This window comes from Clarias gariepinus, chromosome 9, assembly GCF_024256425.1.
Source record: "Clarias gariepinus isolate MV-2021 ecotype Netherlands chromosome 9, CGAR_prim_01v2, whole genome shotgun sequence".
In the NCBI taxonomy this organism is placed as follows: domain Eukaryota; kingdom Metazoa; phylum Chordata; class Actinopteri; order Siluriformes; family Clariidae; genus Clarias; species Clarias gariepinus.
In genome coordinates, this window is record NC_071108.1 from 19,571,710 (window position 1) to 19,643,798 (window position 72,089).

A 72,089-nucleotide genomic window follows, 5' to 3' on the forward strand; every position below is an offset into this window, starting at 1 on the left:
TTCTCTCTCAATGGCACAGGACAAAATGTATTATTTTCACACTTGGGTATAAAAATATATATGTAATATAAGAACTGTAACTGGAAACATTCCCATAAACAAAATAGTTTTTTGATGTTTTTGGTGGCCTTTGGTTCATGTTGGGTTTAAGGAATATGCCTTTTATGAGTGCCCTAAAACGGAACTGCCATTCTGGTCACTTGAGCAGGGCCTTTTCTTCTTGAAAACCCCTCCAAAAAACAAAAATAAATAACACCTAGTTTTCTTAAAACTTGACAAATTTTCTTAATAAGTGTATATAATTGCCTAATTATTATTGTGTTATTTATTTATTTAATTATTAAAAAAATAATTTATGAAGCATTAGTACTAGAACTAGAAGGGTCGTAAAACTTGCTTTTCTTCAAGCACTTTAGCTGTTCACAGGCTGAACTGGTCAAACTTGTAAATGTGGTCGAAGAAAAACATGTTTTACGACCCTTCTAGACCCTTCTAGTTGGCTGGTGAGGCCAAGTTGAATTTATCAACAATGTTGCAAACTAGCTTTTTAATTAAACATAACTTGTGGTCTGCAGCTGGAAGTAAAAGCTAAGGATGATCCTGTGCTATTACTTCTTCATCATTGTGACACTTTTACTCACCAGAATTCAAATAAACCTTTGCAAATCCTGTATCAGGACTGGTTTATATGTGTGAAAACTGGCCTTCTCCTCTACACTTAGACATGGATTTATTTTATTTTTTTAAGCCATGCTGTGAAGTTTCAGACATGGCTCAGTGCTTGGGGTTTCGATACTCGTATAATGTCAGGGCGTGATTTTTTTTTTGTTTTACCATTTATGAAGGTCGTGATAAAAAAAAGAAAAATAAAAGAAACACTGGAGTAGTGAGTTGTGAAGGCAAAACCGTACAGGTTCCCACCTTCCCTGAGGGCGAAATAGAGAGGGTGGGGGAGGGGAATCTCTCTCTGTGTTTCAGTTCACGTTAACTCTTTCTCAGGCAGATGTGTGTGTGTGTGTGTGAGAGAGAGAGAGGACACACCCAGTCAAACATGCCTGGTTAAGGCGAGTCCAGTGGCGGAGGGAGGGAAAGAAAAAGGGAGGGGGGCATATTGGCCATAATCCAGCGAGTAAAAAAGAGGGAGTGTTCTGACGGTATAATAGAAAAATGAAAAAAGTTTAAGCAGAGTCACACCTGACAGCTCGCACAGCGCCACGCTAGAAGGACTGGAGGAAGAACAAAGTTCTGAAGAGCTCAAGAAGACAAAGTGTGTGAGGAGAAATATTAAAGGGCAGAATGAGAGACTCAGCAAAAAGAGGAAGCGGAGAGCAGAGGCAGATGGGTAAGAACAGCAGTCATGTTAAACGCCCCCTTTCCAACTTTTCTTTCCTTTTTCTTCCATGCATGACAACTGAAACATTTCCTTTCCTTTTATCATACCGTACTGTGCCTGGAGTTTCAAACGGTAGAAAGTGAAAGTGATTATGTGGAAACTGATAAGTTTGAAAGCTGTGCACAAACCTGTGCCTTATTTACTTAATGAACGAAACTTCCTGTGTAGAGTAATATGCAGAAGGATGACTGTGCAGTGTTTAGCCTGACTGTACTGTACTGTGTATCCTCTCTGCTACTTGGATCCTAACGTTCCTCTTCACACACTCCTAGGCTTTTAGCGAATGAGAACTAGCTTTTTTTCTTCTGCCTCGAGCACAACCAGTATCTGCTGCACAGCATTAGCTCCCATTTCGGAGTTCCCCTTCCTCGCAAAGTTAAGCTCTTTCCCTTCTTAACACACCCACCTGAAACCAGCAACCGAGTTTACACATAGCATGAACATGTTTAAACATAGCGGGCAAAGGTGATGTTACAAGATTTACTAATGAACAGGAAAATATTACCAGACTCTTCTGTTTTTTTTTTTTTTGTTTTTTTTTTTGTGTGTAAAATGGACATCCTCAGCAATCTTGTGACTACTGGCCTTGTGATTGCTGCAACTCTTAGGATGGCATCTGGGTTAAGAATGCTTGAGAATAGCTGGCACAACTAATCCAGGCAGAGCTGGGGCAGAGCTTATTAATTATCTCATTAGAAAGATAGAGTACTTTATTAATCCCAAAAGGGAAATTGGAATGTTTACAGATTATACAACAAATAAGCAACAAGCAGAAATCACAATGAGAAAAAGTAAAAAAATATATACCGTTTATAATGTAAGGTGCATTAATGATGTACAAATGGTGTAAAATAATAACACACTGTTTCTATGTGCATGTGCATGATCATTGTATATACAGGTGAGAACTTAAATAACTGAACTTGAGGTAATTATCTCATTTTTGTTCAAGCAAGAAAAACGCCCTAAAAAAGTGTGTAAGGTTACTTCACTACTCCAGATTGTGAATCACTGCTCTATAGAGATAATAAATAATTGATCTCATGAAACAATGTAAGCATATTCCCAGTGTCATAATTTATTAAAGATTGTCTTGTCTTACAGTGTGACTCAGTCACTGTCAGGAATCTCCTTTCAACCTACCATAGTAGAGAGATCACACTGGCATAAAGCCAAATGCTTTACAAATTCAAATGTGTTGGATTGACTGTAGAGTACTGAAGAGAAAGGCCTGTTTCTGTGTCCTGTGTATTTGAATCATTCTTCCATTCTTGGACCAGTTTCAACGTGGCAACTCCCATCCAATAATCAGTGGGGGGTAATTTCTGCTCCACCACCAGGCTTAGATGCCCCAGGTGTCTATGCAGTCAAATGTGACAGTTTCTTCTTTCCTGTAGGCAGATTTGTTCATGGGCAAGCTTACACAAAATCAAGCTGGGTCTTGTTTTTTTTAAAAGATCTAAAATGTCCTAAGATAAAGCTTCAAGTAGAACTGTTAACAGTGAAAGACTTGCATATCTGCAGTGCAGGAAGTGGTTGCACATAAAGTTTGTTCAAATTAGTTTGCACTAAGTAATTTTTTTTTTTCTTAAACTTTTTTTATTATATACACCAATCAGCCATAGCATCAACATCACACAAAATTAACACATAAGCAGTTAATATGAATTATATACCATAAACTGGTGACAGGCTCATGGGGAAACTTAAAGCTGCCCATCTGGTCTGATCCCACAGAAAACCAAATGTAGAACAACCTGCAGAAAAAACAGCCTATTCTGGTCATGAGAGAAAGGCAGCAGAACAGCACCACAGCCTGCTGAGCCACTCTCCAAACTCTCCAGATCACAAACAAATCCAATCCACAGAGACCCAATCCGCACCAACAGCACCAAAAGGATCCGCTGCCAACTTTCTGATGCCAGACACCACAGCACACCCCAAAGTTCTTGTAGAGTTATGCCTCGAGTAGCCAGAGCTGCCCTGGTGGCACACGAGGAACCTACACAATACTGGGCCTAACATTTTTCATTGTAAGGTTATGGCTGATCAGTGTATATTTTTATTGGGTTTGGTTGCTTTTATATTGCTATAATTTTCAAACACACCAAATTATTTGCATATATAAGTGTTTTTTGAAAATAAATAGCAGGGTGTGCTTTGAAGGGCAATATTGGTTGTATTAAAGGTTGTTTTGCCTCAGGAGCTTTTTATGGTATTATATTCTAATATTACTATTAGTATTGCAGGCACTAATAAGGGTATTCTTAGAGCCATTTATACAATAGCAATTCCCATGATTTAAGGTCATGAAAAAATAATACTATTTCACCCATATCTATTTTTTTTTTTCAATTATACAAGCCTTCTAATGTAAACCAAGCGTATGCATGACATGAAAAACAAATACATTTTCTGTAGGTAGCAGTGGTCTTTAGTATATTTTATATTTTTGGCAATAACATTACAGTGGTTATGAAACAAGGCTCAAAAGGAAAAAGGGGTTAAGTTAAGGTGGTCTGTATAGTAGACAGAGAGCCCAGTCTTGAAGCAGTGCGTCCTGTCCCAGAGGGCTTTCTGTATTTGCCAGGAAGAGCCAGAGTTGACTAGAAGCTGATCTGGCATGCCTTATCTGCGTGCAGATGCCAGTCGTGACTGTGCTTTGTAATATATCTCTTTGGGGAGCCCTGTCACAAGTAGCCCTCTGTCTTGAAAAAGCTGAGCTCCTAGAGTATGTGACTATCTTTATGACAAAGGGGCATCTCAGTCTGTAGGATTTCTGGTTCACCACTGCCTGATAACCCACATTCAAGTTTCTTAGTTTTAGCAGACTCCAGCAGAACTACCCATGCAACTGCAGTCTATGGTCCTAGCAGCCACAACAGTCAGTGTGGTATACGCAGTAATATCTGCCACATGTTAAGGCGACTAACATTTTAAGTGAATGAATGCTAAGTTAAGATTTATAATGATAAATCAAAAAAGGTAAAAAAGCAGTAAAATACAACTTGTGCGCTTGAGTATGTATAAGCAATCGGGACTGCACAAGCACTGTAGCATCCTGTTTAGGCATGCAAGTTGCTAGACTTAGAAAAACTCATCCCAAAAGAAAGCTTAACAATAGAATAAATAATGGCAGAATTTTGCACAGTACAGTTTAATCGATAACAAGGCTAGCAAGCTAACAGATAAACTGTTAAAGAGAGACTCACAGCCTATAGGGGTTAGAAGAGGTAAAGTAGAACTTGAGTGGTTCATCCGTACCATTACAAATATAAATCTGTCACAGTACAAAATATTTTAAACAATAGCAATTTTACTTTTAACTTTATATTTTCTTATTCAATGCTAGATATTTTTGCTTGGTTTTCACAAAAAATGCAATAATGTAGAAACAATATCTGCCAGTTTAAGTCATGTATGTATCTGAAAGATTTTATAATTTAATAACCTATTAAATTATTATTAAATCTAATGTACCTTAAAAAATTTAAAGGTTAATGTTTTGTTTTCTTTTGTGATTTTTATTTCATTTTGTGATTTTGATTCCATGTGATAGTTGGAGCTACATTTTAAGACTAAATTACCAAGACGAGTATTATTTTTGTCAAATACAATATTTCTATTTTGATAATTCACTTTTGCATCATTAGATATGGGTCACTTAGAAACCTCCACGTTGGTACCTGTCTTTTGAGACATGTTTCAGCAGAAGAGGATTAAAAGATGATGATAGTGATATGCACATGCCAAATAAAATATGAATTACAGCCTGACTGTTCTCAGGTACACTGCTACTTATCTGAGATCATCTGAATTCCAGTCGAGAAAGATCAGATTTTAATGCTCTCACGGCAATGTAAAAATCAAATATGACACAGTTATGGGTATTATTGTAATGTCCAACATTTTACTATGAATATAGCCTGAAAGTTCCCAAATGTGACAAATGTCCCTTGTTTCACTGTACAGAGAGCTTTAATTCAGCCAATGGAAAACAATCTGGAGGACTGGGGAAGGAAGATGATGGCTCATATACAGTGAAGTTCCAAGGGGCTGGAGTGGAGGCTTTTGAGCTAACGGTGAGACAGAATTAGAGAGACCAACAAGATATTTAGTAACTAGCTGAATAAAATCAGGTTCCATATTAATGACAATCCATTACACACAATTAAATCTCAATTTAGACTAAGTTGTTTAAACTGTTTTTGGAATTGACTGAATGATTTTGAAGTACATTAAAATACATTTGCTCCTTTTTCTTTTTTAAAGATTAAAGTGTGTGTATCCACACAGATTTAAAGTATTAATACACAAATGTTGTAAGTGGTTTTCTAATTGGATCAATTACTACAGTACTTTACTACAGCATTACAGTAAAACAGTAATCTTATTTAAGAAATTTGTAACTCCCAGAATGAAGTCCTTGTGAAATGAAACAATACTGTTTAACTATCTTTGCAGGTTCCTGGGTTCAGTCTGGTCCAGGATACAATAATGACCATCCTTAATAGAGAAGAAGTGGCCCCTCGAACATCCCTTGCTCTCTCACTGTCTGGTGTAAACCTAGACCCCTTTGCTGAGCTCCAGAGTGTTAAAGGCTTCAAAGCAGGAGTCACACTCAGACTAATAGAAGGCAAGTAGTGAATCGTATCAGCATGGTCCATGATTGACTAGTGGTCTGTTGTGAATCATATTTGGTGAGATTAGCTGCTGTTTTCATTTGAAAGACTATACTGTATAAACTCACTGCAACATTTGCCTGTGATACAGGATCGTAATGCAAAAATATTTTTTATGCAAACTTTATGCAACTTCTATGTTCAGAAGGACATAAAAAAACAATGTTTTTTAAATTAGCTCTCACACTAATAATTAACAGTGTTAAAGTTGATTTGTAGGTTTGGATTTTGTTTGGATGTTAATGCCAACTCAAAAATGTATTTTGCCTCATAGATTTTGCCCCCCTGCCATATAGAATATCTTTATTTAAGAGTTTAATAAATACTGAGTAACTGGTTTAGACCTGCCAAACACTCACCAGTAACTTTATTAGGAACATTGTACTAGTAAGACCTGACAGGTAGTCCACAGCCTTGTAAATGGGCTACAACAGCAGAATTTTGTTAATACCAACGAAAATATTTGTTTGTTTTTCACGTTGAAGGTAAGACTAATTCATCTCTGAATGATAACTATAAAATGTTTTATATTTTTGTCAATGAATAAAACTTAAATAATAATGTAAATGAGGGATAAATAGACAGATGATTTTCTTATTTAGTATTTTTTGTCCAGCATTGCACAAGTAAATGCGTAGTATGATTTAACCATGACCTTGCATAGTAATGTTTTTGACTGAAGGCACATACGGTTAGCTTATTATCTTTAGCATCTGTGCTCACTAACATGTAAACGCCTCTCTTAAATTGGTCACATTAGTTTATTCTAATAGTGGTCTAATGTAGTGGTTAGCACTGTCGCCTTGTACCTTGTACAGGGTCCTGGTCTGGCTCTATTCACGTCTCTGTGTGCATGGAGTTTGGATGTTCTCTCCGTGCTTGGTAGGTTTCCTCCGGGTACTCCAGTTTCCTCCCACAATCCAAAGAGATGCAGGTTAGGCTAATTGCCGTTCCCAAATTGCCCATAGTGTGTGTGCCCTGCGATGAATTGGCACCCTGTCCAGGGTGTACCCTGCCTCTTGCCCTAAGCCTCCTGGGATAGGCTCCAGGTCCCTGTGACCCTGAATGCAGAATAAAGCGGTATAGAGGATAAGTGAGTCACATAGTGAATGTAATTCATGCAACCTGTATAGTATCAGAAATACTACTGCTTTAGAGACTGCAATTACTTATTGAATGATAGGAAGTGTAGATGCACTAGCTGTTAATTTTTTTTTAGAAGTAGCAGATTTAGGAGCAAGGTGAAACACTCCTTGGAAGATTTATAATATTTTAATGTGAATATTACCTAAAGATCTGCATTAGCATGATTCTTTTTTTTGGTCCAAATAACTACATAACTGTGTAGATTTACAGGTGTTCTTAATGAAGTGCATTGTGTGTATACATCACACATGGTTAATCACTTTGATAAGTGTCAGAATCTCGACTTATACAGAAGGTGCTCTAAACTTTTTTAAAATAAATATTTTCAGTTTAACTAGTTATCAGAACAATGACATTAATTTCTATATATATATACTGTAAGGGAAATAAATATTTGATCCCCAACCAACCAACAATAATTTTGCCTCTCACAGACTGGTTATGTGCTCTTGTGGTACACATATTAATTTAAAAAGGTGCTCCTAACAACAATGTGGTATGTGTATAAAAAGGTCCTATCCACAAAATCTTCCTTAATCTTCTAACTATTATTCTAATTTAAATTAAAAAATATATTTTTTTGCTTTTTCCATAGACCTTTTTTATAGCATTGCTCATAGTTTTAATTTGATCTCAAATCCAGTTTGTTACTATAGAGAAAGAATTGAATTATGGTGAATAATAACCACACCTGCATTCATGTAACAACCAGTGATTACTATGGAGTCATTAAATTGTGTAACTCCTACAAAATTATGGTGCTTGTCCCAACATAACCTTTCACATTTGCTTTTGTGTACTGTATGTGTGTGTGTGTGTGTGTGTGTGTGTGTGTGTGTGTGTGTGTTACAGAGCCATACTCTCCCCGCTCAGCTCAAGCTCATCTGGCTCGTGTCCAGGAGCTGTTGAGTGCCCCTAGTCCCCAGGATGCCTTGAGGGAGGGTCGATCCCCCAGTGTTTTAAATACGCTCACACACATGGCTGGTAAGAGGAGAATAGTTTGTGTATCTATAGTAAATTCTTATAACTTTGAGGTTTCCAAAGCTTCTCCTTACCCTCAGATGCATGCATGCACCACAGCATCATTGTGTTATATGACTGGATCTCTTACAATTATCACAGTCATCAAATTAACTATTGTCATGCTCAATGTTATGTAATTGATTGCAAGTCAAATACTTGTTTATCTTTAGCTCAAATTAATTGAGCTGTCTATTTAGCATTGTTAAATATGTGTTTCAGATGTCACTTCTACTAATCACTCATCAAAGGGGAAAAGAACGAACAATAAAACTGAGCAGATGAACGAAACTCCTACACCACCTGACTACGTCCTACCTGGGACTGCAGAGCGTCCCCCTCTGGCCACCTTACTGCCCACTAGCACATACCCTGAGGTACTACATATGGAAGTATACCAGTCTCAAAATTGCCCAAGCAAAATAGCATGTTGAATTACATGAACTGAACAAAAAATGAAAATAAAAAAATTTCTGCATTGCAATTTGATCTGAATAAAAAAAAAATTCTTAAAGCATTTACATTTTTTTTTAGTCCCCCCCCCGCCTTGATTTTCCCCCTAATTTAGTTGTATCCAATTCCCACCTGTCACTGACATTTAGGCTACTACCAGTCAGGGAGGACCAAAGACTATCTTTCAGTTTCCTGTGAACCACGTGACACCAGCCAACCGCATTTTTTCGAATTGCTCGCTCACGTACCGTTGGAGGTGGCCTAACACACTAGCGCTATTTGCTCCACTTGCATGAGCTCACAAACACTCATGATTGGCTGTAGAGCCTTAATTTTATGTGACTAAGTGCCTCCCATCCCACGCCGCTGAGAAAGCTCAGCCAGTTAGCTTTCTTCAGGCTGCGAGAGGCTACTGCATCACCTGGGGATCAAACTTAGCAATCTCCGGACACAGGGCAAAATTTATTGTGGTTGTACATTTTTTATGAAAATGTAATTCAAGCATTTAAAATTCAATGCAAATTTTTTAATTTAGGTAATAAAATTTAGGTACCAATTTTATTTAATTCAATTAAATTTTATTTGTATAAATTTAATTTATATTTAATTTAACAATTGTCATTGTCGCAAAGCAGCTTTACACAATCAAAAGAATTATTTAAGTCTGTATGGAATGTAAGTGTGCATGAATCAAGATGAGCAGATTGGTCCTCACATCTGGAAAATCACAGCAGTGTACTTTAAAGTGTGCTTCTTGCTCCCTGTGCCGTCTACTTTTCATGGAACTACTTGCCAATAGGAATGTAGCACTTCTAACTAACAGTAAAAATTGCTGGGTTGCCAGTTGCAATAAATGGTAACATGCGCTAAAATTCCCTCGGCTGTAATCGCTTGATTGAAAGCGAAGCCGGTGCACAAGAGTGATGGGATTCTTTTCTCCTGCGCTCAGTAATGTACAGTCATGTTTAGAATATTTACTATATATCCAAGCAACAAAAGGGAACATATGTAGTTTGTACACTCTTGCATAGTAGTTTAATGTTTAAGAAAGAAAAGTATATATATTGCACAGATGATAAAAATAATAATGTGCTTCTTGATAGGTTCCTAGTTGCCTGCTGGATCTATCACTTAGTCCTTGGAACCCTCCACCTGGCTCAAGGAAACTGCAGGGTGACTATCTGTACATTAGTGTACAAACACTAGAGGGCAACTACTATGACATTACATCATCTCCTCGAGGGTTCTACCAAAACAGGTGAGGGTAGGGTAAACCTTAACTTACTGTTAGCCAGCGGCACTCCCTCTCACTCTTTGTGTATTTTATTTTAGGTCCACTGTGAATGTTTTCGACCCACGTCCTGTCTCGCCCACTGCAGTGTGCCACTGCCTGACTGACTTGCTGTCTCAACTTAGTCCACAATTTAAGCATAACTTCAGTACTCTCCGACAGAGGTAAGACATATACAGTATGTATATAATTATTTGGGTCTGGGTCTTATGTAGCAGTAGATGGACTTTTAACTATCTGTTATATGAGATGAGCAGAGATCACCCGATAGGATATTATCACGATACTCAAGTGCTAATTCAATTTATATTGCGACTTTGTAGGTATCACGATTTTATAAATATCCTACTTTTATATTATTTTCAATATCACAGCGAGCTCTTGGAGTCCTTTTTTAAAAACTTTCTTTATTTCACTGTGATAAAGCCCAATTTATATGCTTCTCTGAACCTTCAAAGCTTTAGAAATGATCTACCCTTGCCTAGATCTGTGACTCTCAAAAGTCTGTGAAGAGACTTAACGGCTTGGATTTGTCTCAAAAATCTATTAATTTGGCACTGATTGGACTCCAGGTTTAAAGACATCTAATAGATAAGACATAAAAGATCATCAAAAAGCAAGAAGCACCTGAGCATAATTTGGATTTTCTTAGACAAGAGTCCAAATAATTAGACAGGTATATATATATATATATAATTTTATTTTTTATTTTTTATTTTTTTAAATAATTGTAATGGCGTGAAGGTTTACCTTTCAACATGATCTAAAGCTCACTGCAAAACTGACCGCACAGTGGTTGATGGAGAAAAAGGTGAAATGTTTAAGTACTGTATATAATTCCACCTTAGGCCTGCTCTGTCAACAGAAGAGTCCATGTCCACCCCTTACCGTACTTTGAGCTGGCTGGGAGGTTCGGCACTCTATTCCCACAAAAGTAATAATAGTTGTAGACTCGGTTTGGAGCAGGGCCTCAACAATCAGGTATTTACCCCTCAATATTTCACTTTTCTTAAATGTATAGCTGTTCCATCCTTCAGTCATCTAAACATTGTTGCTTACTGTGTGTTTACAGTCTCCAGACTGGAATGAGGAAATGCAATCAGCTAGAGATCTACCACAGAACACGTTAGAAGAGAGACTCCAAAGAGAAAAAGCTTTACTACAGGTCCCCACTCTTTAAAAACAAATACACCAACATAATCAATTCCTTGAAATCAGAATAAATATACATACACTACAGTCAACCTGTGTGTTAAACAACTTCTTTTTTTGCTCCTACAGGTCAATAGTGCCTTTGTATGGTCTGTGGCCCAGGCTGCTGAAAAAGTAATAGATGGCTTTGTTGATCCAATTAATAGTTCCAATGACACCCCAGCATTCCTGTGGGGTGGTCTCTTTATGAACATTGGTGGACCTGGAGATGATTGGTTGGGTGGTGACCGCGGACGAAGGGCAGCACAGAGACTTGAACTACAAGCCATACAGGCTTACAGTGATTTAGAGGGAGACCTACAAGAGCTTCACACTCTCTCAACTGCTCTGGCCGACTACCGAGGCCTTCGTATTTGTGCCCAAGGTCTAGCACCTGGCCTTCAGGCTCAAGATCAGTCTGGAGTATCCACTGGTCTCCTATATAGCCTCAATACTGGCCCTTTAGAGAACCCAGCACGGAGGAAGCTCTTGCAGCTATTAGCTCAGTCAGCCAAGGGCCTTGGTCTGCAGAGGCACGCAGTAATCGGCCCCAGTGGCCATCAGGTCTCCCTGTTCACCGCCATCGATGCTCAGGGACTGTTAGGAGCAGACAGCCGTTATTACATTCTTGATGTATTTCGAACAGCCCCTGCTGATGCCAACTATTGTTTGGAAGAAGGGGAAGGAGAGGCAAAAGAGAGCAGTGCTCCCAGGCGTTTTCCTCATGGGCTATGTCGCCTACGACCAGAGTTAATCAAGGCTTTTGTCCAGCACAAGTAAGCATTGATTGATATTGTGTTTCTAATTGATATTGTGTTTCTTGTGAGCAAAATAACGTGTTTTATGATTTTATGTTATGTCTTATGGGTTTGTCATGGTTTCTGTTGGTCTATATGCAGTATTATGCATATTTTTTCTTGTTACTTCAGGCATACTGAGTTTACAATTCGTGTTAGAGAAAAAATGGAAGAGAGTGAAGGGATTGAGGATGGTGTAAAATCAGGTACAAATGCAATCTTAGTTTTACAATTTGTCTAACAAGTACTATGAATGCAAAAAAAATAATAGTAATATCTCAGTTTTTGCAGCCTATTCTCAGTTTAGACTTTGATATGTATTGAATATGCCTGCAAATAACAGGTGACTCTAGAGGCACAGAAGCAGTGAGAGCAGCCTGCAAAGAAGTTGGCTCTATCAGTGACATCATCTTTGAAATGCGTTTTAACCCTAACGTATTATCTTCAGGCAAGTACATAATTCCAAAATTTTCTTTCACCTTCTTACACATCGATTAGGCAAGCAAACATTGAAATATGTCTTTTGTGTCTCTGCAGGTGTGCAGTTTCCTGATTCAGAGAGTGCTGCTGTGGCCTTACAGGAAAGATTACTAAGAGAAGCTGCTGCATTCCTTGCTAATGATCAGATAACAGCATTGGTGAGTGTGATGTTAATTTCATGTTTTGTACCCTTTTATGTATTAGTCATATATATTGGGGCTACAGTTTTTCATTACAACTATGCATGAGCCTTTTGCAGGACCATTAGGCAACTTTGTTTAGCAGTTTATATGATGCATTGATTTGTGATTATTATTGAATATTAATACCATTATGTGGGCACATGGGTAGATTAATGACTGTTGGCACTGCAATGAGATGCCCATTGATGGAGCTACACTACGACAAGCCCTGCATAAGAAAGGCATAAATCTCCGTTATTTGGGTCACTTGATCTCCTCCATCAATCAATCAGAACACAAGCAGCAACTGAGGCACATCACTGTAAGAAACTGTCACTTCTCATAAAAAATATAACAATCTTATTTTGGTACAATAAATAGTTATTGTATCGCAATATATTGTAGTAATGCATCTTCTATATTTTATATTTTTTTTCCTGCATCCCAGAGATTGGCTTATGGAGAAGTTGTAGTGCGCTGTGCTCGAAGAATCTTCAATGGCTACATACAGGTATTGCATTGTTTCTTGTTTAACACATGAATGTAATGTATATAATGTAATATGCTATTTTAAAACATGTAATTTTTGGTCTTTTTTGTAAGGGAGTGGAGCTGTCTAATCTTTCAGCAGCTGTAAGTCACTTCTGCTGCTGCTTATTGGTGCCTCACTTTAGCTCTGCCTCAAATAATGAGGAGTCTAAAAAACGCTCTAGGAGACGTGGTCATAAAGGTGGAGGAAGTCTTGATAATACTGCATGGAGCTTGCTCAGTGGAAATGAACTGTGGACCCTCATATGTCAGGATGCTCTAGAGACCTATGGCCTTAAACAGGGACTTGGGTGAGAAAATAATATTAAGCTTTTTTTATAATGCTGTTTTCTTATCTTATTCATGCTGATGTGTCCCAAGTACTCCTTTGCAACAAAGACATGAATTGTTTGCAGGTCAAATATTGACCAACTGGTTGAGCAGTATGGGCTTCAGAAGCTGTCTGTATTAAGAGAGATCTGCTTGAAGATTGGCATACAGGTACAGTGCAACAAATCGTGGTTATACAGTATATATTGAAACCTTGGTTTCCAATTGTAAATTGGTCTGCGAGCGTTTTGCAAGTCGAGCAAATTTTTTTCATAAATTTTAACTTTATAAACGAGCAAGGTCTTGACATACGAGTAATATGCATGCGCTTTGCCTGCCAGGTGTCACGTGATCACAACTAAGCCAATAGTTCTTCTCTTGCGCGCGCTGCGGCATGATGGATAATCGTCTCCCATGCTCAGTCTCAGTGCACGTGCGTCACTCGTATAGTCAACATCCATGCGTGTGTTTACTGTTTACTATAGCATTTGGACCATGTGTGTGTGCGCGTGTTTAGCATTTTTTTTTTCGTTTCCAAGTGTAGTGACTGTTCTTTAGTAACTGTACTGCAACAATGGCCTCCGTAAAGAAGAAAAGCTTAAAAAGTCTATAGCATTGCGGGAGATGAGTCTGTTAAAGGTTCCTGATAAAGAAGTTTCCTGACAGAGTAGTGTTTACATTTGTGTGTGTTTGTGCGTGCGTGTGAAATTCATCCTACACAGTGGCCCCCTCCCTCCTTCTCTCTTGTGTTACTTCAGCCACAATTCTTTTCAAAAATAAAGTGCAGATTACGTTTTATTTTTGCTTTATATTTTGTGTTCATTCTTTTTATATGAATATTTTGGGGTTTTGTAATGAATCATCTAAGTTTCCATTATTTCTTTTGTTGGAAATTCGCTTTAATATATGGGTGCTTTGATATACAAGCACACTTCCCAAACGATTTACGCTCGCAATCCAAGGTTTAACTGTACCGTAAATAAAGTAGCCCTTAGTGTTACATAAAAAGAGCCAAGAAATTTTCAAGTCTTGCCAGTTAATCCCTGGCTAGAACTAAAAAGCTAAAACTCATACACTAATTTATTTTAATAAAATTTGGCACAGATTTTTATAACCCGCCCAAAACCATAGGCAAAAATAATGTAAAAGTACCCCAGTATTATTATTATTATTATTATTAGTAGTAGTAGTATAAAATTATTGAACATCTTAGATGTTTTAAATTAAAACATGCTTTAACGATGGGCACCAGTTCCTCCTATAGGTGTTATGTAAGTTCTATCAATTTTATATTTTTTAGTTGGGCTATTTAAAGTTCAAGAAAAGTCACTGATAAGGGATAAATCTTCATTAATCCTGAGGCAAATTGCAGTTCTTCAGCAGCTCAGACAAAAAAAACAGGCTAAAAACATACAAGAGTACTTAGGTTAGGGATGAAACTGATACAATAAGGATACAATACTATATATGGCATTTTTGTTTAAAAAACTTTATTTTTTAATAATCACGATTATAAATTTAGCCATTATCAAGCAGCCCTTCTACATTGTCCATATTTTTTATAGCCAAATAGAATTATACACAGTTCTGCCATCAGTGCATTAGCATAATAGGATGTTTTAGTAGTATTTGCCCCATTTGTACTTTCTATACTCGTTGCCTTGTCCTGATTCTCATTCCATACTTATCTCATTCATAATAAATTCAATATATGAAAATGACAATACTCACTCAATAATACTTGAAAAGACCTAGATCCCACTAGATTTTTTATGTAGGCAAATAATGCAAATTGCAAAACTATATAATTATAGAAGATTATAAAGCTATTATGGCAGCACTTGTTTAAAACTGTGACAGTCTTTTTGTATTCCTTGCTCAAAAAATTATAAAATTGGTCCAGTAGCTTAAAGCCTTTTTTTATGCTTGTAACCAATAGCTCCGGCTTCGAGATTATATCTTTGACAACCGTACCAAAGCCCCAATAACCCCAGATGATGTGCTAAACCTCCTGCCTGTGGTCAAACACATCACCATGCCAACAACAGATGCTATGCGGTCATTCCATGCAGCCCAGAACAGCATTGAAAAAGGTCTGCAATTAACAAGATTTTATATTAAATGTAATAATCAATTGTTCTTGGCTTTTAAAGGTTATTGCTTTTTTGACAGGGTTGTTGGAGCAGGGATATGAACAGTTGAAAGAGGCATCGTACCTGTTCGGCCGTGTGTGTGACAGTTTACATCCTGAAGCCTGCCACTGTCTCAGTCTGCTGGCTAAAATGGCTTATGTTCAGGGCCGCCCTGCTGAGGTACACATTTGTGCTATATATTACAGACATGTATTCAAGCTTGAAGCAACAATGAATATAACCTTGAACATGAACATTCTTGCATACTTTCTGAACTCTTAAGGCTCGCAGTGTACAAATGAGGGTGGTGGTGATCAGTGAGAGAGTACTGGGCTTTGATCACCCGAATACCATTCAACAATATGTAAGTTACATAATATACAGAACCACTCAGTTGAAATATAGACAGAAGCATAGTGCAGTAAAAACAGTACATATACAGTACATAAATTATGATTAGACATTTAACACCTTTTTGTTTTGTCTCTCTAGGCTGTGCTGGCAGTATATGTCTTTGCTGGAGGAGAGACTGCTTTGGCCTTGCGTTGTCTGTATAGAGCTAAATCGCTCATGCTCATAGTTCACGGGGAGGATCATCCATATACAGCAGTACTGGATGTGAGTAATGCTCCAATTTAAATATAAATCTATTTACTTTATTACAATGTACATGTTAATTAATATAAATACCTCTATTTACTTTATTACCATGTACATGTTCATTAATCCTGCGAGAATTGTCTTTAAATAATTAAATACCACGTATCTTCCTTTCAGACTTCTTTAGGCTTAATGCTGCAGGGGGAATTGTCATTGCAATATCTACAAAATGCACTGAGACTAAATGCTTCTTTCCGAGGTGCCATGGACCTTACAACTGCCCTGAAGTAAGATAAACTGTGTTATCAAGTGAGAGCTATCAAAGCTCATCATTTATGATCAGCAGTGACTCAGATTGTCAGGTATAATAATGAAAAAAAATTCTCTATTCAGTCACCACCTCTTGGCTCAGAAGATGTGTTTAGCTAGAGATTACAGAGGAGCCATGGCTCAAGAGAAGGAAGCGCATAACATCTTTGAGAAGAAGGTAATGATTATGGTGTTTAGCATTTGGGCACCCAAGCTGTGAAATCTCTGCAAAAACACATTTTAGATACAAAATAGCAGAATTTCTTATGACTTTAATGTGTTTATTATGTGTGTATCCAGTGTGGTGACAATCATCCACAGACTAAATGCAGTTCTGAGTTCCTCAATGCTGTTACTCAGCAAGCAGTGCGTGTGGAACGGTCCATAAGACAGGGAGGGGTTAAGCTTACAGACTTGAGCACACCTGAGGTATGAGTGTGATCGTATAAAAATGCACTTACATTGTGATTATAGACAATTACAAATAACTGACAAAATCAATTATCTTTATTTAGAATCTGGTTCCTTCTCAAGAGACCACCCTGGAGCAGCTAGCTCTGGTAAATGGTATCCTGAAAACTTCATACAGGTAAGGCAGACTAGGCCTTAAACATGGTTCATTTAAGTATGTCACCAATGTGCACTGTTACATAACTGTGGAGGGGGATCACACTCCATCCACAAGGTGGTGATAATGCTATTTTATGCTTGCCATGCGTTAGAATTTTTGAGGTAACACACTTATGAATGCATCAAGGTGCATAACTTGCAAAGCATAGCTCAAAGTGTCTGTGTTCGCATAATTGCATGAATCATGTTTCAGTCCATAAAGTCCTAATGTGAATGGCTGTTAGATAGCCACGTCTGAGCTGCTTCTAACTCTCTGTTACTATTCCAGCCTGAGGCTTATGGAATTCAAAGAGAAACTGAAAGAAAGAAGAGCTTGTGAGGAAGCAGAGAACGCTAAAGCAAACTTGTCTACTGAGGTCAAGATTGTTGAAGCTGCATCCAGTGAAGCGCAGAGTGAAGATGTGAGTGATGGAAATGCCCAGAGTCAACCAGAAAAAACAGATACTACAGAAGACACACCCAGCCACTTGAATGGGGAATTGGAGTCTCACGTACAAAATGAAGATTGTGCAGCAACTGCACAGGATGAAGTTCGTAAATCATCCTCACTTTCAAAAAAGAGTGAAACAGAGTCAAAAGAGATCAATATAGTAAACAACACCGAAGCAGCTTTAGTAAATGGAGAATGCAAGCCCGTTGGTGAAGCAATGCTTGTGGAGAATCAGACTCCAAAGAACTGAGACATCTAAAATTTTTAGAGATTGCAGACAGATAAACAATTATCACTAACTTTTGGGGGATGGGAAAAACACACACAACATAATGTATTTAAGCACAGTTATTTTTATTTGGGTTCTTGACTGTCCGAATGATCTCCAGATCTTGGCAGTGCTCATACTGGGGCTCTGAAGATTCATCCCACGTCGATTCCGGGAGATTATGAAGCTTGAGTGGAGGAAACCGGATGAGGGCAGTATCATTAAACACATCTAGGAAACGCTGTGAGCAGGGCAGTCGTGTCTCCTCACAAGCATTTATTACCTTATAGTGTCAAGGGCTGGAACATACTTTGGCAACCCATCCCTTCCGTCTAAATATATTACACAATTGAAGCAACTAATTTCATAGTTCCACAATTTCACTCGCAGTTTTTTCTTTATGTTATGGACATTTCTCATGTTCTTGATGACATTTGCAAATAAACACCATTCCTTAAGTCCGCTTCTTTCATTAAATGTGTCACATTGGTCAGTTGTTCAGCTGACTATACATACAGTTTCCAAAATAAACAACAGTATTAAGGGGTGACAGCATTATCATATTATGGAATTTTTATTCAACACAAGCCTTAATGTTTTTAAATAAATTAATTTGAATTACTTTGCATTAAACTAAGTTCCTCATTGTGACACAAGTCACATTTAATGAGAAATTTTAGAACTAGAATTCATAGATGCAAAAACAGTTGTGAGAAAAGCTTAAGAACTGGCACTTAAGAGATTATATTTTTACATTAATCATTTAAGTAACAAAAACAACAGTAGTCAGTTGGTATTTTAAGACACAGTCAGTTGTTCTGGAACAAGTCTTGCAGGAACAGTATTGTCAAACTGCATTTGCAAAACCCAGCAAACATCTTGATGAAACTCGCTCTTATGAAGACCTTCCCAGGAATGCAAGACCAAAACATATAGTACCTCTGTTGCAGAGGAGTTCATTTAGAGTTACCAGCCTCAAAATTAACCACCAATTAACAGCACCTCAGATTAGAGTTATGAAGGCTTTAAAGAGAAAAAGCAGTATCAAATGTTCAAAGGAAATTATTGCAGATTTTGGATGCCTTCAGCACTATTTTACAATGTAGAAAGAAATATAAATCAGGTAAAAACATGGAATTAGAAGGTGTGTCCAAACCTGACTGGTATTGTACAAAAGCTGTTTGAACAAACTGCAATGATGAATTTACATCAATATATAAATTGCCAAACACAATCACTGTGATATGTAATTGAATGAAACCCCGCAACTCTAGTAAGTATAACAGCACTTTTCATTCAGGAAGATTTTTAAATGCCTTCGTTTAAAAACTGAAAAATTCACGACATTTAACTGTATTTATCCTGTTTTTGCCAATAACACACTAATTCCATAACATAGAAATTAATGTGTAAAACATTCTCTAAGTCATTTATATACATTTAAGGATACATGTGAAAGAAAACTGTAGTCTCTTTCAAGCTCCCTCTGAAGCATTCTAGAAAACACAAAACATTGATAATCATTTTAAATAATAAACCAAACAAAATTGAACTTGCTTTCATTTTTTTCGTTTCTCTGACTGTCCTATTTATAGAAAAAAGCACTCTATAATATGGTATCAGTCTTAAAATAGAAAAACATTTTGCTAAAACTACAGAATTCTCTCAGTTCCAAGATGATAAAGTTGTCTGTTAACTGTCAGCTAGTGCACAAAATGATTTATTTTCAGCATGCTATACACTCAGCCTGAATCTGGCTGGCAGAAAAGTGCCAAATACCTCTCCTGAATGCCATGAAAACTGTTGCCAATAAGGATGACCTTCGGCAGGATCTGAGGACTCCAATTCTTCCAGAGCAGATTGTTGTACAAAGCTTTTCCACAATGCATTAAGTAGAAGAGGGTGGGGTGGCAGACTGCTCGCTTCCCTTCCTGACAAAAAAACAAAAACAACCAACAATAACTTAAAACAATGTACAGTACTACGCAAAAGTCTTTGCCAGCCCTGTATGCCATAGTGTAACTGACATTAAGTTTTTACATAGACAAACCATAGATTTATTCAAATTAAGGTGTTTTTCTCTGCTTCTGCTTATTTAAAAATTAGACCTGGCGCAAATGATAACCATCATTTTTCCTTTTTTTTCCCCTCATAATTTGTTAATGATAATCAGTATATTTCTTATATTAATTAGTTAATTGTTAATACAGTCATGCCGATAAACCACACTTTAAACTTTAAAATTAGTTTCTTTGCCTGCATTTGAAAACAATAAAATCTCTTTAAAGGCAGCTGTATTTGTGTATGCAGTATTGTATGTGTGACATGATATCAGCATCAGTGCTAGCTCAATCCCAAAGCAGTCTTTTGAGGATTAGTCATAAACAGATATTGCTGCACAAAGCTATAGTGCTGGATATGTGAACATTTACCTCATTTTCAGTCAGCACTGTAAAGCCCAACTCGCTGAGTATTTGACATTCTGCCTCTGTAAACACAGGGTCATACATGCTACACCGGCTCACAGGAATCTGATATATAGGAACAGAAGGTTTACTATAAGCTTTACATTTCTATTTAAAATACATTTTAGTTTACAGTCTTGATAGCAGGTTCACCTGTAATGCTTCCAGCAACAGTAGCAACATGGCAAGCTGATATCTTGCAGACACACAGAAGGAGAAGTTGCCCAGCCCATAACATACACACTCCATAAAGCAATCGGTACCTTCAATTGTTTTATCTACAGTCTCAGCCAGACAGCCAGACAAGATCTCTGAGACAAAGTATAAGTGAGTCAGGACAGAAGCCATGTCACAACTTATTAATTATATACAGAAGACATTTTTATTAGTTGACAATCTCTCAAGGATTGTATGGAGTATCTACGTAAGACTCAGTCACCTTTCCACTTTGGCCAGAAGTCTTCACACCTCAGCTCATTGCTGCAAAAGTGAGAGAAGTAAATGCACACAGAAAAACATCTGAACCCTAAAAGAAGAAGGATCCTTCCTAATGTCTTTCTACAACAAAGATTTTACATCCCAAAGACAAAAAAAATCAATGGTTATTAAATTTAAACCATAAACACTGGGTGCAAACGTTAGCTTTGACCAAAACATTTGTACGTCATAGGTAGAAACGATGTAACAATGCATGCTGCTTTGTTGCTTTCAATAAATGTTAAAAAAACTTTCATTAAATAATTTGTATGGCAGTATTTTCTCACGACATTCGCATACCCTTTAAGACGCTTTAGGACAGTCCCATCTTTTATTTTGAATTTCTTGAAATTCTAAACAAATTGCTAAATAGGGCTTCCTTCACAAATCAACAAGTGTTCGCATTTATTTAACGATCTTACAGAAATGTAAAACTTTTGTAAAGAGTTTAACACGGCAAGTACAATTGTGCTCTGCCCTCCCAAATCTAATGTATATTAATGCAATGTTGTTGTTGTGGTGGTTGCACTGTAGCCCCGCACCTACAGGGTTAAGGGTTTGATTCTCTCCTCGGGTCTGTTTGCACGTTATCCCTGTGCTTGGTGGGTTTCCTCCCAGAGTCCAAAGACATGCAAGTTGATTGGTATTCCCAAACTGCCAACTGTGTGTGTGTGTGCGTGTGTGTGTGTGTGTGCGTGCACCCTGTGATGGATTGAAACCCTATCCTTGGTGAACTCTGCCCTGTGCCCTAAGTCTCCCTGCGACCCAGGTTACAGGATAAACTGAAGATATAAAATTAATACATTAACGATAATCTACTCCTAATCTACTAACTAACTCCACAGGTGTATTTTGGGTCACCTGGACACATCTGGTAATGAATCAAGTCACAAAATAGCTTGTGTACATGAGCTAATCAGACTCAAACTGCGACTTTAACTAGTTGTCCCTTCACTCACATCGCCTCCGCTGTCCTGCGTTTGTCCCGTTCCCGGTCCACAGACTCCGGTTCCGGCTGAGCAGGTTTCCCTTTGCGGACTTTTCCTCTGCCGCGCCGCACACACTGCCACTCACTGTCTGCCATCACTGCCAGGAGCAACAGCTCATCAAACACAACGACTGAGCATTTTACATTTCACCTGCCAAGACTCGACACCGTTATAAACCCTGTTCCAGTGCTCGAGCTAAGCGGTGTTTCCTCTAGCGTGCCTAACCGCGGTGTTACATTTTAATGGGTCCGACCTGCCCTTTACATATTTCCCATCGTACGCTATTTCAACAGTTATTTCACAGAAAGACCGTCAACCAAATACATTCTTATTTCATTAACCAAATAAATTTTCTTTACCCTCTATAGTGTAACGAGATATAGAAGGTGTGATTGTGCTGTAAATAAAAAGTCATACGAACACAGCGGTTACAAGATAATCTAGCGAGTTACAGTACAGTACATAAGCTTACTTCAGGGCGCCATCTAGAGGCGCGAGCTTGTAAATCCTGGGTCATTTAATGTTAAACGTAAAAAAGCAAATAAAAAGCCAAGGTCGCCTATACTGTACATTCGAGTGGACAAATTCTAGAAATTAAATTCAAAATTAGATTCGCAAACAAACAGCACCGAGAACAGACTGCGGTAAAGCCAGCCGCGGTTCAGAAAAACAGTCAAACCAGCCGCTATTGATTTTAGTGTGCGCGCATATTACAGTGATTACGGTAGTTTCAGGACCAACACAGAGAGAACGCGCTTTCAGAGCGCTTTTCTTGAAAAGCCCACGCGATTGTGATGTGATATAAAATGGTGTCATGTTTCGAAACTGGTCTTTTGCATTTTTTGTTTTTCTTATTGTTTATAGGTGCGATGTCTTTGACACTTGTCTTTCTTTGAATAATGTTTTCTGTATATTTCTTCTTCTACAGTCATTGTAAATGTAGTTGTGTTTACAGATAAATTATATGCAAATGGAAGACAAAATAAATTATATATTCATTTTAAATCCCTCAGTTGTGTATTCATTTGTCACTGTTCTATAATTTATGTTATTTTTGAGTGCATTTATTAGGTGTAATGTCTGCAATGAAAGTAAATAGCAAAATAAGTTTACAAAAGGTTTAAAAGTCTGAATCAGAAATAAATAATTATCATAAAATGATATCAAGTATAATGACATTATTACACTTCAGAGGCCTATACAGACGTCATTTCTAATAAGTTGAAAAAAATAATGGCCAGTTCTCATAGGGTGCGTCCCATACTATATACACACCTCATATGAAAATATTTTACTGCAGCATTTTTGAGATATGGGGCATTATTACATTTTAGAGGGGTATAAAGACCCATTTCTAATAAATAGAAGAAAAAAAACAACCACCAGTTTTTACTCGGGACAGCCCACACTATATGCACACTACATATGACACTATTTTACTGCAGCATTTTGACATATAGACATTATTATAGGGGAAACATATGGTCTGTTGGTATAAGGACATTCCCATACAATATAAAGATATTTTATAATCATATTAATACAGTGTTTTGGAGATATGCAATGTTATTCCACTTGTAACACCTATAGATCCTATTTCTGGAATAGACAAAATGAACGGTTAATTTTTATAAAAACATGAACATTACATGTATTCCTCATTTAAAAACTTCTGAATACAGAAACAATTCTTAAATATAGGATATTACTTTACTTATTTTTGATTGTGTTTTTCTTTTTGTCCTTGTGTGTTCCTCCATTGTTCCTTATTTTTTTTGGTTTGTTGTCAAGTATTAAATATATACTGTATGTGATTACAGTACATCCATGTTTCTATTCATTTGGCCTTTAACCATCTATGACAATGATGAATATTTGATTTTATTACAGGATGAATATAGGATTTTAACACAGAATCTTTAGATTAGTGTGCCTTCTCAGCATAGGGAATAACCTAAAGAATATGTAAAAAAGATAAATAATATTAATTCATCAGGTTCATCAAAAATAAATTTCACATTTATTGTAAGTAATGCAGTAAGAGCATGTGTTTTATTAACAACAAACAGTAATTATTAGAATGCACACAAACACAACAATACTTTAATTACTAAAGCCACATGGCCTTGAAACATGGCGCAAAAAATTTATATAACATAAATAAAATAAAATAAATAAACACTGGCTAGGGAAATAATGTTACTGGAATATTTACTGTAGCTACTTCACAACTTTGCTTAATCGGTCCAGTCCTGAGTAATGTAGCATTCTATATTGCCACTTCACTAATCACTACGAACCAAACATACAATGTATGGTTTATATTTTGTCCTTACATTTGGGGCAGTACCACTCATCATCCTTAGTAATGGCATTTTGTGGTATCTGCACACAGTTGGGATGATACCATCTCTTGCACAATGAGCATTCCACCATCAGTTCCCTGCAGTGAGCTGTCCTGCATACACAGTGCACATCCACAGTTGTTTCTCTCAGTGCTCCAATGCCATGTCGTGACTCAAATTTGAAACATACTCTGCCAAAAGATGTTAGAAGTTCAGTCCTCAATCGTCCCTCACGGAACTGGCAGTTTTTAGGCTTGAGGTTGTGAAACAAACGCAAATGCAACTGCGAACAAACCACAGTTGCTGGAGTTGGACTGCTGTTGGACAGCAGGATAAATGATCATGAATTTGTCATCCACTGGCCTGATTAACCATGACAAAATTTGTTTGTCTTTTTCATCCAGAACTGTAGAGAGACTGTCATATACACAAATCTGATTGCTTTCACAAAACTGGTTGCTTACAGTTAGCCAGTGGTTACCTCCAGTATGTACAATTTGTATGAATGTGCCACTCGGAGAACCCACAATCCCTCCATTGTGTAAGGCACTGAATAACAGTGTTGACTGAAATCTGTCCATGTGTGGGCACTTAGTTTGCAAGCAAGTAAGAAGCCAAATCAATCTCTTTACTACTAAGTCAGTAATGTGGATGCAGAATAGCACCACTTTTTGCTGCCTTTTGGAACCATCGGTGGTCTCTGCAGCCTTGCACATTAAATTTTTTTGAAGGGGTCTTTTCCTTGCCAGCATGGTCCATAGCTCATGTACTTTGTTTTAATTCTATGTTTGGTAGGTAAAGTGTCTGTTTTCTTTACAGCCCCCTGAGGAAAAACAATAACTTCATTAAAGTCATTACCTTATTTATATAGCATTTAGTACAGCTTCACAACAATAAAAAGTCAGTGATGCAAACCTTATCAACTTAAATTCAAATTTACCTTTAAAGCAACTCTAAAAAACACTATTGTGCTGTAATTCACCTCAAGCCAGTTCAGTTTTGTGTCTCCAGTAAGCTTAGTAATTTTAAAAGCTTTATATATTAAATGGTTCCTTTACATGTATTTATTTCTATTAATTTGGTTTAATAGTAATTCTCAGTTCATAAATAAAACATAACAATATATTATATGAATTATAAATGAATATAATACATATTATATAAATATAATAAATATGTATTTTTCAAAATACAGAATCTGTGTTTCTAAAGTACTTTTACTGTAACCTTCTTTAATCTGGAGCAAGACATAAATGAGGAGTGAATTTACTGTGTTCAATATACAGTCATGTGATCAAGTTAGGACACCTTACTGAATTCTTTGAATACTGAATGACTATATCTTGGCAAGTCTTAACATTTGGATAATAAATCCTCAGATAAATATCATCACATGACATACCTGTCAGGATTCATAGACTGTTTTAGTCTGTTTTTTGTTTCCTAGTATTTTTCCCCCCTGTGGATCTATTGTTGTGTTTTTTTCCTGTGTCTCCCCATATGCCCATTCTTTCCCTTATGCCCATATTTGTACTTCCCCCACGTTACCTTGATTGTGTACACCTGTCTTATGTTGCCACTCCCCTTTGCTTCTGTTTAAATAGTCATTTGTTCCAGTTCAGTTTGTCCAGTCTTAATGTTTTGCCGTGTTTGTTTGCTTGCTCCCTGGATTTCTGTAGTTTTATTTAATAAATAAGTGTAATTTTGTATTCCTGGCTCCTCTCGTTTTCCTCTGGCTCCTCATTCCCCACATGGCGTGACAATATCACACAGTGCCATTATTTATTTAAGAAAAATACAGCTAAGATGAAAAGGCAATGTGTGACAAAGTTAGGACAACCTGTGAGTCAATTGCATGTAGATCCACTTTTAACAGCAATAACTTGAAAATTCAGCCATCAACCTTCCTTTTTGCCATCAAGCTTCCATTTAAAATAAATTATAAAGAATACTAGTATGTGTAGGCAAAGGCCAGGAAAACTTTTTAGAAATATGGTTTTCATAGGCATTTTAAGGGTAATAATGTCACATATCTATAAAACGCTGCGGTGAAATAGTTTGAGATAATGTGTGCATATAGTGTGGGCTGTCCCGAATAAAAACTGGTGGTTGTTTTTTTTCTTCTATTTATTAGAAATGGGGTCTTTATACCCCTCTAAAATGTAATAATGTCAAATATCTCATAAATGCTGCAGTAAAACATTTTCATATGAGGCGTGTATATAGTATGGGACGCACCCTATGAGAACTGGCCATTATTTTTTTCAACTTATTAGAAATGACGTCTGTATAGGCCTCTGAAGTGTAATAATGTCATTATACTTAAAATACCATCTTTATGATAATTATTGATTTCTGTAAACTTATTTTGCTATTTATTTTCATTGCAGACATTACACCTAATGAATGCACTCAAAAATAACATAAATTATGTTATGTACAGTGACAAATGAATACACAACTGAGGGATTTAAAATGAATATATAATTTATTTTGTCTTCCATTTGCATATAATTTATCTGTAAACACAACTACATTTACAATGACTGTAGAAGAAGAAATATACAGAAAACATTATTCAAAGAAAGACAAGTGTCAAAGACATCGCACCTATAAATAATAAGGAAAACAAAAAATGCAAAAGACCAGTTTCGAAACATGACACCTTTTTATAAGACCATCACAATCGCGCTGGGCTTTTCAAGAAAAGCGCTCTGAAAGCGCGTTCTCTCTGTGTTGGTCCTGAAACTACCGTAATCACTGTAATATGCGCGCACACTAAAATCAATCGCGGCTGGTTTGACCTTGTTTTCCTGAACCGCGGCTGGCTTTACCGCAGTTGGATTTTACATATTTTTATTTTCGTTGTAAGTAACGTTAGTTCACAGTAATTCAACGTGTATCTCACTAAGCCATTCAATGCATCAGATGACATGTTCGAGTCACATGGTCCACCAGGTGGCGCTCGAAACATTCCTCACGTGCGGTGGTTTCGCGAGCCCTCGTCTTATTTACCAGGTTAGCTGGCAGTTCTGTGGAGGAAGTATAAGGCAACGAGAAAATAAGAATATTTACACATTTAAAGTCACTTGAATGTATTTAACCTAATTAATGTAATAATTTTATTTTTAGCTGACCTACTTTTGACCTAAATACTAGACTAGTCAATTATCTACCGGTAGTTAATGTAACATGTACTGTATCTAGCTGGATAGTACCTGAGACTACACGTTATTGATTAGCATAAACATTACTGAAAAAAATAAATAAAATAAAAATGAAGTGCGTTATTGAAGGAAATTGTGTGAAAGGTAGGATTCATCATCATTACGTATGGTAAACAAAATATTCTTATGTTTTGACCCTATTTAAATTAATTTTTTTCTTCAAATTTCCTATTTTTTTCTTTAGTTTTTGCTAAAGGTGTTCATGCTCTGTCACGCATCGGTGAGGAGATTTGGTTGGACCCACTGGAGAAAGGGGTAACACAATAACACAATCAGCGTCTACCATGTTACCAGTTAACACAGCAGTTATGTACACCTTATCTTCTTCTTCTTTGTCTTTCGGCTGTTCCCTTTCAGGGGTCGCCACAGGGATTCATCTGCTTCCATCTAACCCTATCCTCTGCATCTTCTTCTCTCACACCAACTAACTTCATGTCCTCTCTCATTACATCCATAAATCTCCTCTTTGGTCTTCCTCCTGCCTGACAGTTCCAACCTCAGCATCCTTCTACTGATATGTTCACAATCTCTCCTCTGAACATGTCCAAACCACCTCAATCTGGCCTCTCTGAGTTTATCTCCAAAACATCTAACATAGTTTGTCCCTCTGATGAACCCATCCTTGTCACTCCCAAAGAGTAGCTCAACATCTTCAGCTCTGCTACCTCCAACTCTGCCTCCTGTCTTTTCTTCAGTGCCACTGTCTCTAAGACGTAGAGCATTGCTGGTCTCACCTCTGTCCTGTACACCTTTCCTTTCATTCTCGTTGATACTCTTTTATCGCACAACACACCTGACACTTTTCTCCACCCTTTCCAACCTGCCTGTACCCGCCTCTTCACCTCCTTTCCACACTCTCTGTTGCTCTGGACCGTGGACCCTAAGTACTTAAAATCCTGCACCTTCTTTACCTCTGCTCCCTGAAGCCTCACCGTTCCTCTTGGGTCCCTCTCATTCATACACGTGTATTCCGTCTGGCTGCGGCTAACCTTCATTCCTCTGCTTTCCAGAGCATACCCAAATTTTCCTCCACCTGTTCCCTGCTCAAAGCAAATACTGCATCTGATGTACCCTTTCTAGGCATAAAACCATATTGCTGCTCACAAATGCTCATCTCAGCCCTTAACCTAGCTTCCACTACTCTTTCCCACAGCTTTATTGTATGGCTCATTAGCTTTATGCCTCTGTAATTGCCACAGCTTTGCACATCTCCCTTATTCCTAAAAATTGGCACCAATACACATCTCCTCCATTCCTCTGGAATTCTTTCACTCTCCAAGATCTTGTTAAACAAACTAGTCAGAAACACTACTGCCACCTCCCCTAAGCACTTCCATACCGCCACAGGTATGTCATCAGGACCAACAGCCTTTCCACTCTTCATTCTCTTCAATGCCCTTCTCACCTCACTTTTACTAATATTTGCTACTTTCTGTTCCACAACAGTCACCTCTTCTACTCTTTGTTCTCTTTTGTTTTCCTTGTTCATCAACTCCTCAAAGTAATCCTTCCATCTTCCCCTCACCCTCCTGGCATCTGTTAGTACATTTCCATCTTTATCTTTAATCACTCTAACCTGCTGCACATCCTTCCCATCTCTATCTCTCCGCCTCGCCAACCTGTACAGATCCACCTCTTCCTCCTTACTGTCCAGCCTAGTATACAAGTCCTTATATGCTCTTTGTTTGGCCTTTGCCACCTCTACCTGCACCTTACGCTGCATCTCCCTGTACTCCTGTCTACTCTCTTCAGTCCTTTAAGTGTCCCACTTTTTCTTAGCTAGCCTCTTTCCCTGTATACACTCCTGGACTTTCTCTTTCCACCACCAAGTCTCCTTGTCCACTTTTCCCTTACCTGATGATACACCAAGTACCCTCCTACCTGTTTCCCTGATCACATTGGCTGTAGTTATGCCTGGTTATGCCAGTTTTGTACACCTTATATGAGCTTAAATGTAAAGCTCAAGATATAAAATGATTAATATCCACTTTGGAGACCATTTATGAAGAGATTTTTGGATTTTAATATTTGTGTGACCTACTCTCTGCAGTCTAGACTATTTATTTATTTATTTATTTATACGTTATTTTTTTTTTAAATTTTTTATTTATTCATTTTATCTAAGCTTTGTTTCAACTCTGAAATGGTAATGTGTTTTTACAACTATTTCTGTGGATGTATGAGGTCAATATGATAAAACACCCTTCAGTGATAACAGGAATTTTGCTTAATGAGCCAAGGTGGCATTAGAACCATCTGCCCAGTGTTGTGAAGGTCTCTGTTGTGCCATCAAAACAGCCCTGACACATTAAGACCTGGGCACGATGAGACATCTGAAGGTGTGCTGTGACATCTGGAACTCTGGAATTAGCCGCAGATCCTTTAAGTGCTTTAAGTTGTGATATATACCCATGATTCACGTCATGTTCCTCGGTCCATTCCTGTACAATTTTTGCAGCATGTTAGAATAGACTTTCCTGCTGAAGGAGGCCACTGCCAACAGGGAATACCATTTACATTATGGTGTGTACTTGGTCATCTACACTGTTCAGGTAGGTGATACATGTGAAAGTACCAAGAACTTTCACATAAATGGCAGGACCCAAGGTTTCACAGCATGCAAGTAATTGCCTAAAGCTCTACACTGTCTCTGCCGGTGTGCCTTCTTAGTATAGTGCATCATGATGCCAGTTTGTCTCCAGGTAATTCACACAAACACACACACAGCCATCTATAGTACATGATGTAAAAGAGAATATGATTCCTCAGACCAGGCCTCCTTCTTCCACATTCGTGGTCCAGCCTTTGACAATCATCATTGTGATAAGAAATGGTTTTGAACCTATAGTGTAATGCCTATAGTTTTAGGTGAAAACTCAATAACCAGTTGTATTATTTAATATACAAGAACAAAATTTATTAAATATTTTTTAAACAGAGTCATCAATTTATTATTTTGCTATTCATTATCACCTGTTAAGTCTGGTTCATTTCAAGGTTTCTTCCTATTGCCATCTCAGGGAGTTTTTCCTTGCCACCGTCACCCTCGACTTGCTTACCAGAGACAATCTAATAATTTTTATTTATACACATTTTCCACATTTCATATACATTTTGATAATTTGGTTTTGTTTTTGTAAAGCTGCTTTGTGACAATGACAATTGTTAAATGCGCTTCACAAATAAAACAAAATTGAATTGAATTGCTAGTACAGATGAGCTAACCATATGTTTATTTGTGTTAATCCAAAACTTCTTACTTCACATACTAGCATGCTAAATAGCAACTAACTTTTTCCAGTTCAATTACATTAGCCAGGGGAAGCAAGAAAGCTCAAGATCATTTTAATCCAATTAATTAGCATACATGTTTTACCCTACATGTTTCCTCTTTTGCTTTTTCTTACACCGTATACTGTAGATATAAACAAACCATGTTTTTTTTGTATTTTATTTTGTGATCTAATGCTAGATGCCTAATTTGCTTTGCACTAAATTGCATTTTCTTTTCTTTTTACATGACGAAGTGGACCTCTTGTGAGGGCATGATACATAAACCTTTTTGCCAAATGGTCATAAAGTGTCTAATAGAAAAGTATTTGGGGACCTTTTAAAACTGGACAGTAGACCATCTTCTTGATTCAGTCACTGTGAAACTTTGTGTCCACTTTCTGGTAGATTGTTTAGTTTTATAACCCTGACTGTACCAAACAGAGCCTGTCCAGTAAATTACCCTAACCCCTGTAGTCCTCCTTGTTAACGTCATGACTTAAATTGTCAAGTTGTTGTTCTACAACAATAAGAATAAGAAAGAGTTTAAAATTGGATGGAATGACCAGTGAAATTGAGTTTTTACATAGAAAGACAAAGATAGTTTAGAATGTTTTTATATAGTCATAGTCATGCTTTCAGAGTATGAATAATCAGTTATTTTAAGGGGTTGGTGTTAATGTTAAGTTAAATGATTCGGTATTAAGTATATTAAAATACATTTGAATTTTTATTACTTTGAAAATCTTTTTTTTTTTTTTTTTGCTGTTTAATCTACTGTATTTCTTGTCCATCCTCTTTGACTGATCCTCACTCATTGTATAGAGATTTATGCAACGAGACTACTGCCTTGCTTTGCTATTATGCAGTAAATGTGTAGAAAAGTTGTTAAGCACCCTTAAAGTCTAAAAATAAAAAATTATTACCCCTTGAACTTTTCCAAAAATGTTTAAGTTACATCTACAAACATTAATGTATTTTATTGAAATTTAATGTGATAGACCAACACAAAGTGGCTCATAGTTGTGAAGTGGAAGTGTTTTTTTTTAATTATCTGATAAGTGTGGCGTGCATTTAATTGAACCCCACTGAGTCAATACTTTGTAGAACCACCTTTCACTGAAATTACAGCTTTTTTACAGTCTTTTGGTGCATATCTCTGCCAGCTGACATTTACAGTAGAGAGTGAAATATTTGCTTATTCTTCTTCTATTCTGCTAAAACTCTGTCAGTTTGGATGTAGATCATCTGAGGATAGAGAATGTTCAAATCTAGCCATTGGATTTAGGTCTGGACTAACACATGAATATTTTTTTATGTAAACAATTCCATTGTAGCTCTGGCTGTTTGTTTAGCGTCGTTATCCTGCTAGAAGGTGAACCTCCACCCCAGACTCAAGTCTTTTGCAGACTGACCAAAACACCTTCTTCCACACGTTTGCTGTATCTCCATATGGCTTGTCACAAACTGCAAACAGGACGTCTTGCCCGGCCTGGCAGTTAAGGTGGATGGCCATGTCTTGGCAGGTTTTCACTTGAGACATATTCTTTACATTTTCAGATGATGCATTGAACATTGCTCCATGAAATGGTTAAAGCTTGGGATATTTTATATATGATAACCTAACCCTGCTTTAAACTCCTTCACAACTTTATCCCTGTCCTGTCTGGTTTGTTCCTTGGGCTTAATGATGCTGTTTGTTTACTAATTTTCTCTAACAAACCTGGGGGTTTCCTAAAACAGAGGGCTTCCCAAAACAGCTGTATTTATATTGAGATTAAATTACACACAGGTGGATGACCCTATTTACTAATTAGGTGACTACTGAAATTGGATCCACTGGATTTTAGTTAGGAGTATCAAAGTATAGGGGGCTGAATATGCATATCATATGCACCTCACACAAGATTTTATTTGTAAAAAAAATAATAATTAAATACCATTTATTGTTTTTCTTCCACTTCACAATTATGGCCAATTAATGTATTGGTCACATAGAATCCCAATAAAATACATTTACGTTTGTGGTTGTTCAAGGGGCTATGAAGGGGTATGAATACTTTTGCAAGGCAATGTACCTTGTTGCATTCTATTTTTTGTCTTCATTGAGGGTGTGAATAAATTTAAAGTTGACTGTATCAGTGAAAGTCCTAAACATATGCTGCTAGCTCTGCCAAATCTAGCTAAGATGCCAAGAACTGGAGACACAACAGCTTTTACCCTCCATGCAGGCAAACATCCTGATATAGATATAAACAATGTTATTATCAGGGTCAAGGCACAGTGCCAATACACCAAGAAGTTTGCTGGATGCCATTGTTTTATGTAGAATGACCATAGCTTGAAAAAACACCAAATATAAAATGTACACATAGTTAATGTAAGATTTTTTTTCCCTTTTTTTTATATCATGAAGCTGGCTGTTAGGACAGTGAACAAGGCACATTCTGCGTACGCTTGTTTCCTCTTCTCTCCCATGTTCTTCCAGCATTACTCCCCAACTTCAAACCAACAGGACAATAAATCTGTAAAATGCAAAGTGTCTTTAAAGGTATAAATAAATTGCAAATGTTAATGATGTCTTCCGTGTTTCCACAGATAACAATTTTTATACTTGTAAAATCTGCATGACGGATGAACGGATTATAAATTCATTAGCTAGCACACCAGGGAGATGAAAGCTCCAATATGCTTGCCAAGTCCCATGTTATCTTTGCCCAGAGACTCAATTAACTTAGCTTTTTCCCATGTAGACTATGGGAAACAGTGTATTAATGCATGCTACAGACAAATGATTTCACTTTGCATTGCATTTCTCTTACACTGCTAAGAATGCATTTTTATCCAAAACAGAATTGCACAGTGTAAAGCAATGCAGTGGTGTGGACTGCTTTTAAAGGCAAATTACATTCATTTCTGACATGTAGTAAGCATGAATTTGTTCAAAAAGCTATTCCCAGCTTATTGTTTTTGTTCAAAGAGGTCACGTGACATAAATGCTATGAAGTCATAATGAAGGTTTTGCTTTTGACTATGGCACTTCGTCTTGCATGTCCCAAGTGAAAAGCAGTAAGGCTAGTGTATTGCATTCAGGCATTAACAACCTGCTAAGGCTGACTCTCTGGCAGATAACTGTGAAAAAAACCCTTAATATCCTGTAAACTGCTTGTCTTCCCTGACAACTAATTTGTCCACCTCTGCATAACATTGAACTTTTTGGTCAGCTGTTAGTAGGCTGAATTTTAATGTTTAGTTCAAGACAGTAACATGATAAAAGTCTTCTTTTTAACATTCAGGCTTATTAATATGTAATTAGTTCAGAATTTGGGTCCAATTTGTTTTGGCAGTTAGTTGACAAATTATTTTTGTGTTCTTCAGTCGGTGCTGCCCCTCTTTCGCAGCGTCACCACATTAGAGCGCAGTGTGTACAGATGTGAGATAACTATCAACATCTTCGACAGCAGGGTGGTGTTCCAGTTTAAATGCAGAAATGGTAAGTAGAACATTTACAGTAATACCTTGTGTGTCATGTGCTGATACTTGCAGCTGTATGTGTAGCACTAGGGGGCACTGTTTACTAGCCCACAGGTTTTCAAACCTGATCCAGGAGGACCTGGTCCTTGAGTGTTTTCAGGCTTTATTACACCCGCTTCAATTCAGAGTTGTTAATTAGATTGTTAATTAGATGATCAGTTAAATCAAAGCTCGAAAACCCTGCAAGGCAGTAAGTCCTCTGTGATCAGGGTTAAGAACCAGTGAACTAGCATGTGAGCATCAACATTCATCTCTCTCACCATGCTGACCATGATGATTATGAGTCTAACTAAAAAGTCCAACCTTCATGCAATCATATCTGTTATAGGTAAATATAATGTAAATTTACCTATAACAGATATGATTGCATGAAGGTTGGACTTTTTAGTTTATCGTACATAAATGCATTATCTTGTGTTAAAAAATGTAGGAATAACCAAGACACATAATCTGGGGTATCAAGAATGTGAAGCACTCCAAGCAGTTTTTCCAGCTCACCTGTGTCCCAACATTTTAAAGGCACACCCAAAGTAGGCCAATACCTGTTGTGTATAAGATAATGACCTTCAGCTCAGTCGTAAATGTCATTAAATAAATCATTGCTATTTACCATGGATTATTAGACATATTTATGAATTGCATATAAAACACATCCAGAATAATTGAATGTAAATTTGTTACAAACAATAAATAACCATCATCAATTTTTTTTAACAAAACCTTGTGTGTTGCTGTTGCTGCCATTTAGTATTTTGAGTATAATCATTCTGTTTTATTTTCATTGCACTTTCTGGTTAAATGAAAGAAAGGACTACAACTAGTTTATTTATGATCTTATGTGCAATAGTGAAAAAGCAGGCTTGATAACCTGAATATTCTTCTATCTTGTGCAAACCTACAACCATGTTTCTCTAAGCTTCTAAGCATTTCACTGCATATCGTACTGTGTATGACTGTGTATGTGACAAATAAAATTTGAATTTGAATTTAAAAATCTTGCACAGGGTTGAGGGAGGCCTAGTACACCCTGGACATAATGCCAATCCATCACAGGGCACATGCATGCACACACTAGCTCACACTCATTTTTCTGCCAGAAATGAAACCTGACACGGTACACCATATGTGCATTATTTTATCCACTGTACGGCAGTGTTGCCACACAATTGGTTGTTTAGAAAATTGCATGAATAAGTAAAGATAAAGGTGTCCTGTGAGTGTTTTATTTTTTTATAAGAATCTATGGGGATACCAATAATTGTGACACATTGTTTTGTTAAAATCTTTTTTCCCTTAATATGTACTGAAATGATACACAAGATTTTCATTTTATGTTTAAACCACTTTTTGGATATTGAGGAATCTTAAGATATATTGTACTATTTTATTTGTTTCATTTAAACACGAGAGATTTTGCTATTTCCTCAGACTTCTCAGTGACGCTGTGATGCACTTCCCTGTCACACAAGAGGAGATCACACTATCGATATCACCCAGTAGGGTGATACTGAAGAATTACTTTGATGAAGAAATTGGTCAGGAGTTTATTTTAGTGATTTTTAGATTCTGTGATCTGCTGCAATAGAAATACTGTATAAAGCAAGAAAAATACTTTTTATAACTGCTTTAATTTTTATATAATTTGCTCACAGACCGTGTCATGTATACAGAGATGTTTCTACATCCAGATGAGTTTGACTTCTTCCATCTCAGAATGGACTCTGATATAACCTTCTGTCTCAAAGAACTCCGGGTATGAACTAAGAAATGTTTGCTTAAGAAACAAAGTGGAGGGTTTAAATGTGGAATTTGCAACTTTGCGTATTCTGATGTTCTAAGTAAGTTGATGTATAATGCTGTAAGTAAGTATGTTTAATGATGTAAATAATAATTCTAGTAGCATTTAGCCCATGTTTGCAAACAACATAAAGTACAAGCAAGACACAGAATTGTAGTGAGCTAAGAGTGAGCTTTAGAATTGCTTGTGAACATTAAAATCAAAACTAACAAAATAAAAAGTAATAACAAAGCTTTAATACATATAACATTTCACATATATAACATTCCATATATATATTTAATTCACATGAAATTATAATGACCCTTGAGATACTTTTGCATGTATTGTTTTTATGACTGAAGCTGAACCAAATATGCTTCATAACCCATAAGAAATTTTACTATAGGTATGTCCTATAGTTTACCATTATTACTTTGGTACCATGGTAGCATCATGGTATGTTAGTACATAATATTGGTATGGTATAGTATAGGCAGTACCATAACATGTATAACAGTTTTGACAGCTTCCTGGTATGTTTTGCGTAGTGTTGCATCATACTACAGTTCATGGTAGAATCATGTACCATACTATAGTACATGTATTGTTATACAAAGCTATGTACAATGGTAACACCATGTATCATAGTGTGGTACATGTATTTAATCAGCAAATAATTACTATGGTACAGGTACCATCAAACTAGCATGCCATTAAGTAAGTGCGTACACCATTGAGAATCGCTTCTGGTACTGTAAAATAGTTTTCCACAGTGACTAAAAAAATCTCACATAAATGTCAGAGAATTGTATGTTAGTACTCTTGTCAAAATACTGAATATGTGTCTCTGGGATAGTGTGTTCATATTAATTTTTATTCGGACTTATTTTGCCCAGTGCAAAGTTGCTTTTTCTTTAACTTTTACTTATTTATTAATCGTAAGCCCACAGAACACCTAAACATAATAATCCACACTCATGTGCTTCTTTTCTCATAGGATGCAAATAATAATAATAATAATAATAATTTAGGACTGTGTGTATATATGCTACATATTTTTATCTTAATTTATGATATACATTTAGATCAACATTTCTTCTAATCTAATCTACTGTCCTGACCCAAATAACCCCTGAGAAAGTGGTGGAATTCCCTCATAGTGGTAGCATTCATTACAGGTGTCTGGACTGGCTATCCTGAATGGTATCCATAAAGACTTCTGTGTGTATGTCAGTGGATGATAGAGAAAGACAGATGTCTGAACTCAGCTGCACTGCTGGGCCACTAAACTGTCACAGTGAGTTACAGAGTTGGATAGCACACAGTGTCCATGACTTCTTCCAAGTAAATAATAAACTTGAAAAGATTTAATGGAGAAGAGGGGTCATACATACCTGTATCAGACCAGTATGTTCTAAATGGTTATATATTGTAGATTGCTGATGTGATGAATGGTTATGTTCTTTCATGATGTCCTAGACCTTTATCGTGAAGGAGGGTCCTGTGAACAGGAGTTGGACAGTTAAATATCATGTGTTTGTTTTTAGGGCTTGCTGACATTTGCAGAGTCTTATGGCCTACAAGTGTCTGTCCACTTTGGTTCATCTGGAAAGTAAGGGTGCATTAGTAATCAATCTATACAGAGAAAATAAACATTTTTGATATTCAGTTGTCATGTGCTGAATATTCTCTTTCAGTCCGGTGTCATTCAGATTGGAGGATATGTTGCTGGAGGCTGTAGTAGTATTGGCTACACTAATGGATCCAACAAGTGACAATCAATCCCAGGCTCATATTGCCCAGGAAGCTCCAGCACACAGGTGACACAGCCATCAACTTTAAATGTCAGATTTATCTTAGCATGATATTTGGTCTCTTATTTGTGGAAAAGTTCAGGGCTGCTTAGGTGACCCTTTGTTTTTTTAAACAGGTATGGGTACATGTAATAACATTTTGTTGTTTAACATTGGTTAAAATATATTTTAACCAGAATTATTAAGTTGTGGTCACAAATTGTGTAATCTGAATTGTGAATTAATATCTTGTGGAAATATCATACTTAATATGTGTCCTACAATTTTGAATTTTAATGGGACAGGCCAAAAAAAAAACAAAGATTGCTTTGTGTTTAACAGTTTGTGTAGAATGTTGTATTTACATATAAAAGACCCTATTAATGTCAAATTAAGCCCCAAAAATTTCTTTAAAAATGATCTCTCTTTTGTACTATTTCCAATCAGATTTGTAATTGTTGAAATCATTATTTTGATTGATAAACCTTCAAAGATTAATCATATTTTACTTCAGGAAACCACACATACAGTATACAGTATAAGGTAGATTTGTTTTAGATTTTTACATTTAATTTATGTGTTATAGTTCTATTTAATACTAAAATATTTTTGATGTGTCCTAAATATGTTTTTGCCCAAAATGATCATTACAGAAAGAAAAAAATGTTTCATTTGATGTAAATGATGTTTGCAAAAACACTATGTATATAAAGATTTTAATGCTTTGGATATAAACAACAGTTGTTTATATCTTGAAACTGGTTCAGAAACCTTTCCTAGCATTTCAACCCTAAAGACAAGTGCATATTTTTTGCAGTTATAGATTTGTGGATTTCCCTGGATCAGGCTTTTCAATCTTTGACTGTTCACAGGAATGACTGTAGTGGGCTTCATTTAAATGTTTTACTGCGGCTAAGAGTCATCATACTGTGCTTGACGTCTCCTGTCAATGTCAATTGGTTTTTATTTATGACAATTTAAAAAAAAAAAATTTATGAGACCCGGTCTAACTTCAGACAATCATCTGTTTGCGGTCACTGTGCACCACAATTATTAAATATAAATATATTTGTAAATCTAACTTAGTTACTATAATTACTGAGTGGTAAATGTCATACCAGTTTTGTTTAGTTGCCTGGCCAAAAAAGTCACTTTTCAGGAGTCACATTTTATATTGAGCTGCATCAAGTAAAAAACGCAATTGCTGAAAGATTGTTGAAATTACTGAAATTTGATTGTGTCTAACACATTATAAAAATCTAAAGGATAACACTGAATTATCAACTTTCTAGACAAAATGTGATCTAAAAAAATCATATGCTCATGATTAGAGATCACTTAAATAATCGGTCAAGTTGCTGGTAAAAAAGCTTAGCAATCACAGCTATGCTTAATAGTGAAGGTAAGAGATTTTCTACATTCAATGTGACGGGAGCTGGGTAAGAAGCGAATTGCATGAAGCGATGCATCCATCCTGCATAGTGGACGCTGTACAGCCTCTGGAGGCAGTGTTATGAGCTATGGCTGCTTCCCAAGTTCAGGTCTAGGCTCAGCAATGAAATTCAGCTGATGACCTGAATGTACTGAATGACGAGGTTATCACATCTATTGAGTTTTTTGTCCCTGATGGCATCATTTTCAAACATGAGCTGGGCACCACATTTTGGCAAAATTTAAAGCTAAAGGCAGTCAAGCAAAATGTTAGAGTACAGTAGAGGGCCAGACAGTGTACTGCATCTGTGAAGAAATGGCTTGCACAATTCACTACATCTTGGTGATTTTCTTGCTCAAAAACCTTCGGACCTGGTAGTTGCATCCTGATGCCAAAGAGTAACACAAACATACAATTTTTCGACTAATTGATGTATAATTTACAGATATTTTATATAGATATGAAAAAACAAACATACCTTACTTGATGATCAAAGATCCTGCCTGCATTTTCATTAGTCACTTTGTCAGAGATGTCCTTGCTGGTACTTATTCAGTTTCATGCTGATTTTCCTGTAAACATGCAACAAAAGAACAACATACTATTAGGATTAGCAATATACTCTTCCTAGCAAAAGCAATCTTCTATGTTTTTTTAATTGTAAAAATAAAAATTTGTCATTAGCTACATATTTACATATTTGATAATAAGTAAGTGGGTAAAAACATACATACTTATTTACTTCCTAACTAATAAAACTACTAATTAACTAACAAAATAATAAGATTGGTGTAGGCAAGAATATGCTGAATTAACAAGGTGTGGCATTTGTAAACTCCTGTAGTAATTACAATGTTAGAATCCAGTAATAAAAGAAGTGAAAATGTTTTGAAGGAGGCTAGCGCTTTAAAGGTGACAATCTCCTTAAATCTGTTAAATCATGCAAATTGATCAGTATCAGTATAAAATAATTATTTGTGAATTGTGCAATGAAAGTTCTATTTCCCATTTTTTTTTTCATTTAAAGCATTACAGCTAAACAGAATTTTGAAAATCCACTGAAAAAGTAATTACATCGTCTTCTAATGTCTCTCTGTTCCCTTTCAAAGTGACCCTTTGTGCATTTAAACGATGCTCAGTTGGTATTAAGGGGCCCAAAGTATGCCAGTAATATATCCCCACAACATTACACCATCAGCACCAGCCTGATAAAAGGCAGGGTGGATTCATGTTTTCATGTTGTTTCTAAACCTACAGTGGTGTGAAAAACTATTTGCCCCCTTCCTGATTTCTTATTCTTTTGCATGTTTGTCACACAAAATGTTTCTGATCATCAAACACATTTAACTATTAGTCAAAGATAACACAAGTAAACACAAAATGCAGTTTTTAAATGATGGTTTTTATTATTTAGGGAGAAAAAAAATCCAAACCTAAATGGCCCTGTGTGAAAAAGTAATTGCCCCCTGAACCTAATAACTGGTTGGGCCACCCTTAGCAGCAATAACTGCAATCAAGCGTTTGCGATAACTTACAACGAGTCTTTTACAGCACTCTGGAGGAATTTTGGCCCACTCATCTTTGCAGAATTGTTGTAATTCAGCTTTATTTGAGGGTTTTCTAGCATGAACCGCCTTTTTAAGGTCACATCTTAATAGGATTCAGGTCAGGACTTTGACTAGGCCACTCCAAAGTCTTCATTTTGTTTTTCTTTAGCCATTTAGAGGTGGATTTGCTGGTGCGTTTTGGGTCATTGTCCTGCTGCAGCACCCAAGATCGCTTCAGATTGAGTTGACGAACAGATGGCCGGACATTCTCCTTCAGGATTTTTTGGTAGACAGTAGAATTCATGGTTCCATCTATCACAGCAAGCCTTCCAGGTCCTGAAGCAGCAAAACAACCCCAGACCATCACACTACCACCACTATATTTTACTGTTGGTATGATGTTCTTTTTCTGAAATGCTGTGTTACTTTTACGCCAGATGTAACGGGACACGCACCTTCCAAAAAGTTCAACTTTTGTCTTGTCGGTCCACAAGGTATTTTCCCAAAAGTCTTGGCAATCATTGAGATGTTTTTTAGCAAAATTGAGACGAGCCTTAATGTTCTTTTTGCTTAAGTGGTTTGCGCCTTGGAAATCTGCCATGCAGGCCATTTTTGCCCAGTCTCTTTCTTATGGTGGAGTCGTGAACACTGACCCTAATTGAGGCAAGTGAGGCCTGCAGTTCTTTACATGTTGTCCTGGGGTCTTTTGTGGCCTCTCGGATGATTTGTCTCTGCGCTCTTGGGGTAATTTTGGTCGGCCGGCCACTCCTGGAAAGGATCACCACTGTTCCATTTTTTTGCCATTTGTGGATAATGGCTCTCACTGTGGTTCTCTGGAGTCCCAAAGCTTTAGAAATGGCTTTATAACCTTTACCAGACTGATAGATCTCAATTACTTTTTTTTCATTTGTTCCTGAATTTCTTTGGATCTTGGCATGATGTCTAGCTTTTGAGGTGCTTTTGGTCTACTTCTCTGTGTCAGGTAGCTCCTATTTAAGTGATTTCTTGATTGAAACAGATGTGGCAGTAATCAGGCCTGGGGGTGACTACAGAAATTGAACTCGGGTGTGATAAACCACAGTTAAGTTATTTTTTAACAAGGGGGGCAATCACTTTTTCACACAGGGCCATGTAGGTTTGGATTTTTTTTCTCCCTAAATAATAAAAACCATCATTTAAAAACTGCATTTTGTGTTCAATTATGTTATTTTTGACTAATAGTTAAATGTGTTTGATGATCAGAAACATTTTGTGTGACAAACATGCAAAAGAATAAGAAATCAGGAAGGGGGCAAATAGTTTTTCACACCACTGTATCTTCTGAAGGTCACAGCAGAAATCAAGACTCATTAGACAAGGCAACATTTCTCCAATCATTATTCTATTGGCAATCCCATGGAAATTGTGTCTTAGTTTCCTGTCCTTAGAGTAACTGACAGGAGTCTGGTGGGGTCTTTTGCTTCTGTAGCCCTGCATCAATGTCGACGTGTTATGCATTCATTGATGCTCTTAGGCATACCTTGGTTGCAACGAGATGTTGTTTGAGTTACTGATGCCTTTTTATCAGCTCAAACCAGTCTGGCCATTCTCCTCTCACCTCTGACATCAACAATGCATTTTTGCCCAAAAAAAAAATGCCACTCACAGGAAACTTACTTATTCTTTGTAAACCCTAGAGATGGTTTATGCGTGAAATTCAGGACAGTCCGCCTGGCACCAAACAACCTTCAAACATTCAGGAGTGACTTAAATCACCTTTCTACCTAATTTTAATACTCGGTTTTAACTTTAGCAGATCATCTTGACTATATTCCTACTGTAAATGCAATGAGTTGCTGACTAGCTAATTATATATTTGCATAAACAGGCAGTTGTACATAATTAAAAGTATGCCAGTGAATGTATTTTCAATACAATAATTAATAAACATTATATAAAAAAATAACATTTGATCATATTATTCTTTACAGTATAGTGGGTGTCTCTATACATGATGGTCCAGTAGAGGCAGATGCTACTGATGTAGCACTTCAATGTACAGTTTCTTCAGTTGAGGAGAAGGTGGCCTCCAGCCAGGGAAGTCCCTTCTTCAGACCAGCCTTCCACATGAAGAAGCTCATGCAGCTAGTTGGGGGAGGAGATGATTTTCCAAAATCCAGACATTATTTAAATGGAGTGAGCTATGGATCTGCTTTGACCACTGCAGTAGCACCAGGCACTTTAAAGGTTAGAAATATGCAGGTTATATGCCATAATTGTTTCTGACCCATTGTAAGAATGTCACCATTTGATGAGCAGTATTCAGATTAAGTTCTGCCATTTAGTTCTAATACTTAAATGATACCAGAACATCCTAGTGCATTTACCCCAAGATCGCCAGTAATGGCAAGGTGCATGTCTAATACCTTTATATCTCTCATATACAGATCAGTTCTCTGCTTTTTGGGGCTGTGGAGAATGATCAGGAGGAAGTCAACAAATCAGAACTACCCACTTTAGTGTGTGCCAGTGACACTGAGGATGATGGTGGAGACATTGGTAGCAGAAAGAAAGAATGACAGACAAAATAAACCGTAGAAGTGTAGAGGTGCTGGGAGAGAATTTTTACTACATTTTTGAAAATGCTTTGAGAGTAGCGATAGAGAGACTTTAAAATTCTATGTTACTATAGGTTTATTACTTGTGGTTTATTGGATTTTTATTTAACATATGATCTATATGCTATACAAAAAGTATATAAACAGTTCTGTGCAAAAGTCTTGAGCGCCCCTCATTTGTTCATATTTTGCTTCCAATAGCCTTCCTTTCTTGTATTTTTAATGTAGTCTTAAGGAAGAGTTCTGCAGGCTTCCTGACTTTTTTGGATTTCGTTTTCAGTCTTACTCATGTCATCAGCTGCCTTATTTTGCTGTGGCGTTTTTTTCTTCTTCTTTTTTCTATGACCTCAGTGTTGCCGAACCTAGACCTGACCAAAAGACTCATCAGACCACGGTACACAGTCCATTCTTTATAGGCCTTAGCAAAATTAAGCATTTTTTTCTGAATAGCCTTACTGATAAGTGTTTTTTTTTATATATATATATATATAAATACACTCAGCAAAAAAAGAAACGTCCCTTTTTCAGGACTGTGTATTTTAACAATAATGTTGTAAAAATCAAAATAACTTTACAGATCTTCATTAACAATGTTTTCCATGCATGTTCAATTAACCATAATCAATTAATTAACATGCACCTGTGGAATGGTCGTTAAGACCTTAACAGCTTACAGAAAGTAGGCATTTAAGGTCACAGTTCTAAAAACGCAGGACACTAAAGAGACTTGTCTACCGACTTTGAAAAACACCCAAAGAAAGTTGCCCAGGGTCCCTGCTCAACTGCGTGAACGTGCATTAGGCATGCTGCAGGGAGGCATGAGGACTGCTGATGTGGCTAGGGCAATAAATTGCCATGTCCGCACTGTGAGACGCCTAAGACAGCACTACAGGGAGACAGGAAGGACAGCTGATCATCCTCGCAGTGGAAGACCACGTGTAACAACACCTGCACAGGATCAGTACATCCGAATATCACACCTGCGTGACAGGTACAGGATGGCCACAACAACTGCCCGAGTCACACCAGGAACACAAAATCCCTCCATCAGTGCTCAGACTGTCTGCAAAAGGCAATCCATGCACTGCAGTACTTCAAGGAAGTAGGTTAAGGAAGTGCTCTATCTGTATTCACATTAACATATGTTTAAAAAGGTTATTTATTAAAAGTGACAATGAATGCTATACTTAGCTTATAAAATTGCACATAAATAATGTGACAGATTCTAGAAATTCAGAACACATCAGGGTAGTTTACCTTGAGGAAGACAACAGTGTATTTCTAGCTTGTGTTTAAGAGAAAAAGCCATGGAACAGTTAGAAAAATAGAACTTTATTAAATCGTATGACACATGTCTGCTTAAAGCATTCATAGATGCTGGCATTCACCCTTTGCATTAACAGTATACACCTCAAAATATATTTAAAATTACAAATACAAAAAAGCTGGGGAAAAAAACATTTTAACTCACAAATTACATTTATAAAATGTTATATTTATATACAATAGTGTGTGTATGTATATGATATACAGGGTGTCCAAAAAAATTATCTAAGAATATCTGAGTACCTACATGTGCTAGGCAAACAAAATTAAATCGGCTTGATGTTAAAAAATAAAAGATGTAGTTATCAAAATTCCAACGGATAAAGATTTTATAACCGATTTCACAAATGTTCAATATGCGCACTACCTGTGACATGACCCATGTCAAGTCGGTAGTCCAGTTCCTGCCAAACACGCTGCAGCATATCTGGCGTGACATTCTCCAGTGCCACAATGACTCTGAGCTCATCTAGGCTTGTAAGAAAAGGAAAATAAAGACCAGTCCTTTCGCATAGCCCCATAGAAAAAGAAAATCACAATGTGTCAAGTCAGGTAAACGTGGTGGCCTCTTCACTGTCATTATCTCGGTCATTACTATTGGCACGCCTGATCCAAAAGAAAAACTTTTTTTTGTTGATTATCAATCAATCAACATTTATTTATATAGCAATTTACAGCAACCTAAATTAAACCAAAGTGCTTCACAGCACTAAAAATGACAATAAAATGGCAATAAAAATAAAAATATAAAAAAAATAAAACAATTATAAATAAATTAATGAAAAATATAAATGAAAATATAATAATGATAATAATAATAAATAAAACAATGATAAAATTATGTAAAAACATACAATTATAAAATATTAAAAGCAATTCTAAATAAGTGGGTCTTTAGTTTTGCTTTAAACGAAGAAAGGTCCGTAATGGTACGTAACTCAGGTGTTTCAGAGTTTAGGACCAGCCACTGCAAAGGAGCGATCATCCTATTGGTTGCACCTTGACGCAGGGACCACAAACAGGTTTTGGTTAGCAAAATGTAAGACTCTACTTTGTTGATAAAAGCTTGCTGTTTCACACAAGTAGGAAGGGGCCAGACCATTAATCGCATTAAAAACAAACATCAAAAGTTTAAACTGAATCCGGAACTGTACCGGAAGCCAGTGGAGGGAATACAGGGTTGGTGTGATGTGATCATATTTTTACGATTACTGGTCAGCATACAAGCCGCAGCATTCTGTACAAGTTGCAGACAATGTGGACGAGCTTAAGTGATTCCAACATAAAGTGCGTTGCAGTATAGTCTAGCTGCGAACTAATAAAAGCATGAATTGCTTTTTCTAAGCACGTTAGTTTGTGCACATCTCGTTAAAATTTTAGATAATTTGAGCGGAAATTGTTGTTAGACTACGAAATGTCAATTTTTTTGGACACCCTGTGCCTATATTTATAGATGTAGCAAGAAGGTTTACCTTTTTACATACAGTATAATTTCTCTCAAGTCCACATATGCACAAGTCACACAAACACACATACACAAACGTATGTGACCCTTAAAGCGGTTAACAGAGCATGAAAGGGTCCCCCCCATAATATAAACCTTGCAATCTCTTGCATTATATAACCACTGACATTGTGTGAAGAAACTCTACTCTAACAATATTTAACATATTAAATATTAAAATGATAAGTAAATAAAAACCATAACATGCTGAAATCATCTACATTTTTAAACAAGTTCCCTTTACTCTGGTTTCTAAATCATTGTGGTATACAGTTATGCAGAGCCATATTACAGCCAGACTGACTAAGGAAATATGTATGCTCATTAAAATGGCTTTTTAAATAGATAGTTCAAGGCAAATTGACAATTTCCAGTGATTCGAAATCGCTGTCCTATGGGGTTGCCATTGGCATCATGAGCCCTACCTTGTCTCTAGACTCCACAGTCAGATTGAGCTCTCCTGCCACATCGATCCAATTGACACGATCATCTCCACACATCTCCCTTCTGGAACAATGTTTAACCTCTTACTAGTTAATTCCAGGTTGCATATTCCTGCATTTTCTTATTTTGGATGGTTTATGTTATGCTGTAAAAAGCAAGAGTTAGAGAGGTGTTAAAATCCAATGAAAAGGATTAGGGTTTGGTCCTTGGCAAAGAATGGAAAACCTTTTGCCTATCCTGCCAGCAGGTAGACATGACCACTTTAATGGCACAGAGATATGTAGAGCACTGCTCCGACATCAGTCTGTGTACTCAGCAACGATAGACAGTAGGACAGTGATGTCATCTGGTTTTCCTCCTATAGAGAAACATTAGCATTCATATAAGGAAAACTGCTTTAACAAACACTGCATAAAACACTTACATGTGCAGACGACAATTATTAGTTGTCTATACAAAAGTCGTTTATATTAAAAGTCGTATATACACCGCATTCCAAATTATTATGCAAATTGGATTTAAGTGTCATAAACATTAAATGTTTAGTTTTTAAATTAAATTAAACTCATGGTATTGTGTCTCAGGACTCTTTGGATCACTGAAATGAATCTCAGACATGTGTGATAATTATTTTGCCAGATTAGCTTAATTAAAGGAAAAGTACTGAAGAAGGTTGTTCCACATTATTAAGCAGGCCACAGATTTCAAGCAATATGGGAAAGAAAAAGGATCTTTCTGCTGCTAAAAAGCATCAAATATTGCAATGCCTTGGACAAGGTATAAAAACATTAGATATTTCATGAAAACTTAAGCGTGATCATCGTACTGTAAAGACATTTGTGGCTGATTCAGAGCACAGACAGGTTCGTGCAGATAGAGGCAGAATGAGGAAGGTTCTGCAAGACAAATTCATCGGATTAAGAGAGCAGCTGCTGAAATGCCATTACAAAGCAGCAAACAGGTATTTGAAGCTGCTGGTGCCTCTGGAGTCCCGCGAACCTCAGGGTGTAGGACCCTTTAAAGACTTGCAGTTGTGCATAAACCTACTATTCGGCCACCCCTAATCAATGCACACAAGCAGAAACGGTTGCAGTGGGCCCAGGCATATATAAAAAAGGTTTTTAAACAGTCTTGTTTACTGATAAGTGTCGTGCAACCCTGGATGGTCCAGATGGATGGATGGTTGGTGGATGGCCACCATGTCCCAACAAGGCTACGATGTCAACAAGGAGGTGCCGGAGTAATGTTTTGGGCCGGAATCATGTGGGGAGACTTGGTAGGTCCCTTTAGGGTCCCTGAAGGTGTGAAAATGACCTCTGCAAAGTATATTGACTGACCACTTACTTACATGGTACAAAAAGAAGAACCGTGCCTTACATAGCAAAATCATCTTCATGCACGACAATGCACCATCTCTTGCTGCAAAGAATACCTCTGTGTCATTGGCTGCTATGGGAATAAAAGATGAGGAACTCATGGTGTGGCCACCATCCTCCCCTGACCTCAACCCCGTTTAAAACCTTTGGAGCAACCTTAAGCAAAAGATCTATGAGGGTGGGAGGGGGTTCGGATCAAAACAGCAGCTCTAATAGGCTATTATGACATCCTGCAAGAAATTCAAGCAGAAACTGTCCAAAAATGTTCAATAGATGTAAGAATTGTGAAGGTGATATCAAAGAAGGGGTCCTATGTTAAGATGTAACATGCCCTGTTAGGATGTTTTTGATTTAAATAGGTTTTGATTCAACAAAAGCCCATTTTCACTTCTTTACAACCTATAAATTGTTTTAACTCTGTTCTGCATAATAATTTGGAACAGTGCATTTTCAGTTTTTTATTTTTGAAATAAATATTATCATTAGGAGGTTTGTTCAATAAAATTCAAATTATACCCTAATGGTTGATGACTTAAAAAGTATACTGACTGTTATTTGCAATGACTAATTATGAAAATCAGGGAAAGATATCATTTGCGAAATACTTTGGAACATGGTGTTCAAAAAAGAGGCACACTACAATTGAAGTGTTTCAATATTGCAGTAATGTTTAAAGTGGAGCAAAAAATTTCCCATTATCAAGCCATGTTGGGATCCACTATTTCACAATTTTTATTCTTCTGATGTCAGGGAACATCTATCAACCGTTGCTACACTTTCGCTGAATGATTTGACAAAGAATGTAAGACATTAACCTGGCCTCCAGTTCCCTGTATCTCATGTTAATATATGTAGGATGTGCTGGAAAAAAAAGTATGAGGTGACTTTAACGTTATGGCTGACTTTAACGTTATGTGCCAATCTATTGCAGTGCACAAACACATTCACACACTTACTCATATACCACTGTCGATTTGGCAATCCTCCTGTAGGAAGAAACTAGAGTACCTGAAGGAAACCCATCAAGCATGCGAACCTTTTGTACACAGACTCGAGGTGGGAATTAAACTCTAGAATCTGGAAAGACAAGGCCACAGGGCTAACCACTAAGCCTCAATGCTGCTGTATACAATATATACCCAAGTCAGGGGAAGAGATTCAATTAGAATTAAAAGGCTCTTATGTCAATTTGACATGTCTTTCGGAATATTTTGATTTCAGGACTTTTGTAAAACATATTACTTACCTCTTACATTCAGTCCATTGTCACAAGCAAACTGTGCAAACGGTGACATGTAATTGGGGTCATATGCCAAAACATGAGCCTGTTCTGCAATACTCTTGGCTGTCTGCTGGATGCTCTCATAATTGGTGTTCTAAAACAGAATGCTTTATTACCACTTTTAAACACTTAGAAACATATCAGTTTTGTGAGTATCAAACGTCCACTGCAATACCTTGAGCTTTTTGAGTTCTTGTAAGATCATATAATCTGGCATGTTGTCAAAAAGCCCATCTGTGGCAGTGAGGATGATGTCTCCTAGCTGGACATCAAAGGATGTGCGGTCTGCAGCTTCAGGACTGAGAGAGAAAACAAACAGTTGTTGTGTGAAATTATGTCTTTTAAAGATAATTCTATAGTTCCAGTCATTAGAAAGCATTTGCTACATGATATACAGAGCTATCTTCCTACATTGCCCGAGCTTCACTGTAAGCGCTCTCGTCAAAATATTACTATTTATAATTGTTCTTGTATTGTATGTACTTTAACCAAAATAATATCTATTGAGTTAGAATAATAGTTTAGTATATTTGCACTGATTAAATAAACATACAGCAAGACGTCTTGGATTAGAATTCTGAATTTATTGCAACAGCACCTGGAGCATTTCATGAACATTATGGTGTCAACATTACATCCATGCCTAGCAAGTTTTTTTTTTTTCCAGCAATGCCAGATGAACTTGTCATCCTGACCTCCTATAATACTCAAAGCTTGTCCTAAGCGTGTCTTCTTTTCCATATTACGCTGAATGAGGACAAATTTAGATTTGTGCTAAAGTGTCAAGTTCAACTCCTGGAAGGTCATTAGCGCCATGTTATGGCCATTTCCGACCATTCCTATCCACAGAAATGTGGCTACACAATATTAAGTATCATGCTCTGTCTTTATTTAAAAATGCATACAGTGTGCGCGGATTTAAGTAGAATATAGCATCAGTTTCGAAAACATCTGGTCACTCCATTTCTGATGATAAATAGAAGTACATGTGAAGATTAGTCTTGTTGGCAGTGCCATGACCTTGGCAAGCTTCTCTTGGTATTTATGTAGGAAATTATGACAAATATGTAATGTGATGCCAGCATGCTCTTTTTGTTTATGTCCATCAATGGGAGAGTTCTCTGTTTACTCAAGGATCGGTGTTGTAGCACAAATATTTCAGCTTACTAATTTACTAACAGATTTTAAACAACATTTGGATGCCCAAATAAAATACAAAGAAATAAAGAAGAAAGAATAAGTCAGTGGTTCACCGAGGACACATCTTGTCCACCCCTGTGCATGATCAGACTTTGAATATTCTTACTGGCCGCTATCCAGCTATCCAATTCCATTACAGTTCCCTTGGTGACTACACACAGCACAGCCATCTTGCAATAAAAAACTTTAAATGCTGCAAGTACCACGATACCTTGAAAACAGAATACATATGCCAACCTACACTATATGGACAAAAAGTTTGTCTACACTGCCCCGCTATGTGTGGTTCTTCCGGAAAGTTAGGAGCCCACAATTGTAAAGGATATTACTGTATGCTGTGGCATTACAATTTCCCTTCAGCAGAAGGTAAGGGGACAAACCTGTTGCAGTACAAAAATGCCACTGTGCCTTCATAGAGCCCTGACCTACTTCACCTGCTCATCTGACCTCACTAATACTCTAGTGGCTAAATGAACAAATCCACACATGCAATAACTGCAGAGTCTAGGATGTTCAACAAGCACATATTACTTTTGTGTGTTATAGTCAGGTGTCTTTAAACTTCTGGCCATATGGTGTGTCCAGAGTCATCAGTGAGAACTAAACACCCCTATTATTTGTTATAAAGCAATTTTCCACAGCAGGCACAATAATCCAGTGAAGATAATGACCACACACTCTGCATGAAATGCTCATTCTTGCTTATTGGACCAGCATGGATTACCCATCATATGTATATGATGTTATTTCTCAGTGAAAATGAAAGAAAAGAAAAAAAAGAAAAGAAAAAAAAAGAAAAAAAAAAACATTCTTTACCTGTCACTAAGAACAGAGCCCTCTGCCTCTGGAGGGGCGATCGAAAGCTGAAATGGTGTGTTGAAATAGTGTTGCTGCTCATCAGACCTGTGTACTACCTCCCCTCCTCGAACCACAAGGAAGCCAGAATCTCCCAAGTTTGCTGTGTGAAGTCGGTGACTCCGTCTGTCCAGCATCACTATACAAGCTGTGCTGCTTCCTGAAAGGACATAACAGAACAGTTGGAAATGTAGTCCGCTTTTGTTTTGCAGACAAAATAACCAGATAAAAATCCTGTAAGAACAAGATACCTAGGAAATGTACATGTGTTTTAATTGTTAATTAATAAGGTAAAAGTAGGTAAAATCAATCAAAGCAATATTCTTTTTTATTTAAACTGCATTTTGAATGGAGTAGATCTCTGTCGGTGTTTTATCCCACATGCAGGAGAGGGAAGGGACAACCCGATATATGCCGACTAGATTTTTACTGCAATTCAGTTAGTATCACAATTTTATAGATTTTGCTGTGCTGCCTGCTAATGAATCTGAGCAGTTGAGGGTTAAGGGCCTTGCTCAAGGGCCCAACAGTGGCAACTTGGTGGTTGTGGGGCTTGAACCTGGGATCTTCCGAACCGTAGTCCAATGCCTTAACCACTGAGCTACCCCTGGCCCTGTGTTTCAAGTTTCAAGTTGGATTATAGCAGAATGGCAACATTTTACAAACTCAAATTCAAACATTTATATAATATAAGTATTTTGGAGCAATTCATTGCCACACAAAAGAATTGTGATGCATAGCTAAATACATTTTTACCCCCATCTCTATAAGGTAGACCTTGCTAGTAGCTGTTTGGATTTTGCTTTCAGAAACGCCTTAATTCTTTGTGGTGCAGATTCAAAAAAGATGCTGGTCTTTTAGGCTATGTTCCATATTGACATGATAGCATCACACAGTTGCTGCAGATTTGTCAATTGAACATCCTTGATGCAAATCTCTTTTTCCTCCACATCCCAAAGATGCTCTACTGCAGAGGTCCAATCTTTTTGCACAATGGGCCAGTTTTAAGTAAGATACTTTACTAACAGACCGGCCATCATGTGCTTGTAACAAAGCAGAATAAACTTCATAATATATAAAACATACCATAACACAGAATCAGTATGAGCCCTAAGCGTGTTTTCCTGTAATGAGATGTTCCCATCTAGAAGTGATGGAGGACAGTTACACCTGAATTGTATTTCTCATGTCCAGTCTGCTCTGTGATTTCATTTTCATTGCTGTCACTGCACCAAACTTGGTCTCACAAAATAAATGCATCTTTAAAATAAAACACTCTGCAGACACTGATGGTCAATAAAATGGAAATAAAATCAAGTATATATTTTTTATTCTTTCTGTGCAGCCCCGCAGGAAAACATCCATGACCCAGCACTGATCCGTAGCTTAGTGATTGGGGAACACTGCTCTACTGGACTCAGATTTGGTGACTGTGGAGGCCATTTAAGAGGGGGATTTGAGTGTAGACTCATTTTTATGATCAGGAAACCTGTTTAAAATTATTTTAGCTTTGTGACTTTCTCTCTTTCAGACCATTCTGTGAAAACACTAGGGATGGTTGTCTATCTGAAAATCTAATGCTCAGTTTGAACAGCAGATCATCTTCACCATGTCTACATGCCTAAATGTATTAAAATGTTGCCAATGGCTGATTATATATTTGCCTTAACTAACAGTTGAAAAGGTGTACCTAATGAAATGGTCCATGAGTGTATATTTAATGGAAAATTATATATAATGCTATTGCTTAATATTTGTACAACCAGAGCATGTGATCTAGAACAATTTCAAAAGAAACCTCCCTGTGTACAATTTCCCTTTGATGTGACTAATGGCAAATTAATTATTAATTAGCTAAACACTCACCTAATAGAGGTACTTTGTTCTGAAGGAGCTCATAGTAACTGGTGGTGAGGATTCCCACAGGGTTGCTAGGAACAAAGTGACCTTCCCTGACTAATCTCTCACATGTCCTCATGAGAGTTCCGGAGAACAGAGAGGGATCTACTCCGTAATCCCGCCAGCCACCCACTCCATCAGCCACACCTAAAGGACAAAAGGGGGCACCAGAAGACAAATCAGATACCTAACAAGAAGAAAAGAAACCTGTCACTTGGAGCACAAACTAAAGACCAACTTTGGAGCGATAAGGAATTAAAAACATCTAGGACATTCATAAGGCATGATGCTTAATATGAGCATTAATTGCTGGAACCCTGCAGGCTTAAGTAAACTCTAAACAGTCTTATCTATGATACTTGTATCACTAAATAAGGACTTGGTGTGTAAATGTTTCACGTTCTTATTGACTTTTGTAATAGGAACATTGACCAGGTGGGTCTTGATGTGCTGGCTGTGTTCAGCTGCAGAAAGAAGGGTTCTTCTAGGTACAGTATGCCACTTTAACACTTAACTTGTTGCTTACTCAAATGATGAGCATGGTATCTTTGGGCAATAGAAACTTTAGGGACATGACAAGGGGCTTTATACAGATAGACCTGACTTTATACCAGTTTATACCATTTCTTAGACTGCATCACCAGCTTTCTAACTAATAAGAGGCAGCAGATGAGGCTGGGGTCATGTTTAAAAGTTAGTGCCCCTCTTTTAATTCTGTGATTTTGTGTAATATCATAATTAAAAAAAAAGAAATCTGATCACAGCAGGTCTCAGTTTCAGGCAAATACTACTACCAGAGTCTGTTGTCACCAGTTCAACCAGTTCAATAATATCTGGGTTTATTAGACAAGCAGGCTGAAAATCCCAAAAGGAAAAAGTCCTTCCCTCAAGGGCAGGGTTACCTCCAGATCTTGGAAGCAAGCATGACATATTTAAACTTTTTTTTGTTTGTTTGTTTGTTTTTGTCTCTAGCTCAGCTCAGTGTGTATCAAATCCAGCAGATGCAAGAGTTTTCCTCATGCACACACTTATGAACATGTCATGCTGTCTATTTACATGACACTGTATTTACACTATGCGTGCATTAGCTTTGTGTGTCCTGTGACAATCTTTATTTTATACTCAAAATACTGTTGTTTACTTATTGTAATGTTTATAAGCAGGTTGAGTGATTCTGTCAAGACATAAGTTAACCCTAACCTAAGTTAAATACTAACGGTATTTACGCTTAGTGCGTTATCGAGTAAGGATTTTGTGAATACTAATTATTATTGTCTTTATAATGATAATAGTAATCATTTCTGCATAAATAAAATGTACAGCTTCATTTACATGGACAAAGCTCGGAAGCTAACGCTGGTAATCCCGGAGGTGTTGTGGCTAACTCATAGGAAACTGTGTATGATAACAGAACAGCAGACATAGTGAAGGTTAATACTGACCGCAGCAACTTACCTAAAACATCAGCGGATCTGTGTCGTGCAATAAACCACGCGTCATCGCCATAGCACATGCATTTCTTTAAAATACCCTTCCGGAAGTCTTTTCCATATCCAAAGCTAGCCGATACTAGGCTGTAATCGCGGCTGTCTGTTTGGGAAAGGCCGCCGATGACAGCCCGAGCCAGCAGTCTACCGCAGGAGAGCACGGACAACATCCCCCGAGCTCCAGCCCGAACCGAGCTCAAGTGTCCGCGGCTCAACCCGCTGCTACCGACCGCAGGAAATGCTAACTAACAAACAACGACTTGAATCAAACTTCACTTAAACACCGCTTTTTTCTCTCACCGGTGATAAAACCAAAAATCCTTACATTCATCTGCCCTCCGCATTTTATCCCAAATGTGTCTTTAATTCTCTAAACCTCAAATATCAAACATTCCATCCCGCTGTTCAGCTTCATCACACAGCTCTTCCGTGTGCTCTGCTTTTACTAACTCAATTACATAACACTACAGTTAGCCAGTTAGCTAACTACAGGGTAACTAGTTAGGGTCTTGTGACTTAGCTGACGTCACTGTTACGCAATGCGAATAGCTTTTCCTTCCATGGCCAGCGCTCATACCCACAATCCACCTCACACCAGACGTAATACTTGATAAAGCCATGTTACAGTATTTACTGCGTCTTCACGCTCATTTAATGATCCCAGTACATCCTAGGGATTGGAGTGAAGAGTAGTAGCTAAAGTAGCTAAAAGATGACCAGGAATGATCTAGAATTATACGTAGAATAAATATATTTATATAAATATATAAATAAATTAGCACCGACAATAGTGGGCCAAAATTATAATGTATTTTCTATAGAAAGAAAGTTTCTATTTAGGAAACCACAAGCTCAATTGTTTTATATATTTACAATAAGTTATTATTAACAGTGACAGTAACAGTGTTATGGGTAAATAACTCAAATTCATGACCAAAACCAGGGCCACACACACACACACACACACACACTTATAACAGGAAGTTTCATTACATGTATGTCATACGTAGAACTCATTGGATGGTACAGTAGGCAACATCATCAACACCTTTAGCGAACTGTGAGCATGTCACAGGTGTCCCTTACCAAATGTAACAGTACAGTATCATCATCTTTTACATTATTACCATATGGTGTACCATCACAGTCTGATCCAGGGTTTCATTAGCTATGAGCTTGGCCGATTGGATATTTTGGATACCTTAAGCAATGTTTTGTAATACTCTACTACTTATACTCTGTTAACCTTCATAACAACTCTAATCTGAGGTGCCATAAATTGGTCATTTTAGAGGCTAGTGTGGCTGGTAACTCAATCATAAATTTCTCCTCCACAGCAAAAATGTTCTGGTCTTGCTCTTGCTCCTGAAATAAGTTCCGGGTGTGACCCTGAAACAGGATAAAGCGGTATAGACACACACACACACACACACACACATACATCTCTCTCTCTCTCTCTCTCTCTCTCTATATATATATATATATATATATATATACACTCAACAAAAATATAAACGCAACACCTTTGTTTCTGCTCCGATTTTTCATGAGATGGACTTAAAGATCTAAAATTCATTCCAGATACACAATATTACCATTTCTCTCAAACATTATTCACAAATCAGTCTAAATGTGTAATAGTGAGCACTTCTGCTTAGCTGAGATAATCCATCCCACCTCACAGGTGTGCCACATCAAGATGCTGATTTGACATCATGAGTAGTGCACAGGTGTACCTTATACTGCCCACAATAAAAGGCCACCCTGGAATGTGCAGTTTTTTGCTTTATTGGGGGTCTGGGGACTCAGAACTGGTCAGTATCTGGTGTGACCACCATTTGCCTCATGCAGTGCAACACATCTTCTTTGCATAGAGTTTATCATATTGTCAATTGTGGCCTGTGGAATGTTGTTCCACTCCTCTTCAATGGCTGTGCGAAGTTGTTGGATATTAGTGGGAACTGGTACACGCTGTCGTATACGCCGGTCAAGCACATCCCAAACATGCTCAACGGGTGACATGTCCAGTGAGTATGCTGGCCATGCAAGAACTGGGACATTTTCAGCTTCCAAGGACTGTGTACAGATCCTTGCAACATGGGGCCGTGCATTATCTTGCTGAAACATGAGATGATGTTCATGGATGTATGGCACAACAATGGGCCTCAGGATCTCATCACAGTATCTCTGTGCATTCAAAATGCCATCAATAAAATGTACCTGTGTTCTTCGTCCATAAGAGATGCCTGCCCATACCATAACCCCACCACCACCATGGGCCACTCGATCCACAACATTGACATCAGCAAATCATCTGCCTCCATCTAACCCTATTCTCTGCATCCTCTTCTCTCACACCAACAAACTTTATGTCCTCTCTCATTTCATCCATAAATCTCCTTTTTGGTCTTCCTCTAGACCTCCTGCCTGGCAGTTCAAACCTCAGCATCCTTCTACCAATATGTTCACAATCTCTCCTCTGAACATGTCCAAACCACCTCAATCTGGCCTCTCTGACTTTATGTTCAAAACATCTAACATGGTTTGTCCCGCTGATGAATTCATTCTTGATCCTATCCATCCTTGTCACTCCCAAAAAGAACCTCAACATCTTCAGCTCTGCTACCTCTAGCTCTACCTCCTGTCTTTTCTTCAGTGCCACCGTCTCTAAGCCTTAGAGCATTGCTGGTCTCACCTCTGTCCTGTACACCTTTCCTTTCATTCTCGCTGATACTCTTTAATCGCACAACACACCTGACACTTTTTTCCACCCATTCCAAACTGCCTGTCGCCGCCTCTTCACCTCCTTTCCACACTGTCCGTTACTCTGGACCGTTGATCCTAAGTACTTAAAGTCCTGCACCTTCTTTACCTCTGCTCCCTGTAGCCTCACTGTTCCTCTTCGGTCCCTCTTATTTACACACGTGTATTCTGTCTTGCTGCGGCTAACCTTTATTCCTCTGCTTTTCAGAGCGTACCTCCACCTCTCCAAATTTTCCTCCACCTGTTCCCTGCCCTCGCTACAAACTCCATGTCATCTGCAAACATTATTGTCCATGGAGACTCCTGTCTAACCTCATCTGTCATCCTGTCCATCGCCAGAGCAAACAAGAAGGGGCTCAGAGCCGATCATTGATGCAGACCTGTAGTTATACTTAGCTAGTTAGTTTTTGTTAATTTATGTTGTAATTTATGTTAGGTCTTTCTGTCCTGTCTCTGCTAACTAGGCCTCTTGGTTAGCTAGTTTAGTGTTTCTGTTAATTTATGTTGTAAATCTATGTTGCATGTGGCACCTTGGTCCTGGATGAATGATGTTAAGTTTCACTGTGTACTAACTGTATATGGTTGTAATGACAATAAAGCCTACTTGAACTTGAACCTACCTCCACTTTGAACTCTTCTGTCACACCTACAGCACATCTCACCTCTGTCTTACAGCTTTCATACATGTCCTGCACGACTCTTACATACTTCTCTGCCACTCCAGACTTCCTCATACAATGCTACAGCTCCTCTCTCGCCACCCTGTCGTACGCTTTCTCTAAATCTACAAAGACACAATGCAACTCTTTATTACCTTCTCTGTACTTCTCCACCAGCATCCTCAAAGCAAATACTGCATTTAATGTACTTTTTCTAGGCATAAAATCATATTGCTACTCACAAATGCTCACCTCTGCCCTTAACCTAGCTTCCACTACGCTTTCCCACAGCTTTATTGTATGGCTCATTAGCTTTATGCCTCTGTAATTGCCACAGCTTTGCACATCTCCCTTGTTCTTAAAAATCGGCACTAATACACTTCTCCTCCATTTCTCTGGAATCCTCTCACTTTTCAAGATCTTGTTAATCAAACTAGCTAGAAACTCTACTGCCACCTCTTCACAGGTATGTCATCAGGACCAACAGCCTTTCCACTCTTCATCCTCTCCATCACTCTTCTTATCTCACTTTTACTAATATTTCCTCATTCCTGCTTCACAACAGTCACGTCTTCTACTCTTTGTCTCTTTCGTTTTCCTCATCCATCAACTCTTTAAAGTACTCCTCTCATCTTCCCATCACCCTCCTGGCATCTGTCAGTACATTTCAATCTCTATCTTTAATCACTCTAACCTGCTGCACATCCTTCCCATCTCTATTTCTCCGCCTCGCCAACCTGTACAGATCCACCTCTTCCTCCTTACTGTCCAGCCTAGTATACAAGTCCTTATATGCTCTTTGTTTGGCCTTTGCCACCTCTACCTTTACCTCATGCTGCATCTCCCTGTACTCCTGTCATTTTACACACTGTCTGGCTACACTCTCCCCTACCAGCACTTTGCAGTCACTGATCTCTTTCAGATTACAACGTCGACACAAGATGTAGTCCACCTGAGTGTTTCTGCCTTCACTCTTATGTCACCCTATGTTCCTGCCTCTTCTGGAAGAAAGTATTTACTACTGCCATTTCCATCCTCTTTGCAAAATCCACCACTATCTGTCCTTCTACATTCCTATACAGTATATCCACCTTCATTATGTCAACTAACTCTCTTGCCTTCCCTGTCATAGTCCCAACATTCAAAGTCCCTACTATCACTCCTAAACTCTTGCCTTTCCTTTTCTCTCTCTGCCTTCCAACACGTCTTCCCTTCTCTCCTTTTTCGACCAACAGTAGCCCACTGGCACCCCGTAGGTCAACAGCACCGATGGCGGTCATTGTTAACCCGGGCAGCAAGCGATCCAGTATGGAAGTGATATTTGTGATTCGCATCGATGATTTGGCAAATGTTTGATGTCGGATACCCTTCCTGACACAACCCCCTGCATTTATCCAGACTTGGGACTGGCACAAGAAGACACTGGATTGCACCCCCGTGTTTGCATTATACGGTCAATCTTGACTCATCATATCATATGACCTCATCAAATTTTAAAGCTCCCTAGCAAACTGAAACCATTTTTACCAATTAGTGTCACTAACAAGTAGTTTATGGCCACACACTAGTTTAATAATAATCATTTGACTTTACATTTGTGTGTGGGACAATGCTCTTACTTTCACTAGTGACCATAATTGGGATTTCTTTTGTTGATTAATTATGATGCAACTTGAGTGATCTGTGATCATTCATGATTTTTCCCATCACATTTCTTCCACTAAGTTAAGGGGTTAAGCACTTTTTTTAATAATGCGTTAGACAGTTCTTAACCCAATTCCAATAATTTTAGCAAACTCTTTGTTTTTTCTTTGCTTGATGCAGGGTAATAATTTGACTATTCTGCAGCGCAGTAACATAATTTTTCCAATTACTTTGTCTTTCTTATATCTTCTTGTTTAAGTAAGAACCTACTCACTGCATTAGTTATATTTTAAATAATTCAGCTGTAACATACTAATCAATGCACTAATTATCCAATACAAGTGACTTTTTTGACCAGGCAGTGTAGATTTGCATTTGTCTGCGATTTGGTGCCATCTAGTGGTCATAAAAGCACAAAACAGTTTGGCATTTAAATATGGAATTGCTTTTATACATTATTACTACCGTTAGTAGCCATCGTTGACGGGGAAAGAGTTGTAGAAGTAAAATATGAAAGCTAAAAACAAGCCGATCAGCTTTAATGTAATTAGTGATATTATTATTATTTTTGGTTTGTTTACAATGAGCGATTATGCTTATTATGCTTTCGCCTGAGGTGCAAGTTAAACCTTAGGGAAAAATCTTAGAAAATCTTAGAATTATGACATTTTATGAGAATTGTTCCTTAAATTTATATCTTGGTAAAGATATTGAAAATGATTCACAAAACATCTTAGCCCTAAAAACAGCTCCGGTAAAATTGTTATGAGTAGAGAGGAGGACTTTTAAGAGGCTTAAGAGTTTCTGTAGCAGAGGACAAAATGGCAGAAAGAAGAAATATTCTCCAAACACTGAACGTAAAGCTAAAAGTAAACACTGATCTTCTGTCCAATTTGGTTTTCTTGTCCTTTTACTTCTTTCCATCTCTCTTGGATTGTTGGCTACACACTTAAATAGACGGTCCTGCAATCATGTTGCATTGAATTGGTAAAAGCAGAGTCATATTGCTCCCGTCAATCTAAAATAGATTACAAGTAATAAAATCAGTATGGTAAATTAATGTTAAATATAATATCTACTGTGTGGAAATTGGTTGCTTAAAGTAGACATATTTTCAACATTTGGCTGCTGAATTATTTTTAAGATATTTAGCCTATAACAGAAACTTTGCATAAAGTAGCCTGTAGTCATGATTATACAATTTCTTCATATACAAACATTATGATTCACTGTCTATTCTAATATCATATATTCTATTTTTACAAAGAGCGCAATTCAAGACTTTTGCAGAGGTCAGAGGTTGTCTTTCATCAACCTGAATTGCTGCATCATCCCTAGCAATGGGGTCAACCACACCTCCTCACTAAGATAAAGGTTTTTGTACTTTCCTTACTCAGAACTTCTTTTGAGAAGTTTCCTAAATTACTTTTAGTCTAGGACTCCCAGCTGGGACTTTTTAAGCTAAGATAGATAGGTCTTTATTTTACATTTAGTAAATGTTTCCTGCTATAGCAAACACATAAGTCATCAGTGGATATTCCTAAAAGGATAAGCTTTTATGTCAATGAGTTTAATGTCAAAATGTTTCCCCTCTCAAGACCTTATACAGTACCTGGAAATTGTGGGAGGTCATTACCATTGTGCACACAATAAACTATGTTAGCTGTAACTCGGGTCTTAGATTTAGTATCTATGGATAACGCCCATTTATCTATATATATTGATAAAAAAAATTCCTGGTGCTTTAGACTAGAGGCAAAAAGAAAGTGGGTGACCCACACACACACACACACACAAACACACACACACACACACACACATATATATATATATATATATATATATATATATATATATATATATATATATAAATCGGTCAGGTTACAATGTGTAACAATTTACAATTCTGGTAAAAAGGTTACAATTCTGTCAGATAACAAACATGTATGTGTTATAAAAATATGTGTACTGCACAATATGTGTATAAAATGTGTGTACTGCACATAATGTATGCACATTTTACCCTGACCGATTGTTTGCTATCTGACAGAATGACTAAAAAGTGCTGTTATAGGTGAATAACTCAGTCAGGACTCGTATGTCAGGAGGCATCTTTAGCTGCTGAGAGGCACACGTCTGGTAACACAGGCCGTTAAACACTGACTCTCAGAAATAATTACCTAGTCACTGAGATACTGTATATGAACTAAAACAAATTCCACATCAAATCACACATTTTTGTGTTTTACGTTACAACCTGGGCCATCAGAGTGCATGACATAGAGCTGTTTTCTGTGTACAAAGATAAAGGACTGTGACATGCTTTAGTTTGTGCTGCAGAAGTTAATGTGGCTCCCAGATCATTTAGGTTAATTCATCCATTTCTGTGTTTGGCACCAATGTGACAGCAGGAAAAAGAGAGATACAGCAAATAAGGAAGTCAAATACAGGACGTAAAGTACAAATCACTCCCAGATTTCTTCTCTCAGTGTGGTTTATGCTGATTATATTTCTTTTGCTGCTTCTACAGTTTTACTGTCACCCACTTTAATTTTGTATCTGCATGTTTAAAGGGAGGTGTATGTTTGTAGGTGAGTGAAAAGAAATAAAAGTTATGGACGTGTGTGTGTGTGTGTGTGTGTGTGTGTGTGTGTCTGTGTCCCCGTCACTGCCATTTTGGATTAATTTCACATTTATCCTGCTCTTTCCCACTGTCGCCATGATACTAGAAAGAAGGTATGTCCTTCCTAATTTTCCACCCAAGTCTCAGACAGCTGACAGTTTGTACTGTATGTGTGTGTGTGTGTGTGTGTTAGCTCAGAGTGTAAATATTCTCACTGCTTTAATGCCACTTGACAGACTGTGCATTCACCAATTATTCACCAATGTAACTAAATATGAAATGGCATACACGAAGCTCTTACTGCAGTAAATATGGTTTAAATATGGTTTTGCATTATAATACACTGTATATTACACCAGCAATGCCTTTCATCGTTTGTTTTTTTCTTTTTTCTTTTTAGGTGTCTACATAACAGTAAAAATATTAGTGACCTTAATACAGACTTGATACAAGAGAATTGATGGTGGTCAGTTTTGTTTTTGAGATTTATAAATAGCATAGCGAAGAAATGACCATTTATATAAGCTCCTATTTTATGGGGATCAGCTGTAAGATTATAATGAGTGTTGGGTGTTGACAGGTCCCTGTTTAAGAACTATTTAACTGGTAATCCATAGAAGAGGGGGATTATTTTCAGATGCTTTTACTGCTGCTGAAGACTGCAAAAAACAGCAGAGAGTGCACATCTGCTCTTTAATCTCTACTAATGGCTAACATCCCAAAAGCTGCCCTGCGACAGTATATATAACATTCTAGTGTGTAGTCTTTTACAATATAATGTAAATGAAGACATTTGTAAGTGACATAATTTTATTTAGTTTGACTTACACATCTGAATCAGGACACATCCAGAGACAGCACAACCTCCAGAACATTTGCAGGTCCAGGATAGTTTAGGTGCGTCTACATCTGAGCTCTGATCTAGATTTAATTTCTTGTTAAGATATTACATTTTTATATACACAGTTAGATAATTGCGATGTTTAATCATGTCTTGTTAATAAAGGACATGAGCTGTACTATCCATAGTTGTTCATAGTTGTCTTCATGAATTTCCTTGGTGCTACAATCAACCAATCAACAAAATGACTGATACCTCCATGACCAAATTAAATAAAAATGTCGTTCATAAATGTTGGTGAGAATATAAGATTGGTTAATAATAAGTACACTCCTGTGGATTTTATAAAATGTGTTGTAAAGCAAATAATATGTGAAATACAATATTTGCTAAAAATGTTGCGGTGCGTATCCATGTAGATGACAGTGGCCTTCAATACCCTACCTGCTGTAGGATTTGCAAGAAGGGTGTTTATTGATGCTTAAACACAGCAGAAGAAAGAATTCATTTCTGTCAGTTTATTTTAGAAGGTTGCTTAGCCCCAGGAGGTTTTATGGGATAGAGTCCAGGCGATCTTCCAGGCTAGGTATTGTCTCAGTGTTCTTTCATACATAGATCTAGCTCTAGGTAAAACTAAAACATCCTGCAACATGACAATTGGGTTCTGTTGAAAAGAAAACTTGTTCCATTTGTATTTCCAGATGCTCAGCCTGGAGGTCTTGGTTCTGGTAAGCATGTCTTTTTTTGTCTGAGGAAAAATGTGTACTGCAGTATTAAAAATAATTAAGATTTGTTTTTGTTTTTTTTATTAAAATAATGACAAGATTTATATCTATTTTAATGTGTTTCCCTATCTGTCTCACACAATATGCATAATTTATGTTAATTTGGATTAGAAAAAATATTGCTTTTGCTTGGATGTTTTTTTGGAGTTATTATAAAGTTATAATATATAAATATATTAATGCTAGTCGATGGCTGGAATTTACAGTAAATGGTATAGGTAATCTCTCAGTGATACAAAAAATCTCTCGAATAGGTAATCTATTCCGGATATAAACATGTAAAATGTATAGATTTATAAATGTATAGCTTTATAAATGCATCCATAATGAGCAAGCCAAAGGCAACAATGGCAGAGAAATATTATAGGTCTATGGTCCCATAACCTCATGTGTCTCACTATGAGGAAATCTCCCCTCTGCCCTTACCTCAGAAGCCTCTGTGTCATATTCCAGCCCCCACTGGCTGCCAGTCGAGGAGGAGCCTACTATCGTCTCTATAAAAGGGATTGACGCATCACCATCTGTCATTCAAGATGAGCCCACCTCTTTGTCAATTTACGCAAGGAGGGAGATCTGATGAGACCTGATGTTGTCATCGGTTGCGGGAAAAGTAGCCTCAAGTTTTCTTTCAAATATTAATTTCTGTGTATTACTAAGGGTATATAATTACCATATACTAGATGAGCCTATCTTGATAATTGAATGCCCATCTAGAGGTGGAAGGTCAGACTGAGTCCATAGTCAGGACATCATTCACCAAGGTTTATACAGTTATATCTGACTTGTATAACCTGGCAAACATCAGTGGTAGCGGAAAAGAAATGCAAGTGCAGGTAAAAACTAGGTTTTTTATTTATAACAAAGAACTGAAAAATCAAATGCAGAAATATCAAAGGTTAAGTTGGGTCTCGGGGAAACAAAATGTCAGTGGCAAGACTGAAACAAGGTTGGAAGTTCAGAGCAAGGTTAACACACTAGAAGACACAAAAATCACTTCAGTATCGTCCGGAGTAACTTGCGAAAGCGTATACCTCACAGTGACCTGAAGCCACTGAGCTTCTCTTTTACTTCTGCGGAAATTGGAATCAGGTGTGTCATGTCATTAGTACTCCGGTGATCCAGAGCATGCATGCTAGTTTCTTCTGTTTGTGTGTCTTGATCATGATTCTCCGGGGGTGATGTGATATAAGGCCCAGTTTGGTGCAGCACAAATTTGGTGGAATGAGACGTCGGTCTAGCTAGGGTTTGCAGCCTCTTGCTGGAGTAAGATATATCAACTGCCTCCATGATCCAGTGGGAAAGGCACTGTTTAGTCATGGATTTACCTCTATTGGGTGTAGCTCATGAAACAAACAATTGGTCTGACTTCCAAAATGAGTCTGTTTTCTGAATATACACCCATAGGGTTTTTCACTGGGCAGAGAGTATTCGGACACTCATGCTCAGGAGCAGAGAAAGATACAATTTCCTTAACTCTACGCGGGGGCACACCCCATAATCGGTCAGATTAAATGGGTCATGAATGCCAGATTAAGCCTAAGTATGACACTAGAATCTCCTTTTGTGAATTGGGTGCATTGTGCGTGCACATAAAAGTCACTGAGCCATTTTGCTGAAGCAAGGGCCAACAGCACAACTGTTTTAAAAAAAAAAATCAGGGTCTTCATATTCACCTAGTAGTGGCTTAAACAGCAGCTGGAGGACTGTGGTGTCCAGCACTTGATTTAAATCTCTATAAGGGAATATTGGCTTGGGCAATGGGATGAGTTTGCATGCTCCTCTCATAACCTAGCAGACTAGAGAATGTCAGCTCATTGAGCTGTCCGCAAATCACACATGACAAGCTAAAATGGCTGCCAGATACACCTTAATAATGGACAAGGCCTTGCCTTTATCTATTAACTCTTGGCATTGAGCAATGTAAGGATGTTACCCTTCTGACTTCTGACACCATTCCTCAAACACTCGTCACTTGCATTCATATAAAGCTCTTGCTCCAGGTGCTTTAGCACTTTGAGGAGCATTAAGTGGTAGGCCTTTCTCTCTAACCAATGTGGAGGAAATGAGGATGAGGACATAGGGGAAATGTGTATCGCAGGTTCTGCAGCCACTCATGTGCCAGCATGACCACTCCCAGTGGTGTGTTCTGGTCCCTCACTAAGGAATTAAACAAGTATAACAAGTATACTTAGGGCTGGCTGAATCAAGCCCATATCTGAGCTACCACCTGTTGATGGGGTGTCCGATCTCCATACTGCGGCTTGCCTTTGGACAAAAGATTCACCCCCAAAGTTTGGAAGTCCCTGTGTACTGTATGAGTGGGTCTTTGAGACAGCATATGAATACTTATTCACATAGCCAGAGCCAGGACAGGGTCACAGGCCACAGTATCAGCTGGCACATGCTACCACTCTGGTGCTGTCCTTCTTTATCTGTATGGTTCTGTATGAATACCAGGAAATCATTTTCCCTCTTGAGTAGATCTCCAGCACCCGAGGCTTGTGACCATAGTTACTGTTTTCCTAGAAATAACTTTGGCTTGTGCCCTCTTGTGGTGACCCCGGTTTTACATCCCAGATGGAACTGTGCATGAATGCAAGGGCTGTCCCCAATGCTAAGGCCTCCAGCACTTGTCTGTGGGAGTGATGTTATGTTTTTTAACATGTTCATTTCACACAACTTTCCCATGCACTTGGCAACAAGGCTGCACCAGGTGTATTTTTAATGGGCAACATTTGCTTGTGAGACTGTGGAGCATGTGAGCAAACAAATTGAATCTCTATCTCTTTATGGAGACATGGTCTGTGGGCTCCAACTTAGGCTAAACAAATGGCTCACAACCTGTGGCATGGGAACTGGGTAGGTGCCATATGAGTTCTCCTGGGCAAGCACATTTGGAGAGCTTATCCCTTCCCCTGCTTCTCCTAATATATGTTGGTACGAAAGAACCCTGTGATAGACTTTCATTAAGGATGTCTTGTTTGTCTCTGTTGAAAAGTCCTGACAGGTTAGGCCATATAGCCCTCTACTGCAGGATGGTGCTCTTCCTGCATCTTGGACAGATGCTATGGTCAAGTGGAGTCACTAATATTTGACGATGCACAATACCCATACCTTGCTGCCCCCTGGGTCAGCGGTCATTTGACCTTCCATCTCTGCCGAATAGGCAAAAGGAGTGAAAATGCATACTCATACCACAGTGGAAATTGACTTATAAATTTTGTCTATAGACGATTGCTTTTCAAGGGGAGTCTCAGTCCTGCAGCTGATTTGGAGAGCTTCTGGTTTGTGTACAGATGAAATGCCCTAAGAGATGAAAAAGTGGACATCTAGTAAAGAGACTGTATCCTCATTTTGAGGAAGTTAAATGCCAAAATTTCCTGGAAATGGTTGGCAGATAAAAAAGGTTTTCCCCAACAGTACCTGAAATCTTCTATGCCATCCAGGAAAATGGTTAGCACCTGCTTTGAGGTGAGTTTTACCCTAGGAAAACTTTTGCCCTTGTAGTGTAAGGGTAGATTTAACTGGCACCATGGGCCATGAGATCAACAGCTTTACAACTGCACGTAGCTTTAAACTACATGGTTGAGGGCTGGTTGTTTTGTCCTTGCTAGCCCCATGCACCTCTGTTGGGGAAGTTTTAGTCCTGAAAAGTCCTGACAGACGGGCGAATCATAATCATCCTTATCTGAAACAATGACTCTGAGAGGAGCTCATTGTGGGCCTCTAGTTGGTCAACCGTCACTTTCGTGCTGAAGTTTGCTTGAGCCTCCTCCATCAACGGGAGGATGGCAGCCGTCTGACACTAGGTAAGTTTGATATTAGTTATGGTTAAGAGCGAGTTGTTGGTAACTGTGCAACCTTCTTGTGACTGAGGTGTTAGTTCAATCAGGTCGACTGTTATGCTAGGCCCCTTGTTAGCAGTCAAGAGAGTGATGCCTTTTATAGAGGTAATGTAGGCTCCACCTGGAAGCAAGTTTCACAACTGCCAGACAGTAAGGGCTGGGATATGACATAAACTCTTCTGATGATAACGAAAGAGGAAGGGGCGAATAAGGGGACATTCCCCATAGTGAAAACCTGAAATAAATGTTTTAAAGAGAACTCCCTGAGACAACATGATAAAGAAACCAAAACAAAATCCAAACCCATTTGGGTGATACCAGATCCTTCTACAATTGTGTGCTATATGGTCAAATGTGCAACTGTTTAACAGGAAATGTATTTCAGTTACCTTAAAGTCCACTTTGTTGCAGTTACCAACAGTTCATTGATGGAGACTTTGATACACAAATGTTGCAATTTTTATCCTAAAACTATTACAGCAACTACAATCCCTCATGACAAAACTGTTTGTATCAAATGCAGTCCAAGGTATCTTTAAGTAATCTTTTATTAACATCTTAGAAAGCTGTTCTCTGACTTCTTTCTTAGGTTTGTCTCAGGTACTCACAGTTACTGCCTGATTTCAGTGCAAAACCATTCTCCCTGATTTTTAATGCTAAAAGGGCATGCTTCTCACTTAACCTAATTAGATAATCAAGTCCTTACAACTTCAGTCTTCCCTAGGATATCTGACAGTGGTGTCTGAAAGAACAACAGGCTAATACTAATATACTAATATCTAATATAATATAAACTGGGCCTCTGGGTAAAAAGAGGTTTGTAGTTCCTCGTCTTTTTAGCTCAATTTAAAAATGCCTATTTCCATCTAGATTTATAACCTTATGCATTTGTTATATATTTTCACAGATTTAAATGAGTCCAGTCTGTTTTGTCTTACAACAACTACATTATGGAAAAACTGGCAGTACAGTACAGTTGCTCTTTTATAGTATTTAAAACCAGTTAAACCAGTGTCATGAGCTTAAACCTTAAATAATATCATCACTGATTACATTTTTAGGTTTAACCTTTTAACTATTTCTACAAACTTTTTTACGATTGAAGTATACAGTATATACACACTTCAACAGTTGTTATCTATGCACGTTTTTAAAAAGCTAATTGAAATATGGCAGGAATATGTAGAATTATGTTTCCTTTAATGATGTCAGTAGTCACACCATCTTTAATCATGTGACCATAATTTTTGTGTGTGTGTGTGTGTGTGTGTATATATATATATATATATATATATATATATAGTATTTGATCACCCTGGGATTTTGCAAGTTCTCTTACTTAGAAATCAATGAGGGGTCTACAATTTTCAGTATAGGTGCATTTCCACTGTGAGACAGAATCTAAAAAGAAAAATCCGGAAATCACATATGATTTTTGAACAATTTATTTGAGAATTACTGTGTCAAATGAATATTTGATCACTTGCTTATTAGCCAATTTTCTGACCCTCAAAGACCAGTTATTTTGCTTTTAAATAGTCCAGCTACACTCTGCTCATGATTCTAAATAATTAGCACCTGTTTGAGGTCGTTAGCTGTCATAAAGACACCTGTGCACCCCACAATCAGCCACAAGTAGCAACATGTTAAAAAACCAAAGAGCTGTCAAAAGACACAAGAGTTAAAAATTGTAGACCTTCACAAAGCTGAAAAGGGCTACGGGGCAATTGCCAAGCAGCTTGGTAAAAAAAAGAACAACTGTTAGAGCGATTGTCATCAAATGGAAGAGGCTAATGATGACCGTCAATGTCGTTCGGACTGGGTCCCCACGGAAGATTTCTCCTCATGGGGTATCAATGATGCAAGAATGGTGAAGAATCAGCCCAGAACTACACGGGAGGAGCTGGTCAATGCCGTAAAAAGAGCTGGGACCATCACTTCCAAGGCTACGATCAGTAATGCACTAAGACGTCATGGTTTAAAATCTTGCATCGCACAGAGGTTCCCCTGCTTAAGTCAGCCCATGTCCAGTCCCGTCTGAAGTTTGCCATGTATTGTGACATATTTGGCAAAAACCTCATTCCCTCAGTCAGAGCACTAACCCAATGACCCAAAGCACATAGCCAGGAAAACCAAGAAGTGGCTCCGTAAGAAGCATATCAAGGTTCTGGAATGGCCTAGCCAGTCTCCAGACCTAAATCCAATATATATATATACTCAGCAAAAAAAGAAACGTGCTCTGACTTTCAACTGTTTTTAGTTTCAGTAAACTTAATGTGTAAATATTAAAAAAGTCAACACCATAAGACATAAACTAAAAATGTTTCACAATGTGTCCCTGAATGAAGGGAGGCTCAAAATCAAAAGTACCAGTCAGTATCTGGTGTGGCCACCAGCTGCTTGAAGTACTGCAGTGCATCTCCTCCTCATGGACTGCCTATTGCGGACAGTCTGAGCACTGATGGAGGGATTGTGTGTTCCTGGTGTGACTCGGGCAGTTGTTGTGGCCATCCTGTACCTGTCACACAGGTGTGATATTCGGATGTACCGATCCTGTGCAGGTGTTGTTACACGGGGTCATCCACTGAGAGGATGATCAGCTGTCCTTCCTGTCTCCCTGTGCGGACAGTGTGGACATGGCAATTTATTGCCCTAGCCACATCAGCAGTCCTCATGCCTCCCTGCAGCATGCCTAATGCACGTTCACGCAGATGAGCAGGGACACTGGGCATCTTTCTTTGGGTGTTTTTTTACAGTCGGTAGACAAGTCTCTTTAGTGTCCTGCGTTTTTAGAACTGTGACCTTCGATGCCTACTTTCTGTAAGCTGTTAAGGTCTTAATGACCATTCCACAGGTGCATGTTAATTAATTGATTATGGTTAATCGAACATGCATGGATTTTTGCAACATTATTGTTGAAATACAAAGTCCTGAAAAAGGGACGTTTCTTTTTTTGCTGAGTATATATATATATATATATATATATATATATATATATATATACATATATATATATATATAGTATAATAGGAATATGGCCAGAAATATGGAATATGGTCAAGAATTCAAGCACATTCAAGTAAGACAATATAATATAAAACAATTGTATATAAAACAATAGGTTTTGTTTTATATAGGAATTTGCAATGTGATGAATATGAGCTAATGTTTTAAATCTTAAGTCTTGTATACGTCAACAGTCGAGTATGTTGAGTATGTACACTGAGTCCTTATCGAGTTTTAAGTATAAAATTAAGAATCTCTGGCTCATGCATCGTTTTTCTAATACACACCTCAAGTTATCAAAACAGGGACTTTTTTGGAACGTTTATAAAAAATTAAATGAAAGGGAAACTTGGATTTAAGGTGATATGACTGTCATATACGACAACTAACAAGGAGAACACAATAAGTTTTTGTGATTTTATAAAATGCAAAGCAATCATATGTCACAGCACTACATTAAAAGACATTTAGCTAACATCTCAATCTGTAGAATTTAATATCAGTAAAGGTGTGTGATATCATGCTGTCCACAACTAATAATTCCCTGCAGTTATGCAAATTATTTTCAAAAATAATGTGGCTATGATTGCTGCCTCATAGCTCCAGGGTCCCTAGTTCAATTCTGAGCTCTGGTTACTGTCTGTGTGGGGTTTCTCCACATGTTCCCTACATGTTTACCAGAATTTCTACTGGATTCTCAGGTTTCCACCCACTGTGCCCCCCAAAAATAAATAAAGTAAAAAAGGGTCGGCAGTGAAGTCAAAAATCTTAGATGTGAAAGAATAAATTTGCAAACCTGATCCAGTCTGATAAGCTACTGTAAAATCTAGATTGTAGCCTTGCCTTTTGCCCATGAACCAAATGTTCATCTCTATGATCCTAAGAAGAATAAAATGGTCAAGGTATTTCTGCCAAAAGTGTACAGTGGTGGCCAAACCGTATTGAGACAAACATGAAATTAATCTTTTTTAATGACATTTGAGAGAATAAGAATATTTTTTTGTTTTTGCAATAAAAATTGCTGTGCAAAATCAATATTGAGTAAGTCTTTTATTCTTCAATACCTGCTGGAACCAGCTGGGCATAGGGTCAAAAAGTCATCAGCAGTACTCTAGTGTCGATTGCAATTTATGCCTGCCTAATTGCTTCCTGGAGTGAAGTTAGCAATTCGCTTAAGAATGTTGTTTTTAATACATGTGACCACCACTGTAAAATCTAACAATTTTATCAAC

At 37.6% G+C, this 72,089-nt stretch overlaps 4 protein-coding genes across 4 annotated transcripts; 2 read left to right on the plus strand and 2 right to left on the minus strand.

Moving 5' to 3' along the window:
* Positions 1 to 1,118: 1,118 nt before the first annotated feature.
* si:ch211-166a6.5 (clustered mitochondria protein homolog) lies at positions 1,119 to 18,320 on the plus strand. The gene is made up of 26 exons (XM_053504035.1): positions 1,119 to 1,342; positions 5,366 to 5,475; positions 5,858 to 6,029; positions 8,074 to 8,205; positions 8,464 to 8,618; positions 9,798 to 9,952; positions 10,027 to 10,149; positions 10,834 to 10,966; positions 11,058 to 11,150; positions 11,267 to 11,952; positions 12,106 to 12,179; positions 12,317 to 12,421; positions 12,511 to 12,611; positions 12,805 to 12,957; positions 13,084 to 13,146; positions 13,239 to 13,474; positions 13,580 to 13,664; positions 15,433 to 15,586; positions 15,666 to 15,805; positions 15,909 to 15,989; positions 16,118 to 16,243; positions 16,403 to 16,512; positions 16,619 to 16,712; positions 16,835 to 16,963; positions 17,050 to 17,123; positions 17,433 to 18,320. Exons 1-26 carry the CDS (start codon positions 1,297 to 1,299, stop codon positions 17,842 to 17,844), a joined length of 3,942 nt encoding a protein of 1,313 aa, XP_053360010.1. The 5' UTR covers positions 1,119 to 1,296; the 3' UTR covers positions 17,845 to 18,320.
* On the minus strand, positions 17,932 to 22,360 carry srrd (SRR1 domain containing). The gene is made up of 7 exons (XM_053504036.1): positions 21,764 to 22,360; positions 20,767 to 20,807; positions 20,481 to 20,638; positions 20,295 to 20,393; positions 19,642 to 19,793; positions 19,313 to 19,358; positions 17,932 to 18,145 (listed from the first exon to the last, which is right to left on the minus strand). Exons 1-7 carry the CDS (start codon positions 21,886 to 21,888, stop codon positions 17,933 to 17,935), a joined length of 834 nt encoding a protein of 277 aa, XP_053360011.1. The 5' UTR covers positions 21,889 to 22,360; the 3' UTR covers position 17,932.
* Positions 22,361 to 27,415: 5,055 nt separating this feature from the next.
* On the plus strand, positions 27,416 to 43,711 carry rad9b (RAD9 checkpoint clamp component B). Its single transcript, XM_053504697.1, has 11 exons — positions 27,416 to 27,449; positions 27,550 to 27,620; positions 33,052 to 33,186; positions 34,014 to 34,128; positions 34,600 to 34,699; positions 35,598 to 35,704; positions 35,822 to 35,922; positions 37,497 to 37,561; positions 37,647 to 37,769; positions 42,692 to 42,947; positions 43,148 to 43,711. Exons 1-11 carry the CDS (start codon positions 27,416 to 27,418, stop codon positions 43,277 to 43,279), a joined length of 1,239 nt encoding a protein of 412 aa, XP_053360672.1. The 3' UTR covers positions 43,280 to 43,711.
* Positions 43,712 to 44,634: 923 nt separating this feature from the next.
* Positions 44,635 to 55,192, minus strand: pptc7a (protein phosphatase targeting COQ7 a). The gene is made up of 6 exons (XM_053504711.1): positions 54,660 to 55,192; positions 53,172 to 53,351; positions 51,267 to 51,465; positions 49,426 to 49,549; positions 49,215 to 49,344; positions 44,635 to 46,950 (listed from the first exon to the last, which is right to left on the minus strand). The coding sequence occupies exons 1-6, from the start codon at positions 54,859 to 54,861 to the stop codon at positions 46,892 to 46,894; spliced, it is 894 nt and encodes a 297-aa protein (XP_053360686.1). The 5' UTR covers positions 54,862 to 55,192; the 3' UTR covers positions 44,635 to 46,891.
* Positions 55,193 to 72,089: the final 16,897 nt, after the last annotated feature.

Coding starts and splice junctions, on each gene's coding strand:
- srrd (XM_053504036.1), bottom strand. CDS start 21,888: ATGGCAGACAGTGAGTGGCAGTGTGTGCGGCGCGGCAGAGGAAAAGTC. Junction 20,394..20,480: donor TGTTGCTGGAAGCATTACAG/GTGAACCTGCTA, acceptor CCTATATATCAG/ATTCCTGTGAGCCGGTGTAG. Junction 18,146..19,312: donor ACTACAGTTTTCTTTCACAT/GTATCCTTAAAT, acceptor TGACACTATAAG/GTAATAAATGCTTGTGAGGA.
- si:ch211-166a6.5 (XM_053504035.1), top strand. CDS start 1,297: ATGAGAGACTCAGCAAAAAGAGGAAGCGGAGAGCAGAGGCAGATGG. Junction 16,513..16,618: donor GACCTTACAACTGCCCTGAA/GTAAGATAAACT, acceptor TTCTCTATTCAG/TCACCACCTCTTGGCTCAGA. Junction 16,713..16,834: donor ATAACATCTTTGAGAAGAAG/GTAATGATTATG, acceptor GTGTGTATCCAG/TGTGGTGACAATCATCCACA.
- rad9b (XM_053504697.1), top strand. CDS start 27,416: ATGAAGTGCGTTATTGAAGGAAATTGTGTGAAAG. Junction 37,562..37,646: donor CACTTTGGTTCATCTGGAAA/GTAAGGGTGCAT, acceptor ATTCTCTTTCAG/TCCGGTGTCATTCAGATTGG. Junction 42,948..43,147: donor TAGCACCAGGCACTTTAAAG/GTTAGAAATATG, acceptor TCTCATATACAG/ATCAGTTCTCTGCTTTTTGG.
- pptc7a (XM_053504711.1), bottom strand. CDS start 54,861: ATGTTGTCCGTGCTCTCCTGCGGTAGACTGCTGGCTCGGGCTGTCATC. Junction 51,466..53,171: donor GAACAAAGTACCTCTATTAG/GTGAGTGTTTAG, acceptor ATGTCCTTTCAG/GAAGCAGCACAGCTTGTATA. Junction 46,951..49,214: donor CAATGGACTGAATGTAAGAG/GTAAGTAATATG, acceptor GTTTCTCTATAG/GAGGAAAACCAGATGACATC.